Source organism: Nicotiana tabacum, chromosome 1, assembly GCF_000715075.1.
Source record: "Nicotiana tabacum cultivar K326 chromosome 1, ASM71507v2, whole genome shotgun sequence".
Lineage (NCBI taxonomy): Eukaryota > Viridiplantae > Streptophyta > Magnoliopsida > Solanales > Solanaceae > Nicotiana > Nicotiana tabacum.
This window is the reverse complement of record NC_134080.1, coordinates 29,777,129-29,849,217: the sequence shown is the minus strand read 5'-3', so window position 1 is coordinate 29,849,217 and position 72,089 is coordinate 29,777,129. Positions and strand designations below refer to the sequence as shown.

Genomic DNA, 72,089 nt, shown 5'->3' with positions numbered 1-72,089 from the left:
GCAGGTTTGACCTCGAGGTGCAAGATTCGAGATGACCAAAAGAATGAGTCTCACTATAGAACAAAGAAAAGAAGAAAAGGAACAAAAATAAAGAAGTGAACTCAAAGGTTGAAACGGAGAAGGATACGGACTGCTCAAGATATGATTGAAGTCACAAGCTTCGCATGTCCCGTCTCGATCTAAAGCTGAAGAATAAACCAATGGTTACAGTTGACGAGCATCAAGATTTAGATCGGAGTCTGCAGCAGGACCTAGCCAAGACTCAAGACCAAGCTTCAAGAGATTTATAGATAGGAATCTTGTAACTCGTAGTTGATAGGTTTAGCTAGCTTAGCTTTTGATTTTCCTTTTGGTGTAATAAGGGGGTCAGCAAGCAGTAGCAGCAACAACAGTAAATTCAAAGCTCCCGGTAGTCCCAGCTACCAAAAACTTCTAGAACTACACTAACTTGATTCCTTTATAACCAAGGATATGTAGGCAACCTTTGAAGAAAGGTTCAGTCAGACTCTTTTCAAAAATGCTTCTCATGGAGTGTCAAATGGGCAAAAATCCCTCGTGATTGCTCATTTTATCTTTGCCCGAAAACCCTTCATGTCTCCGAGCAAAGAGGGGCAGCAGTGAGCACGTGATTTTTGCCCTATATGAAATACTCCTATAAAATCCCAAGAAAATAGATTTTGTTGATTATTTACCATTTTAGGAATTTTATAGAATTTTTATTTAATTGTTTGCAATTTTGTGCATGTTTAAGTTTTATTTAAATCATGAAAAATACCAAAATATCACGCATTGAATTTAGGATTTAATTTTACATTTTTAGATTAATTGGTAAATTAGTGGTTTACAAAAATGAAAAAAATCACGAAAAATAACTAATTTTTGCATTTTTAATTTTTGAGTTTCGAATTTTGGTAGTTTTCCTTTTAGTTTGGTATTTAATTATTTGTGGTAATTGTTATTTAGAGTTAACTAATTTAATTTAGTAGGATAATTTGTATTAGGAATTAATTTAGATTTTTTTTATTTTTTTTTAATATTGGGAAAAGAAAAAAAATTGGAATAAAAGTAAAAGAAAAGAAAAAAGAAAGGAATTGGAGAATACAGATTTTTGGGCCAAAAAATCCGAAATTTCCCAAGCCCAAACCAATTTTCCGCTTCCAAATACCCGTCCAGTTAGCCCAAACCCGTCCAAAACCGGTCCAATCCCCACATAATCCCAAACGACCCCGTTTTTGTGTACTTAATCTGAGCCGTTTGATCTCGTCCAAATCAACGACTGGGAACTGAGGGTATATTTAATATAAAACTGTCCAAACGCCCTGCACCCCCCCCCCCCCATTTCATCTCTCTCACCCTATCTCCATCTCCAGAGACCTTTACCTAAAACCCTAACGCCGCCCTATTTTTCACCGCCTCAGCTGGCGGCGCCACCTCCGAAGCACCCCAAATTAACACCGTAGAACCCCTATGACTCTCTATCCCCTAATCTACAACTGGTTTCCCTCGAATCTTTCTAGAACTTCTCAAATCTTAAATCGAAGCTTGAAACCAAGAATTCCAAAACCCCAAATCGGCAGGTCTGTTCGAAGATTCAGGATTGAAATAGACTTTATTCGTGTGTTTTCATTTGAAAGCACACGATTAAGGTTTATTCCGGTCAGAAATCAAAGATTCCTTTGAAGTTTTCAAGATTTCATTCGTTTGGGTTTTAGGTACCTTCAGCCTCTCTTCCTCTTCTTGCATGTGTTTCCTTTTATTCGTCTAAATTCATTCTTTTCATCCCTTTTTCTGTCTCCAATCGTTTCTGCCCGTTTTGTATGCATCCCAATTTGCACAATTGTATGTTTCTTCTTAGTTTCTTTTCTTTTTTAGTTCGAATCAATATGTTGCATGTTTAGGATTTAAATCATGTTAGTAATTATCAGCATTTTAGTTTAATTAACATTTTCTTCTTTAGTTTTTCTTTTTGCTTGTTTTGTTCTACTCCGTTAGTTTTTCTCTTGATGCCGAAAGTGGCAGAATGGTTTGGGCTCACCTATTTTGCGGCTTGTGATTTTTCTTATCATAATTTGGGCCTCAAAGGTTCAGAAGCCCAAAAGGCCCTAGAATTTGCTGGCACGGTTAGCCCAAGACCTTTGGGTCATTTGTCTGTTGATGTGTGGAAGTCAAAAAAAGGGGTATTAAGGGGTAAACTAGGAAATTTAGGTGAAGGAATCTCTCCTAACTGAATAGGGAAGCTTCTAGGAAGCTGGGGATTGGGACTAAATTGAAATATTGTGTTTTAAGCCAAGGTTATGACAACAAAAATGAAAAGACAAAAGGTTTAAAATGAAAAAATGATTTCAACATTGCGGCCCTAAAAACCTTGCCTATTAAGGCACCTTTTTTTAAGCTCGGGGGGGGGGGGGGATGGAAAAAAATCCTGGAAAAACTGAAATAGCTAAAGACTCTAAAAATATCTTTGAATTCCCTGCATTTTTTGCTCAAAACTACTCGAATTTTGCTTAGTTTTGATTTCTGATCTTCATCGCTTAGTGAAAACTACTGGGGAAAAAATGACAAATTCTTTCACTTGGGTAGAAATGGATTAAGTTTGGGTCCTTTAAAGGTTGGGTTGGAGTTTTGGCTGTTGCTTTTACTGTTTCATTGTTGGGCTTTAGCTGACTTTGCTGCTGCTTCTTTTGTTTGAGTTCCCCGTTGTTGTTCTCCTATTGAATCTTCACTTCTTTATTTTCCTTTCCATTTCCAGGTATTTCTGTAAACTATGGAGGCTAGTGACTGTAAACATGCCTCTCCGAGTGGAAATTTGATTGAATACGAAATTATTTTGAGTTGTGCTTCTTTGCTTCTTCTATTACTGTAGCCTTTCTGTATTAAATCCAAAGTTATACGCGTTATTTTCAATTTTCCCCTTCCCTTAATATGCTATACAAATGAATGTGTGCTCTTTAAGAGTTTTGGGTGATAATTAATTCTCTAGATTTTGTTACTTTTTGGTATTGAAAAAGAGTTAGTTAGTTTAAAGTTTCATGCTGTGTTTGTAAGTTTAGTTTAAGCATGAATATTTGTCAGTTTGGAGTCAAGCATGTATTCTCAGTAGTATTCAAAGTTTTCCTGGTGTATTAGTTATTGGGTAGTGGTGAGATTTAACAGTTTGTGTTTGAGTGCAAGGGGTCGTCTTGCTTTAGTATAGACTCGATGTTGAGTGTGGAATCCTCAATCTTGTTTGTTACAGTGTTAGAGCTCATCAAGCCCTAGATTCTGAAGTCATTTGCAAGGGATGATCGCTTGTTGTTGCTATTTGGGCTCGTTTCTTGAGCCCAGCAGCTCGTTCGTTTGGTTATTGGATTGTTCTGGTAGCAAATCTGACTCGAGGATGCATGAAAGATAAAATTAGAAATTTAGCTTAGTTAATTTGTGTTAAATGTTAAAATCAGATTTTTAGTTTGTTAATCTGACTTCATGTTCTATGTTAACATCAGTTGATTTGTATTATTTGATTTGAGTATAAATCATTTGGATCATGAGAACTGGGCCTAACGTTGGCCCAGCTAAAGAACGCTCGAATTCAGATTCAATTACGCACCCCAGGAGGTGTTCATTGTTTCACAAATTTGGGTTCATTTGGGCCCAAGCTTGAGGGCATTTGTTAATAGATCATTTACCCTTTCTGCTGCTTGGGCCTGTCTCTTGTTTCATTAGATGCAGATTAGCAATTTCCTTTAGATAATTGGTCTCTAGTACGATACCTGTTGGTTAATAAGTAAGGTCAAACCTTTAGCTAAAATAATTAGAATGTTTCAATCCTCGTTAATTACTTAATTAGCCTCTTAAAATTAGTTTGAAGTGTGCCGTATTAGCTAAATGTACAATTATGGCCCTCAAAAGCTTTAGTTTGAATTTCTTTAAAATTGGATCGAGGTGAGCCACGCCAAATAAAATCTCAAAATGCATGGCCCTCATTTAATTAATTTTTAAAATCCTTAGAATCCGAGGCGTGCCATTTTAGCAAATTTCCATGGCCCTCGCAAAGTTAACAACGCGTAGTTGCTTTAGGCGCGTTATTTTAATAATATTACCTTCTTAAATTCGGGTGCGCATTTTATGTGACCCAAATCCAAATCTTAATAACATTGAATAAAAAGTGTTTCGGATTGCGGGTGCATTTCATGTAGCGCGGTCCAAAGACATATTTTAGACGACATTAAATCTTCTTTAAAATTAATTAAAGTGATTGATGATTTAAAATTATACCATAGGCTAAAACATGTATAAAAATCAAGTAATAGGCCAATTGTAATAGTTTAAGCGACCGTGCTAGAACCACGGAATCTGGGGGTGCCTAACACCTTTCCTCGGGTTAACAGAATTCCTTACTCAGAATTTCTGGTTCGCAGACTTCAAAATGAGGGTCGAATTTCCTCGATTTGGGATTTTAAAATAAACCGGTGACTTGGGACACCAAATAAACTATCCCAAGTGGAGACTCTGAATAAAAATGAATAATTAATCTCATTTCGAATAATGTCACTTAAAGTGGAAAAACTCCCTTATACTACCTTTGGATGGGTAAAAAAGGAGGTGTGACAGTAAAGCTTGTAATGTGGTTGCCAAAGAAACAAAATTACAGGCTCAAAGGGGTTAACTACGTTACATAACAATTAGGCAGGTAAAATATATATATGGCTCAACAAAGAAACTCCTATATCACTTCCTAGACTGAACAAAACTACTATTTCGCGTAGTAAACACACAGGGCAAGTTCTAGACATTAAATGCAATGCACTAAATACACCCAAACCTCACACGCACATGGCACATGACTCACCCAGGATTGGACTCATCAAGCCACTCTAGTCAAAGCAGTTAAGTAAAGTTAAGATCATACAATATTAACATCAAATGGGGAGAATATATACATACCAAAGGAAAATAAAGATGAAAGGAAAACAATATCAGAGTTATTACAACCCAAATGTTAAATAATCAGAATAGACCACCCCCCAAATGAAAAATAAGCATAGTCCCCAATGTTTAACAATAAGAACAGGGAAAGGGTAGTGAGTTAAGAGAACTCCCTATGTGGTCTCAGTCTACATATGATCATTAGCAACCTCATCCTCAAGCTATATCTCATCATCACCTGACTGAGGGACAACTGGATTACTGAGCATCTGGATCATCTCCTCAACAGTGTGGGAAGTAGCAACCGGCTCCTCAAACATGCCGGCTACTGCCTCTGGTGCTATTTGTGCTGTTAAGGTGCTGTCTCTATGAGCAGGTCCAATGGTAGATCACCGGCAGATGTAATCTTCTCAATCTCTTTGCTCAACTTCTCCACCGACTTCTTTGATGCTTGAGATCTCCCCATTTTCTTGACCTGTTTGCCCAAATCCTCAATAACTTTCCCATGTGCCTCCACTTTACCATGATAGTCTTCTGGTTAGCCATAATCTTCTTCAATGCTTCCTCCATTAAAATACATCTTTATGCATGTATGTCATGTGTGCTGTACTGCAACAGTACTGGATATATCAGTCAGCTTTGTAGTAGCGGCATGGATCTAGTTGTTGAGATGCACCAATATCTAGGAGACTCGCAGCACGGTCTGAGGATAGGTAGAGGAAGCTGGCACTGGCACTGGCAATGGTACTAATAGTCTAGCATAAGCAGGTGGTCCGGTATATAAAGATGGTGGCATGGTTGTTGTCTCGGTGGAAGTATTGGCTGCTGTGGAAGGCTTGGCAGCTGAATTAGTGACTACTACTACTGGATCCTCAGACTGGCCAGCATAGGTAGTAGTTTTTCCCTTGAATTTAGGGTTGTCAGCTCTCCGAAGGTGGTACCAGGAGAAAGGCTTCGTGGTCTTCACATCTGTATCATAATGCTTCGACTCCACCCCTTGATCCTTGAAATATTCAGTGAGGAAGTTTGGGTATGGATAGGATCTTTCATCCCTCCTGGACAACTACAGTGATGTTGGTGGACATGATGGCACCAACATTTATCGGATATCCAGCCATAATCGAGGCCACCAAAACTGCACAGGGAATTGGGAGCATGTTTTCAATGAGGCATGAGTCAATGCGGCTATACACAAACGTTTACCACCCTTTTGCTTCAAATTTTAGTGTGGCTTTGGACAATTGGAACCCCTGATGTGAGCCACGAAGGTGTTGACCCTGGGATTGCCAGAATCTCAGCTAGCCACGGGCGAGCTGCATTGCCTATAGCTAGCTTCTCCAAAAACTGCACTGCTTCCACTTCTTCAAACTCCACATATGTGTTCAGTGCACATGAGTCAAAGTAGATCTTCAGATTCCGCACTTTTGTCACATTCGTTCCCTATTTGATGTGAGCAACATTTGCGTAGAACTCCTTGACCAGGTACTCATTTGCATCGAGGACTTAGTTGGTGAACCAGATCCAACCTTTCCGCTCTTGGAATTGCCTAAGGACATTGGGGTTGTGCTTGTTCAGGTCTTTCATTAAGAATTGTCGCTCAAGTGAGCAACCTCTGTGGCCACCATTCCCTAAACTTAGCGAAGGCATTGGCACTAACAAATTTGTCCTCCCATATCTCCGGCCTCTATGATGTTTCCAACCCTAGTACTGCAGTGTCGCCCCCTCTCCCATCATCTAAGTTTATTGGAGCAGGGGAAGCAGGTGAGGAAGAGGGCTCAGAGTCTTGGTTGCCCTCTTCTGAACCTTCAGATGAACTGGCAACTGAAGAAGACTCATCAACCAAGTATAATTTCCCAGGGAATTGTTGTTTTTATTGTGATTGGGCTTCCGGCTGTGCTTGCGCGAAGTTAACCTTAAAAGCTTCCCCCGATGAGACATACTCACTGGTCTCTGAGGTATCAGGGGCTCTATTTGTTGTTGCTTTCATGCTTTGACCTTTTGGATTGCTAGAGAGAGATTGTTTTTTCCTTGACCATAGCCTCGGAAGGGTTCTGCCCTCCCTTTTGACATATCTCCTTTGCCTCGTGATCGAACCATTGTCTGCAACACATAAGAATTAGGAATCAGTTACAATTGAAGCTCACAATGCATGCAAAAACATGATTGGAAGTTGTAGAAGAAACATTCTTAGAAGCGTAGTACGAACCGCATAAAAGTGAGTGCGGCCGCAGACTGCCCATTGCAATCCGCACAAAAATGAGTGCGGTCGCAGAGTGCCCATTGCAGACCGCACAAAAATGAGTATGGCCGTAGATCTCAGGTTCAGACTACTGGGGTCTCTAAAGTTCCATCATTGCGTACCGCACAAAAATAAGTGCGGCCACACAAGTCCATTACGGACCACACAATTTTGAGTGCCGCCGCACAAGTCAAGCACAAAATTTTCCTAACTCTAAGGGTTGTGGACTGCACCAAAATGTGTGCGGCTGCATAGCCTCTACTGCGAACCGCAGAAAAATGGTTGCAATCGCATAAGTCAAAATCCACGGGCACTGTAACTAGGGTTCATGCGATCTTTACATAATTTAGGCATGGCTTTAGCAATCAAACAACATTAGCTACTTACCCAGACCCCAATTAACGATCAATAAGCTACCCACATGATTCTAAGCAAAAACAACTAAACGTTGAAATTTTTAGGCATGTAAGTAACCCTAAATCTAAGAATAAAAGCAAACAAAAGATGAAGAATCTAATGAAGAAATTAGCATACCAATTATGAAGATGCAAGTGATGAAACGAGGGAACAATTTGAGAGCAATGGGGAAGTTTTACTGTACAAGTTTAGTCTTCAGGGCTCAGATGATCGAAAAGTGTAAAAAGAGAAGGAAAGCCTATTTATACTGATACCCGTGGGACCCAGATTTTGACTTGAGTGCGGCCACATAATTTTGATGCGGTCTGCACTCCTTACCTTCCTAGTGAGAAGTTCTACTGCGGACTGCACAAAAATGAGTGCGGACGCAGTACTAGTGCGGACGCAGTACCAGTGCGGACCGCACAAAAATGTGTGCGGTCGTAATTCCTTAAGCAATTTTGATATGCCAACTTCAGAGACTATGCATTTTGACACTTAACCAAATTTTTCATGCACAGTTCCTACAATGTACACCCAATCCTGCATACACTTCAAAATTGGTTAGCACAACACAAAATCTATCTAATGTAAAGAAGAAAAACAAAAGAAAGAAACAGACACATGGGTTGCCTCCCAAGAAGTGCCTGATTTAACGTCACGATACGATGCAAATTACCAATCACTTGAAATGAAGAATCGCCACAATGTGGCCATCATCAACATTGCCAAGATAATGTTTAACTCGGTGCCCATTTACTCTAAAAACCTCATCATTCTTATTTTTCAAATCTAGAGCACCAAAGGGGGGTTACTCACTACTTCAAAGGGCCCACTCCATTTTGATTTCAACTTGCCCAAAAATATCCTTAACCGAGAATTAAACAGTAGCACAATATCACCTTCTTTAAACTCCTTGTTGTGGATGTACTTGTAATGGAGGTACATCATCTTCTCCTTGTAAAGGGACGAACGTGTGTAGGCATGATACCGGAATTCATCAAGCTCATTCAAATGTGCCACTCTTAGGTTTGCAGTGACATCCCACTCAAGGTTAAACTTTTTCAACGCCTACATAGCCTTATGCTCAAGTTCTACCGGAAGATGACACTCCTTCCCAAACACCAATCGATATGGAGACATCCCAATCGGTGTCTTGTAGGTCGTCCTATAAGCCCAAAGAGCATCATCAAGTTTTCTTGACCAATCCATTCGGTTGGCATTCACAGTCTTTGACAAAATACTCTTGATATCCTGGTTGGAGACTTCAACCTATCCGCTTTCTTGAGGATGGTAGGGGGTTGAGACTTTATGAGTGATAGGTTACAATTATTTCTAAGTTTGTCGTCATCAAAAGGGGGAAATTGATAGGTTACAAGTACCTTGGGCACAAGTACTTTACTTTATGTTTTGATGATCAAACAAACTTACCATTCAGAACCAGATAAGGAACCTGTTACACATCTACAAGACCTTGAGATCACAAAGTTCCAGGTTGGGATCCAGCCCTTGGAAAAGCAAGGTGAATGCGATTACTGAATCAAAGGACCTGCAGGAGCTGACCATAGAAGAGCTAGTTGGAAATCTGAAGACCTACGAGATGATTAGGAAGATAGATAGTGAAAGAAGAGAACTAAAGAAAAAAGAACATGGTACTCAAAGCTGATAGCAATGACTCAAGTGAGGAAGAGTACAAGGAACAACTTAGGGAACAGGTCCCTACCAGTTCCCAAGGAGACTGTATGAAGTCAACTCTCCAGCAGGAAAGTTGCTGCCTGCACACGCTATTGTACAGGAATAGTGCAACAGTCAACTTTCTGTGGAAGGCTTTTTACTTACCTTGCTTACATCATTGTAAGTGATGTCACACACGTATAAATACAATCAAGGAAGGTAAAATGACTTACTTCATGAGAGAACCAGATAAAGGACCTGAAGTATGTCTGGTACAATCATTCAAGTTAATCGACTCAAGATAATCTGGGCAATATGCTTTAGATTCACAGGAACCAGATTAGGGACCTGATACCTTGGTGTTCCCCTGACAGAAATATAAGTCAACTGTATAGCTGGAAAGCATTTGCAGAAAGTGATTGCCTGCAACTGTACACGCAACAGTTCTGCAGACAGTGCTACAGTCACTTCCCATTGAGAAAAGGAATGTACTAACCAAGATTTGACATCAATAAAGTGATGTATTTGGTAATATAAACCTGGTGTAAAACACAAGGCATCCTCCTCCAAGACTTGCAAATCAGAAATGAAAATATTCTCTCAAGTGCAAGAACAACCTCTCTCAAGAAAAAAGTTGCTTCAACCTCAAGGACCGGATCCAAGATTGAAGATATCTTAAGTCCTTAGGTTTGTTGAGTCATTGTTATATGTTCTTCATTGTAACTCCTATCTTGCTTTTTAGAAGCTATTTTTAGGAAACCCAAATTCGTAAACTCTCCAGTTTATGTTGTGACTAGGTTTAGTCATAAGTTAAAGTATTTGTAACTAGAGAGTTATAAAGTGGCTTGTAATAGTGTTATTACAAGTTAGAGTGATTAAAGTCTTTATAATAGAGTTATTACAAAGTGGCTTGTGGTGAGAGTATCACAAGTTAGTCTAAGTCTTTGTAACTAGAGAGTCACAAAGTACCTTGTGGTGAGAGTACCACAAGTTAGTTGAGTTGAATCCTTTGTAATAGAGTAATTACAAAGTGGCTTGTAATAGGGGTTTATAAGTTAGTGAAGTTGAAAGCCTACAAGTGTAGGTCGTGATTATTGTCCCCTTTAATTTGGGATTTTTCCACATAAAAAATTCTTTGTGTTCTTTACTTACTACTGAGCTACTGTGGAACAATTAGAGAACCTGATTCTTTACTGGTTGGTTTTACAGTCTGTTGCTTACAGTGGGAGTTGATAGAGAATATGGTTCTCTATATAGTAGGAACTTATCATGTGTCTCATTTATATATTGGTTCAGTAGCTAGCACTGGGGGAACTGATATAGGGACCAGATCGCCATACAGTTTGGTTCATCAGTATCTTCAGTGGAAACTCATAGAGAACCTGGTTTTCTATATAGTCTGGTAGACTCTTAGTTTCTAACAGACACCATACTTTGTGAGCAAGGTATCAAAAGTCCGGTTGCAAAAATGCGAACCCTCATCACTAATAATGGCCCTCAGAGTACCAAACCTTGTAAAGATGTTCTTTTTCAAGAATGCCACCACACTTCGAGCTTCGTTGTTGGGTAAAGCCACGATTTTAACCCATTTTGACACATAGTCCATAGCTACCAAAATGTAAGTGTTCCCACAAGAGCTCACAAACGGTCCCATGAAATCAATACCCTAAACATCAAAGATATCATCTCTAAAATGGTGGTAAGGGACATCGCATTCTTCTTAGAAATCCCACCAGCCCCTTTGGCATTCATCACAACGCTTGACAAGCTCACTAGCGTCCTTGTAGAGGGTAGGCCAATAGAATCACAAGTCAAAACCTTTGTAGCCATTCTAGCTCCACCATGGTGACCACCATATGGTGAAGAGTGGCATGCCTCAAGAATTTCCATTTGTTCTTCTTCCAGTACACATCACTGGATCACACAATGTGTATATATCCGTAAAAGATACGGCTCATCCAATAATAGTTCAAGCAATCCCGTTTGAGTTTCTTCCTTTGATTTGAATAGAACTCATTCGGTACAATACCACTCACATGATAATTGGCTAAATCGGCGAACCATGGCATCACGGTCATTGAAACGGATAGGAGTTGCTCGGTGGGAAATGAATCATTGATCTCAAGGCTGCCATGTGTCCTCCCCTCCTCCTCCAAACGGGACAAGTGGTCCGCCACTTGATTCTTACTACCCTTGCGGTCTTGAATTTCTAGATCAAACTCTTGCAAAAGAAGTACCCACTACATCAACCTTGCCTTAGCATCTTCCTTGTACATCAAATACCGAAGCGCCGCATGGTCAGTGTGAACAATCACCTTAGTACCCATCAAATACGGCCGGAACTTCTCCATGGCAAAAACAATAGCAAGTAGTTCTTTTTCGATCACTGTGTAGTTGAATTGGGCATAATTCATGGTCTTTCTAGCATAGTAGACCAGATGGAAGATTTTGTTGATTCTTTGTCCCAACACCGCTCCAACCGCAACATCACCAGCATCACACATGAGCTCAAAAGGCAAGCTCCAATCCAGTGCGGTGATAATAGGAGTAGTAGTTAACTTGATCTTAAGCAACTCGAATGCCTTCATATAATCTTCATTAAAATGGAACTTGGCATCCTTCTCCAAAAGTTTGCACAATGGGTTCACCACCTTGGAAAAGTCCTTGATGAATTGGCGATAGAAACCCGCATGACCCAAGAAGCTCCTCATTCCCTTCACGGACATGGAGGGAGGGTGTTTGGAGATCACCTCAATCTTGGCCTTATCAACCTCAATACCATGATTTGAAATTTTGTGGTCAAGGACAATGCCTTCCTCGACCATGAAGTGACACTTCTCTCAATTCAACACCAAATTTGTCTCCTCACATCTAGATAACACCCTATCTAAATTATTCAAGCAATCTTCAAACGAATTCCTAACCACAGAAAAATCATCCATAAAGACCTCAAGAATGTCCTCGGTGAAAATAGACATTATACACTGTTGAAAAGTCGCTGGTGCATTACACAACCCAAAAGGCATCTGTGAGAATGCAAAAGTACCATAGGGACAAGTGAAAGTGGTCTTCTCTTGGTCCTCAGGAGCAATAAGGATTTGGTTGTAACTGGAGTATCCATCAAGCAAGTAATAAAAAGCACGGTCAACCAACCTATCAAGCATTTGGTAAAGAAATGGAAGTAGGAAATGATCTTTCCGAGTAACTTTGTTGAGCTTCCTATAGTCCATGCACACTTTCCACCTGGTGGCAGTTCTTGTTAGGATCAATTCATTCTTGTCATTTTGTTACCACAGTCATGCCCTCTTTCTTTGGAACACATTGCACTGGAGAGGTCCACGAGCTATCGGAAATGGGGTACACAACCCCAGCATCTAATCACTTGATTATCTCCTTCTTCACCACCTCTTGCATTGCTTCATTCAATCTTCTTTGATGTTCAGCGGAGGGTTTGGCACCCTCCTCCAAAATAATCTTGTATGCAAAAGGCGGGGCATATGCCCCGAATATTCGCCACAGTCTAATCTATTGCGTTTTCTCCTTTGTAGAACCTCCAATGTGGACTATACCTGCATGTTAGTTAAGCACGAAGAAAGGATAACTGGTAAAGTAGATGAAGGGCCAAGGAATTCATACCTAAGGTGCGGGGGCAATGGCTTTATCTCCAAGGTAGGAGGCTCCTCGATTGAGGGCTTTGCTGGAGGAGTCTTCCGGTTTTCAAGATCCAAGATAGCTTTGGGGGCTCATAAGTGTACGACCCTATGCCTTGCAATGTATTTACACACTCCACATAGCCATCACTCTTCTCATCATCATCTAGGTTGAGCAAAACGACTTCCAATTTGTCCTCAACATTCATTGTTGCACTAGCATCATCAACTATAATGTCGGTCACCAAATCCACAAATGAACATACTTCATACTATTTGGTTGTTTCATTGATTTGCACACATGGAAGACCACCTTTTTGTCACCCACCTAGAAAGTGAGCTCACCTGCCTCCACATCAACAAGAGCCTTCCCCATAGTCCACTTCACAGTTAAGGATAACAAAGTCCGTTAGGAGGATGAACTTGTCAACTCTAACCAATACATCATCAATAATGCCTAAAGGCCTCTTCATTATCTGATCCGCCATTTGCAACCTCATGGATGTGGGTCTTGGTTGCCCAATTCCCAAAGTTTTGAACACCGAGTAGGGTATCAAGTTGATACTTGCCCTGAGATCACATAATGCTTTGGCAAAATCGGCGCTCCCAATAGTGCAAGGGATTGTGAAAGTGCCCGGATCTTCCAACTTTGGAGTCATTGAGTGAACAATAGCACTCACTTGATGAGTCATCTTGATGGTCTCACAATTCATTTATCTTTTCTTGGTTACCAAATCCTTCATGAATTTTTTGATCTTTTCTTGGTTACTAAATCCTTCATGAATTTTGCATATCCCGGTATTTGTTCCAATTCCTCAACCAACGACACATTAATTGACAAAATTTTCATCATATCAATAAACATTTTGAATTGGTTTTCACTATTTTTCTTTGCAAGCCTTTGAGGGTATGGAGCAGGAGGCCTTGGCATTAGTGTCTTAGCCTTTTTGCACTACTGGTTCCGGCATGTCAATAATGTGTTCCCTAGACGGGTTCACCTCTTCTCGTGTCTCATCCACACTTTTATCTATATCAATTCTCACTTCCTCATTAGCTTGAATCACATTGCTTGGGATTTCATCCTCTTGAACTACAATATCTTTATCTATAACCCTTCTTTGATTTGAGATGGTTGCATCTCCACCTTTTCCACTTATAGTAGTCACGGCCATAGCATGTCCCATATTATTCCCACCCTTCGGGTTCACCACCATATCACTAGGTAGTTCCCCCTTAGGACGAGTGTTTAAAGCTTGTGAGATTTGGCCTAATTGAACCTCCAAATTTCGAATAGAAGTGTTGTGCGAGGCTATTTGAGCATCGGAGTCGGTGTTCTTCTCCATCATCTGTTTAAACATGTTTTCAATTCTACCCATCTCATTGGAAGAAGAGCTCAGGCCTTGATAAGGATAGATAGGTGGATTGCTTGGTTGATGTACATCGGAGGCCTTTGAAAACCCGGCCCCCGGTTGTTGTTGTTGTTCCACCCTCCTTGATTATTGCCTCCCCAATTGCCTTAATTACCCCAATTGCTTTGATTTCCTTGATTGTTCCAATTTCCTTGATTAGAATTGCCACTACTCCAATTGCCTTGGTGGTTTTGGTTGTTTCCTTGGTTCCCTTGTGACCTCCATTGTTGTTGGTTTTGTCCTTGAGCATTGTTCCTTTGACCTTGATAATTGTTGACATATTGAACTTTTTTGTTTTGCTCATTGAATGAATCACCTTAATCATAACCACTATCATCTTGCATAAATTGTTCCGGACGGCTTTGCATTTGTTGACCTTGTTGTCATTTTTTGTTTACCATCATATTCACACCTTCCATTGCAACCACTTGTTTCGGCCCTTGAACTTGTTGAAGCTGAGACTTGGCCAATTGGTTCATGGTATTTGTCAACTCGGCAATAGCTTGCCCATGTTCATGTAGCTCCTTGTGTAGGTGAATAACATTAGGGTCACCTTGTGTTACATTGGCTCTACTTTGCCATGCCGAAGAGGTGTCCGCCATCTCATCAAGAATTTCATAATTTTCGGCATATGGCGTGTTCATGAAGTTCCCCCCGGTGAGTTGGTTAACCACATATTGATTAGTTGTGTTGATCCCCCTGTAGAAGGTCTGTTGGATCATGGCCTCAGCCATATCATTGTTCAGGTAATCTTTAACCATGGTACGATATCTTTCCCAAACCTCGTGCAATGGCTCATTGGGTTCTTTCTTGAATCCCGAAGCGTCTCCATATGTCTCGGAGAGAAGAATTTGGAAATGAACTTTTCTGCCAACTGATCCCAAGTATGGATGGAATGGTTGGGCCACCTCTCTAACCACTCCAATTCTTTTCCCCGTAGAGAAAAGGGAAAAATCCTCAACCTCAGCGCGTCCTCAGAAATATTTGTTTGCTTGCTCCCCCAACAAGTATCGATGAACCCCTTGAGATGCTTGTAGGCATTTTGATTCGGAGCCCGGTAAAGAAACCCCGTTGTTCAAGTAGTGTAAGCATCATGTTGGTGATTTGGAAGTTGCTCGCCCTAATGTGGGGCCGAACTATAGCACTTGCATAACCCTCGTTTGGCAATTATCGGTGGGCTGCCGCTCTTGGTGGAGGTGGGAGAGGGACGAGCACGTTATCGTGAGACGCGCGGCCTCGTCTATTAGCTTGAGGTTCAATAGGAACCTCATCCATTGCATCATCTTCCACGTCCTCCCCCAATGGCACATTTCCAATGGGATCGTTGTTGATAGCCATTTTTGTACCTAAAATCAATTCAAACACAAAATTAGTGACTCGGAAGAAAAAAAAAGACAAAACACATAAAAACCTAGATATATAGCTAAATTCATTTAACTCTCTGGCAACGGCGCCAAAAATTGATCTTGCCCAAACTCACACCACAATTAGGTAATGAGGCGGTCGAAGCAATAATAAATCCCAACACAGGTCGGGGTCGATTCCTTAGGGAGTTAGATATGGGATTAGGTATATAACTAGATTAGTTGTATGATATGACTTAATTTGTACTTCCACATATTCATTGGTTGTTTTTATTTCTACTTTTAGCTAATGATTGCAAGTATTAAACTAGAAGATAATGTTTTTGGTTTTGCTTGTTTTTCAAATGATAAAGGAATCTAGGGTCGTGACTTTCACCTAGGTGGCTACCTAATGGGTTGTAAACTATAGGGCGAGTTTTTTATTGGGATCGTGGTATAGCAATCACACGCAATTGCTCACTCTATACCTCTCGGTAGTTTGCGTGATTTTGCCCAATTTTGCTTTCTCAAGCCCAAATAGGTATTGCACAAATCAAGCGATGTATGCTCAATTCTGGTCTTTCTATCTCTAGGTTTGACCCTTTAATTGGGGCTATCAATTTCTTGAGTTCACCTCAATTCCTTGCTAGCCATGTTTTCCTAAGCCTAGCCTCTCTTTCTCAAGCAAAGACTAGGTCAATTAGGCATGAATTACTATTTGAAACCATTAATTTTAGAAATTAAGCATAAACAAGGCTAAATATCACTAACACAATCTCAAACAAGCCCTAAAATTAAATATCCATTAAATACCCACACTAGGGTTGGGACATAACCCCAGCTAAAGATTTAACTACTTATGAAAAATAAAGAATGCAAGAAGAAATTAAGATAGAATGCGTAATCATTAATTAAACAAAGAAAATCTGATGTTAATAAGTTAATCTAGTACAAAATTACTCAAATAAGTAAAGAAAACGGCTCAGGTGCACCTCTGCAAACTAAACGTAACCTAAAAGTGATAAAAAGTTCTAGTTATATTAAGCTGAAAATATCTGACAAAAATGCCCATGTGAAGGTTGGGCGGCCGTATAATTCTGGTGCAGTCCGCACAATGGGCTTATGCGGCCGCACAAAAGCGTTGCGATCCACAGTCTTGGGAATTTGGGCTTGGCACTTCAGGCTTCTGCGGTCCGCATAAAAGTGAGTGCGGCCGCACAAAAGTGTTGCGATCCGCACTCCTTTACTTTCCATCTCTCTGAATCTTCAATCTTGCAGACCGCATAATAATGGATGCGGCCGCACAATTTTAGTGCGGTTTGCACTCCCTGAGTTGGATAAAAACCACTCTCTGAATCTTCATTTTGCGGTCGCACTAGAATTGTGTGGTCCGCCCTGCTAGCTCTGTTGCCCTATTTTGGATCTTATTCACTTTAGACTCCTTTATGAGTTGATTTTGACTTCTTTGGCTCGTTTTCTAATATTCCTGCAAGTAAGCACATTTTGTTAGTTTTCGGGAATACCTTTAAGCATTTTTGAGCTAAAACATAAGTAAAAGAGAGAAAATAGGTGGTCAAAATTCCTACTTATCACATGACTATTGTCACTCTCATTTTGGGATGGGCGTTTGTTGGAGGTACGAACAACGGTGCCTCATGGAAAGGAACCCTCATTGACTTGATGAGCTTGAGAAGGTCCCTTTTTTTAGCTTCTTTATATGGAGGTCCCTTATTGTCTCATGGTGCAACCACTTTGGATTTCAAAGTAGGAGGTTTGTCCTCCTTGTTATTCTCTTGAGGCATGATCTCTAAAGGCGCAACAGTGGATGTTTAATGATCTTCAAGAAAGCTCCCATGCACTCTTTTCCACCAGGATATGTGCTCTGACGAAAATAGCTTTTTTGCTATAGATATAGCTGGGGAAAGGTCGCCCTCGCGTTGGTGGAATTATATGACACCGAAATTTGCCAACATATGAGTCCTTCTTCTAATGAGGCACTACGAAGGTCATTTTCCAAAATACCAAGACTAGTATGATAAAACCCAAATTGACGGTTGAATCAATGTGGACTATATGGTTCAAGAATGAAAGAGTTCTCACACCTCAAAGGGAGATAATTAAAATAAAAACTCATAAAATAATTGACTTTCGGTTTCGATGCTTTATCATTATCCCCAAAATAGTAAGGTTCAGACCCCTCCATCATGGTAGAAGTCCAAGATGCATTATCCGCTTAATGGATATGTTTTCTTGCATTTGTATCATCCAAGTACCTTGCAGCTCCTTCTCCAGGATACGCCACCATCACTGGAACATATGGTCCTTTTGGTAGCCCATAGTGTGTCCTGAAGTAGTGAGTAAACTAACCATATACATAATGAATGGGAAAAGAGATTTTGATGTGCTCGAGCTGTGAGGACTTGGAGATATTGTTCAAACCATAGTAGATGCTTGCTAGAACTAGGATTGCAAGGCTGAATTTCCATCTATATGCCATCATGATCTTTGTTTTAAAGGTCTCGGGTAGAATGAAATCGCCATCTTAAGAGGAAAATACAAATGCACATAACCAACAAGATAAGAATGTTTCTAGATACGTGCCTTCTCTTTTTCATGTAGAACCCCAAGATTTGCAAACATCGTCTCATCCGTGCTAGACCAAGCAACTACTTCGGGTATAGCCCATTGACTTCTACAAAGTATGTCCTCATCCCATTCCCAATATCCCAGGATATGATGATATTCACTGTCAATTATCAAGGTATCTCCCCAACGTGTCTCCCTTTGAATCATACGTAGTCCTAGGCAAGGAAAGGTACTCGTGATATTGAGTTTTCATTGGTAAGGAGTCTGAAGGGACCACATTTTGGTTAGCTTTTGGTTGTGCTCTAAAGTCCAATCTACCATATGGAGGGAATTCTGCAGAGATGGCCACAAATTTGCATATCGAGAAACTAGTAGAGGGTAAGCACAGCTTGGTTATAACCCCTCCATTCTTAGCATCAATTATGAGATTCTTGCGCTTGGAGGACGGAGATGTGTAGTCTCTGAAGTGAACCATCTCTTCAAAATTGCATAAGCAAAAAAAAAAAGAGATTAGTAAATATTAAGTCAACGACAATTGACAAAAGGAGGAGAAGATTCTAGTCTTTTGTGCTTTGGGCAAATTTCTATGTGCAATTAAGGATTCTTCTTTCTGTATGTTGTCATGGGTTTAATCTTCTATACGGTGATGTGGATTTGTCTGCCTATATGGTGATGTGGATTTGTCCGTCTATATAGTGATGTGGATCTGTCCAAATAAATGATGATGCGGATTTGGCCTTCTATATGTTGATGTGGATTTGTCCGTCTATATGTTGATGTGGATTTTTCATCTATGTATTGAGATGTATTTATCCTTCTATATATTGCGAGGGATTTGACCTTCTATATGTTGTTAAGGATTTGATCATCTATATGCCGTGATGAATTTATTCTTCTATGAGACGTCATGAAGTTACCCGTCAACTTGACACTTAATGACTTTTCTTTTCTTGGCCTACAAAAAAAAGAACAAGCAAAAAGAATGCACAAGATTTTTTTTAATCTCTGTGATGCCCGCAAATTGAACTCGAGAGTTGTTGCAAAGACTGTCTTGATGTTAACAGTTGGAGAACACGCTGCTATATATAGGGAGCAAATGATGGTTGTCTAAAGAAGTAATCTCAATGTGGAATCAACTATTATAATTTGTCTGCTTAAAGGTTTTTGACTCTTAAGGCGGTGAATATTTCCTAGTTACATGACGAATTGGAAAAGGGAGATACAGCGTCCGAGATTAAAAAGGAAAAGGAGCACAGAAAGACAACCTGTTGGAATCAATAAGCAAGAAGTATTTGTGGGACCCGCATAAGTGCATGTATTCTTGGCCAACCATCAAAATTGTTGCATCCGGCTTAATTACAATGTCAGACCATTGGTCTTTAGAAAAAAAGATATTTTATCTTGGCATAAATGGTCAAAAAGTCGTACTACGTAGGAATGCAGGTAACTAAATCAATTGTGCATTCCAAGTGATTATTTTATGATACTTCAAGCATACTCCCGGACATTTGATGAACTCACACCCAGCGAGTCTTGAAGTAAAGGACATTTGTAAGCATTTAAATTTTATCGAATTTAAATTGATAAAATAATTTAGACTATATTTTAAATTCAAGACATTTTAGTCCAAGTAAATTTATTGGGCTAATATAATTGAATTAATTATATAGATCCAATATATATAGATTAAATAAATAAGTCTTAATCTTCTAATTAGGCTAAAGTGATGAGCTCACTTCATTAAGCCCAAGATGACATCTTCCTAGAGGCCCAGTTTTGGTGTCACGTGTCAAATGATGTGGCACGCCAAGCAAACGGAAGAGCTAATAGGATCGTGCCACGCATTAAAATGACACGTCATGCAAAGTCAAATTAAAAAGCCAATGAAACTATGCCACATGTGCAATGGCGTGTTCAATCAATGCGGCCCTGTCACTCTTCAATCTGATTGGTTGGAAAGAGTTTGTTCTCATCAAGACTCTTCCCTCCCACAACTATAAATAAGGTCTTCATAACTCAGAAAAGGACCAGAAGTTATAACAAGAAGCAAGAAAGAGCCGGTGAATCAAATGCTGCAAATTCCTCCACAAGTTTCAAGCTCCAAGCTCAAGAACGAAGAACAAGTCAAGTTCAAGTTTAAGAACGAAGAATAAAATCAAGTTCAAGCTCAAGAACGAAGAACAAATTAAGGTCAAGTTCAAGCAATCAAGCTCAAGCTCAAGAACAAGATCATCGTTCGTAGCAACAACTGTGTATTCAAGATCAAGCTCAAAGACCCATAAATTTATTTACTATTGAAAAGAAGAATGAGAGGATTCATAGAGATTGTACATTCAAACTATATAAAATCAAATACTACGATTGTTGCGATATTTTCGATCTCGATTATTTTCCTAATGCAAATTTATTGTCTACCTAGACAATCATAATCTATAATCATACTACAAAGAGAATATTTTGTTTGAAATCTTCTCAAAAGAGATAAGCACGAGAAGATAGTTTATATTTTCTTTGAGTTAACCCACATAGATGACCAATGTATTTTCTTCAGCTCCTACTCACATATATGATTAGTTAACTATAGATTTTACGATTTATGTATAGTTCCACGGTTTGTTTGTAGTATAATTTATAAATATGTTAGAAATATATAATATCTCTTTGATAAATGAAACATAGAGTAGATTTTACTATGCTGCCCTAGAGGCTAGATCATCTGCCTATGAATATCATTCGCACTCATTTTGTTTTAATTTGAGTTCATCACTATCATATTTTAGTCTCAAGGAAAATACGTTTTTCATTTATCAAAGCTTCGATTTCTAAAATTGAGTTTTTTTAATTTGTTAACTATTTGGATTTGGTGTTGTCCCAATTGATTTGAATCATCAAGAGAAGTCCAAAACTTAAATTTGAAGTGATTTGGAGTAGATTTAAGCTAGATTTGAGTTAAATTTCAGAAGATCCCTAAGAAAGAAGAAGAGCCTCTGAAACTCCATTGATATGATTCATATATATAATAGTGTATACATAGTATAAAATAGTGTATAAATAACTCTCATACACTATTGTATACATGGCTGATACATTATTTACATGTATTTGGTGAATTTCTCATATTTTCTTCTTCTTCTTCTTCTTCTTCTTCTTCTTCTTCTTCTTCTTCTTATTCTTATTATTATTATTATTATTATTATTATTATTATTATATAGTGTATCACAAATATTTTTTTTTCCAGTGCTTATACATCTTTTTTTATACAACTATATACATAATGTACCGCTCTGTATAAAAGTGTATAATGTCGTATAAAAGTGTATAAACATCTCTCGCGAACTTCTTATACGATTTTCACTTGCAATTCTTGTTCAAAACTAGTCTAAATATCAATCAAATGACTGCAAACTTTTTATACAACCTACTTAGACTATTTCTAATAAGTTCAAATAATACTCACTCCAAATTTCTCATAATATCATATTTAAAATTTAACAAAATTAGCATTAAAGAAGATGAGATTTTAGGTTTCTCGCATCTGCTTTTGCTTTTTTGTAGATGGGATTGGTATGTATAAACTTGAGGAAAAAAGGAGAATGGAAATTCAAGAATCTTTCACACCAGAAGAATAAAAGAAATTTTTTTTTTCATATATGAGTTTATTGATATTTGGCTACACAATTGCAAACTTGTAACTGGACTAAAATATTGTAAGGTCACTGTATGGAGTGGTCTGTTGGGTAAATCGTCCTTCTTTGAATAGGGGGGGGTCCTAAAAATGGTTATTTGTGATTTATGCTGACGGAGAGTGAAAATTAAGAGGGTGAAACTATTGTCTTTAGTGTGGGAGTTGTGAGTGACGTGAATGATAAGTGACTAGAGTGCTATAAGTAGGGGTGTTCAAATCGAAAAGTCAAACCAAACTGATTAAAAAAATCCAATTATATTTGGTTTGATTTGATTTGGTATTGAGTAAAAAAAAAACTCCAACTAAAATGACATATAAATATATAACTTTTATATACACTTTTAAGATTTTATATAGAATTTTCTTTTGGGAAATTTTCTAAAAATATTTGGGAGCCTTTCATGGGATATAATATTTAATAGAACGATGAAATGCATCCATTTTTATTTACTTTAAATAATGGGTTGTTTCGAATGAAGAGGGGGATAGGGATATTGTGCTAGGTGAATTGGATCATTCCAAAAATCACTGAAATTTTGGGTATTGTAGACGTATTAAGGTTGAGGAGGTCGTGGGGGCTATGCGAAAGATAAGTAGGGGCAGAGCAACCGGGCCAAACGAAATTTCGGTAGTATTTTGGAGGAGTGTGGATAAAGCAGGCTTGTAGGGATTGACTGAGTTGTTGAATGTGATTTCAGGACGAAGAAGATGTAAGACGAGTGGAGGTAGGGTATGGTGGTGTGACGACCCGACCAGTCGTTTTATGGGTTACCGCTCCGTTTCCCCCACTTCTGCTTCTAATTGCTTTGTCTATCGGTTATATGAGTGATTGGGTTGGTTAGCTCGGGTTCGGAAAGGTTTTGAGAAGGTTTGAGACACTTAGTCTCTTTTGAGGAAGCTTAAGTTGGAAAAGTCAATTGGATGTTGACTTATGTGTTAGAGGGCTAGTATGTGAGTTCCGATGATTCGGTTAGCTTCAGAAAGTGATTCGGGATTTAGGAGCGTGATCGGAATGAGCTTTGGAGGTTTGGAGTAGATTTAGGCTTGAATTGGCGAAGTTGATAATTTGGTGATTTCTGGATGGTAGGTGAGATTTTGATATAGGGGTCGGAATGGAATTCTGAGAGTTGCAGTAGCTCCGTTGTGTCAATTGGGATGTGTGTGCAAAATTTCAGGTCATTCGGACATGGTTTGGTGGGTTTTTGATCAAAAGCGTAATTCGGAAGATTTTGGAAACTTAGGCTTGAATCCGATGTATTTTGGTTGATTTGATGTTGTTTGAGGTGTTTTGAAGATTAGTACAAGTTTGAATAAGGTTTTTGGATATATTGGTGTTTTTGGTTGAGGTCCCGGGGGCCTCGGGGTGATTTCGGATGGTTGACGGAGAGTTGGAGTTTTTGGTGAGCTGCAGATTTTTGTTGCTTCTAGTATTTCTGCACCTGTGGATTGGGGAACGCAGGTGCGACGTAGCATATGCGGAAGAGAGGTCATAGAAGCGGAAACTAGCGAAGTTGGCAGGAACCGCAGATGCGGTTGTGGGACTGCACTTGCGAAGGCACAGATGCAGCTAGTGCATCGCAGAAGTGGAAGTGGGCGTTTAAGTGAGAAACCGCAGAAGTGGCTCTTGGACCGCAAAATCGGTACTGCAGATGCGGTGGATTGACCGCTAATGCAAAAATGCCTGGGCCAGAAGGTATAAATTGTGTCCTTTGCGATTTTTGAGTTATTTCATCATTTTTGAGTCGGCTTTGGAGCTTTTTGGACGATTTTGAAGAGGGATTTCAAGGGAACTTCATTGAGGTAAGGATTTTGGACCTAAAACTCGTTTCTATGGTATTTTCACGGATTAGGCTTGTAATTTATGGAATTTAAGGATCAAAGTTTGGGGAAACTAGGGCTTGGAAACTTAGACCTTTGATTGAGAATTTGAAGGACCATTTGAGGTCGGATTTCGGAACTTTTGATATGTATGAACTCGTGGGGATATAAGGAATCTATTGATGTAAAAATTATCGAATTCTGAGGCGTGGGCCCGCGGTCGGGTTTTGGTAATTTCGGGATTTGTGTTGTAAATTAATTATTTTCGCTTGGACTTCATTCCCTTAGCATATTTTGACATTGTGATGCTGATTTTGGATAGATTCGACGCGAGTGGAGGCCGATTCGAGGGGAAAAGACATTGCGGGCTAGAGACTTGATAGGATTGAGGTGAGTAATGATTGTAAATGATTTTCTGAGAGTATGAAACCACGGATTGCACGTCGTTGTGCTATATTGATGTGACGCACACACTAGATGACGAGCGTAGGGTAGTGCACTGTTGGGGATTGTGACTTAGTCCGTCCCGAATGAATATTTTACCACGTAATTGACTGAAATCTATTTGCTATCATTATTATTTGGGTTGGATACCATATTTGGGTTTTGTGCCAACTATTTGAACCCTTAGAGAATTTTTATTGATATTTCCTCACTGTTTTGACTTTATACTTGAACTAAATCATGTTATATTCCACTATTTTCATAACTCAACCATGTTAACTCTATTTTAACACTTAAATGATCTTTTAAATGATATTTTGAGCTAAGAATCATGTTTTGCTATTGCCCGAGTGGCTTGTAGGATTTTGACTGAGTAAGGCCAAGGGCCTATTTGTAAGGAAACACTAATTATGATTATGAGGCCGGCGGCCTGAGATATGTATGCCACGAGGTGGCTTGTTGATATGAAGCTTACGGCCTAGTGATGATGCCACGAGATAGCTTGATATTGCGCTTGGGCCGAAAGGGTCCCCTCCAGGAGTCTGCGCACCCCCAGTGAGCGCGGGTATCCATTGTGATGTGAGAGATAGCCCGAGGGGCTGGTATTGTTGACATTATCCCCAGGGGGGAAAACCTTTATGTGTTTATCTGTCTTATTTGTCTATTATTTATCTGTTTAATTGCTGAAAAGGTATTTCCTGAAGTTTAAACTGGACTTATATGATTATTCGTACCTTTACGAATTCACTGTTTTAATGGTTTTACTGCTTCATTATAGCATGCAATGTGCCTTATGTGATTTTCTGCTTTCAGTCTTTATTTATGATTATTACTCTGAGTTAGAGTAATCACTTTACTCCCTGCACCCCGTGTACAGATTCAGGCGTTGTGGATCCTGCTAGTGTGAGTTGAGAGCTCCCGACAGATTTCAGAGTCCACGAGGTAGCTACTTGGCGTCCGCAGTCCCGTGTTTCTCCCCCTTATCATTTCTATCTCTTTATCACACAGTTTGTAATAGTTTATAAACTTCTCAGACTTGTATTAGAACTTGTAGATGCTTATGACAGGTGACACCCCGGTATCGGGCTGTGTTGGGTTGTTCTTCTGCATATTTGTACTGTTGACTGATTAAATCTTGGGTTATTTTATCATGCTTTAGACTTGAATCTTATTATTTAACTACTTAAAATTGAAATGGAAAGTGTCGGTTGACCTTGTCTTCACGAGAGGCGCTATCACGATCGGGTCCGGGTTTAGGGTCGTGACAGGTGGTACCGTTGTACAAGAACAAATGTGATGTCCAGAGTTGTAACAACTATAGGGGTATCAGGTTACTAAATCATACCATGAAAGTTTGGGAGAGGGTGGTGGAAGTAAGGGTAAGGAGGACAGTGTCTATATCTGATAAATAGTTTGGGTTCATGCCGGGTTGTCCGACTACGGAAGCTATCAATCTTATTAGGAGGTTGGTGGAATAGTACAAGGATAGGAAGAAAGATCGGCACATGATATTTATTGACTTGGAGAAAGCGTATGACAAGGTGCCTAGGGAGGTTCTTTGGAGATGATTGGAGGCAATAGGTGTGCTGGTCACTTACATTAGCGAGATTAAGGACATGTATGATGGAGCTAAGACTTGGGTTAGGACAGTGGGAGGCGACTCTGAGCTTTTTTCGATTGTTATGCGGTTGCACCGAGGATCTACGCTCAGCCTGTTTTTATTTGCTTGGTGATGGACGCACTGACATACCATATTTAAGGGGAGGTGCCATGGTGTATGTTATTCGTTGACGACATAGTTCTGATTGATAAGACGCGAGGCAATGTTAACGAGAGGGTGGAGGTTTGGAGATGGGCCCTTGAGTCTAATGGATTCAAGTTAAGCAGGACTAAGACAAAATACTTGGACTACAAGTTTAGCGCTGAGTCGAGGGAAGCGGCGATATGAGGCTTGAATCACATGTCATCCCTAAGAGAGGCAGTTTCAAGTACCTAGGTTTGGTTATCCAGGGAGGATGGAGAGATCGGCAAGGATGCTGCACACCGTATAAGGGTGGGGTGGATGAAATGGAGGTTAGCATCTGGAGTCCTGTGTGACAAGAAAATACCATAGTTGCTCAAGGGTAAGTTTTATACAGCGATAGTTAGACCAGACATATTGTACGGGGCAGAGTGTTGGCCAGTTAAGAACTCACATATCCAGAAGATGAAAGTAGCATAAACGAGGATATTGAGGTGGATGTGCAGGTACACTAGGACCGATAAGATTATAAATGAAGTTATTCGGGAGAAGGTGGGTGTGTCCCCTATGGATGACGAGTTGCGGGAAACGAGACTCAGATGGTTGTTGCACGTGCGGAGGAGAAGGTCAGATGCCCCCGGTAAGGAAGTGTGAGCGGTTGGATTTGGCATGTACGAGAAAAGGTAGAAGGCGACCTAAGAATTATTGAAAGATGTCATCATGCAGGACATAGCGTGATTTAAGATTTCTGAGGACATGAGCCTTGATAAGAAAGTGTGGAGGTCGAACACTTAGATTGTAGGTTAGCAGGTAGTTGAGCATTTTTCTACTTCGTATCGGTTGTGAGGCTAGCCTGATAAGGTTTCATCTTAGATTACTAGTGGTTAATGTTGTGTTCACACTATTCTTCCGTTTTCCATAGTATCAGGCCTTATTTACTTCTTATTGTTATTGCTTTTCATCTATTTTTCGGTTCTTATGTCACTGTTATTATTTCTATGGTTTCTGTTGATGGTATTAATGTATTTGTCTCTTTTTGTCTTCTTGAGCCGAGGGTCTTTTGGAAATAGCTTCTCTACTCCCTCATGGTAGGGGTAAGGTCTACATACTCACTACCCTCCCCGAACCCCACTTGTGAAATTTTACTGTATTGTTGTTGTTGTTGTTGTTAAATAATGAGTTGTATGATCACTTTCTTATTAAGTATTATTGAAATGCGTTTGTTCTTTCTTATTCATATATTAAGATATGTTAAATTCTTATATCATTTTCGAATTTGAAATGGTATTTCGATAAGTTTAAAATTAAATAAAATATATCATTACTTAGGTTTCAGATTATTTTTATATTTAATTATTAAATTCAGTTAACCTTGAAAGTATACACCAACAAAAAATTATTGTCGACTAACAAAATAACTTCATATGTTACTAAAACAATTATCCCATAAGAATATTTTAATAGATCATATATTTGTCAGTTTTTTTTCAATTTGTACTAAACATATATTCACTTATCAAAACTTTATCTATAACTTTAATAAATTAAGATTGAAATAATATTTTTATGTTACAAAAAAACTCGAAAAAAACAACAAACCGAACCAATCCACACCGATATAGTTGATTTTATTTGATTTTAATAAAAATCGAATTAACCCAATCCATGTACTCCCCTGGCTACAAGCTATGTGTGCGAAATTGTGAATAAGGATGAACTTATTAGCTATATAAAAGGAATCTCTTTTGGTTTTTCTTTTACTTTTTTTTTTCTTATGTAAACTTAACACCAAATAATTAAATCAAAATTACGAAAAGTAAACTCAATGTTTTTAGTAATGTCATGAAATCCTTGAAAGAAATATGCAATAACCTTTTTGTTGTTGAATGATTTTAAATTTTCTCAAAATTACACTTCATTAAAATGAGCTCAATGCTCAGATACGAAAGTGAGAAATAAGAAAATATTTAACCCAAAAAGAGTGTAAAAATTATGGAAGGTAAAAAAACACTTAATGTTACGAAACTTAGCTCAAAGTAATAAAACAAGAAAATAGACAGGAATATAGAGAGCAAGAGATGATAGCTTCTTATTTCTTTGAAGTGTGTCAAGCATGTACAATGTGGTGTCAAAACCCTCTATTTATAGGATTACATAGAGGTATACAAAAGAATGCCATAAACATAACATTAAACATTTGAGACCATGGAGGAAGATCATGGGGAGGTTATGGAGGTGTGAGAGTTACACCTATAATGGTGAGAAGTAGTGGGAATTATCTGCATAATGGAGAAGAGTAGTGGGAATAACTTCTTTAGAAGTTATAGACATCCACTAATATAATTATAATATTTCATAACACTCCCCCTTGGATGTCTATAGATAATGTGCCTTGTTAAAACCTTACTAAGAAAAAACCATGTAGAAAAAAAAATTTAGTGAAGGAAAAAGAGTACACATATCTTGTAATACGCATTACTTACTGTCTCATCAAAAACTTGTCAGGAAAACCCAGTGGGATAAAACCTTAGCTAAGGGAAAAAGAGTACAACGCGTATTTGCCTCCACCTGATGAAAACATCACTTTTGTTTCTCGGAGACGACGAATTCCAAGCTTGTATAATAACTTCTCTAATATTGAGATCGGCAATGCCTTGTGAAGAAGTTTGTCAAATTATCACTTGACCAAATTTATTGAACAACAATCATGTCTGAAATAGAACTTTGGTGAAATATGCTTTATTTTGTCTCCTTCGATATATCCTTCTTTCAATTGAGATAAAAAAATATCATCGCCTTCACTATTATTGGAATCTTTTCTTCAAAGAAAAGTCACACATATGTTGTGTGTTGAGTCACTTGCTTTATCAGTTGCTAGTATATTGACATGACTTGGATAAGTATCAACAATTGACTGCCTTGTGAAATAATAATATGACAGTACCCTCACATATAGAATGAACTTCAGAAAATGCCTACATTTGCATAACCAACAAAATCTTGACAATATCTGTTAGAATAAACAAGTTCATATCATAGATTTCATTTGCAATATAACACTAATCATATTTCAATACACATAGGATTAAAACTATATCTCGCTAGAATATTGTTATACTTATGGTTCTAGCAAGATATATTAGTGCACCAATTGCACTAGACACAAAAATAAATCATGTACACCATGATTACTCTAATCCACATAAGGATATGCTGAAACTTTAACAATTTAAATACATCAAAGATTTTCATTATACGTATATTAAGTTTTTTATGTATTGCCAAATTAAAACCTGAAAAGGATTTCATCCACCATAGGAGAACATATCTCCATATAACTAATGTCGGAATATTTACGAAAAATCTTGTGCTACAAGTCGCTTTATGTCTATCGACTTGATTTTTCATTTCACTTTCAGGTGTTGGGACTATCCGTACAACTTCATATTTTTTAGGTGAAGTCAATTTTCATTGCGTATTTTTCATTTGGCCAATCATTTATCTGTTCAAATTTCATGACAGATTTGAGCTTAAGATCCTCGTCAATATTAATAATATTGAACGCTACATTATATCAACAATATCGTCGACGATCATAACATCGGTTCCGTCGTTACCCACTAAAGACATAACTTATTGAGATCTCTTTATCTCATTATTTTCAGGTACCTGAGCCTCTCCCATGAGGTCTTATGAAGTATTATGTCATGGTGCTCTTATAAAGCACTTGCCTCCTTATTATGACCATCTTGAACATTTGCTCCTCTCCTTCTTCAAGGAGTTTTATCTTTGGAACCGATTTGTCTATTATGCTTCATGTGTGCCATAAACACTGTCTATCATGGACATTATTCTATTTGGAGCATTAGAAACTGGAATATAACATTTAGCTTTGGGTCAGCAAATGTGCCTAGCAATATTTTGGAAATGAATTATCACTTGAACTTCAAGTTCACATTTTCTTGTACGAGGATCTAGATGTATTCATAATAATTCATTACACGTATCACTTTTTCAGCTGCCCATTTTCTCCCCCTAATGTCGTGATCACCAACACATTTCCCAACATTCTTTGAAAACCCATCTTTGTGCATTGTGGCAGTACAATTAAATCATATAGCACATCCATATTTCTAAATGGGAATATTTGGTTCCTGACCTTAAACCAATTGTGATGTGGAGAATTTATCATAACTTGTTGGCTAGATGCATACAAATGTTCTTGTATATTAAATAATACACCTCATACCAAATTTCTATTTGCGAATTTTGTTCTCATAACCAATGGTTTAGCTATAATTAGAGGCATACAATTTCTGCTAAACCAACTTGGATTTAAACCAACATTATCAAGATAAATTATCATAATTTATATTCTGAAATTATGCTCTAATAATTTGAGCAAACAACCTTGCAAAAATCAAACTGCAAGTTGATAACAAATACACATGTGACCATACAATAGATGCATCTAGTAAACAGTCCATATGTCACGTGACTGAGCTTATATATATATATCACCTTTTATACGTTCCAAAAATGAGGGAATACAATCCCAACCCCAGTTGGTATAGTAATCAGTTTATCATGAGAACAAATCGTACATGAGAATTCTCGAAGAATCTCCCAATTCTTCAATATATGTCAATGTGAATTCTCAATCATTTTTCGCATCATAATTGAACCAGGATAGCCAACCGGTCGTGCCAACTAATATTTATTTCAGTAAATATTTAATTTACTATGGCATGTGATTCCATCGTCATGCTTATACATCTGTAGTACAAATAGAAGAAAAGTCGGGTAACCTTTCATATTTACCCGGTATGATTATAGTAATATGAAGATATTCAATCTTCCTTTCATGTATAGTCTCAATATGCCAACCACTTTGCCTAATATATTTGAAACTCAAAAATTCCTTTTGAGACTTACTACAATATCAATGTCATGGACAATTTTATTTATTCGGGTAGTAACAAATTAGCTTTTCCAAATCTCTTAATTAATTTTGTACTACAAGACTTTTTTCTCACCATTCATATGGTAAATGTCTCCTTTACGGAGAAAAATTAAATTATTATAATCATGGTCAATCGTCATAAGCAAAATCATTTCTTGCTTTAAGTTTGCCTTTTGATAACTTTTTATTGCCTTTAATAACTTTTTATAAGGCATGTCGAGATATTTTTGGCGTACTGCATGTACGCGACCAATGACATATTCATGTAACCATACAATAATATTCATTATCTTTCTTTCTCTCAAACCTCCCTTAGATGTGAGTTGTGGTGTGTATCCAATCATGCATTGCACGTCTTTATTCATTACTTTTATCACGTATTGTTACATTCACCTTCAAGAATGAATATGCATTCTCAATGCTTATCACAAGTCACATTCTCTTCAAGGAATGGAGTATAATTATCGCGACGTGCTTTATAAATTTTTCATATCAATTTGATGGTAAATATTTTCTTCACCTTTAGAAGGATTATTTCGAGAACCCTTATTGTTCTCCTTTATAGTTACCTTAGTATGACAATTATTATTTCGTCACTTGCCATGCCCTCGTACGTTAATACAGTCATGAAAAATTATTTTCATTAGTCATCATTAGATCATTACTATGGTGAATTGGAACTCAAACCCAATGTCTTACCCATATAAAGACATGTAAGGCTATAATGCATTGGGATCAAACCCAACTCTTATAATCACGGTGCACCGGGACTCACAGCCGATGCCTTACCCTCATGGTACAGTGAACTTGAATCCACCGTCTTACCCTCAAGCTATTGTCAATATGGACATTCTTCATTTAGTCAGCCTATTTTCCTGAAAAAATTTATTTATATTATGATGTAATATAAACTAGACCAAGCTAACCTCAAAATAATTTAAAATAAGAATGCATAGATTCACTCCCTATAAGCTAGTTAAACTCATACAACCATATGACATATTAATGCATCTTCAAGATATTTTAATGGCTCACGGGAACACTTTGGGAAAGTTGCAAACTTTGCCTAACTCGCTGGCCTTGATGCAATGAGACGAACTGTGATGATTGTAAAAGTCTTTTAGGAAGGAGATACTATCGGACTAAAATAGATATCTCAATTGGTTAGACACTCGTACGGATTACGAAACTTAGCTCAAAATAATAAAACAAGAAAATAGACAAGAATATAAAGAGCAAGAGATGAGAACTTCTTATTTTTTTCAAGTGTGTCAAGTATGTACAATGTGGTGCCAAAACCCTCTATTTATAGGATTACATAGAGGTATACAAAAGAATGCTATAAATATGACATTAAACATTTGAGATCATGGAGGAAGATTATGGGGAGATTATGGAGGTGTGTGAGTTACAGTTATAATGGCGAGAAGTAGTGAAAATTATCTACATAATAAAAAAGGATAGTGAAAATAACTTCTTTAGAATTTATATAGATATTCACTAATATAATTATAATATTTCATAACACTTAAGTATTACCCGCTTTATAATTTTTTGTGGGATTTTATGTACTAAAAAAATCCTATGCGTTGAAGACAGTTGAAGGAAATCTTCCTAGTTATCGAATTGAATACTCCAATTACCACAATTGAATTGCTTTTTGTAATTTACCATAAAGACCCCATAAGTATAGCTCCACCTGGTATACATCAGGGCAAAACCGTCCTATAATTCCTTATATATAAATACCTAATCTTTTTTATCCCTGATAAACCTTCATCCAATCAAAGACAAAATCAGCAGAAAACGAAGCAACTGAACCCCACTCGCCGCCGCAGTTTACCGTTACTAGAAAACTCTCCCTCGAAACCGTCGTCAGCTCACCGGATGAAAGAAAGAGAAAAGAGAAAACCTTTGAATGCGTAAGTGGTTCTCCAATGGCTGCTGCTGCATCGTCGCCTGCCCTAAGTAACCACAGCGCCGATAGCGCTCCGTCACCGGCATCCGCCACCGCCGCCCCCACCGTAACCCCTGCCGTCGTGTCCAGCCATCCGACCATAAACGCATCGAAGAATCTTCGAGGGCTTAATAAGCCTAAGTGCATAAAGTGCGGCAATGTTGCTCGCTCAAGGTGATGTTTTTATTCCATTGATGAAATTGAGCTTTAGAAACCCTAATTTCCAGTTTTTTATATGGCTTCATAACTTATTTATTATATTAGTGGTAGTGGAACAAGATATTAAAGTAGTAATTGAAAAGTTGGTTTGATAGAGATAACTAAATTTTGAATAATTAAATGAATTCGAGTTTTTGAAAATTGTACAGCTTGTAAGAATAATTTTATTAGTGGAATAGTGTCAAACGATTTAGAATGTTTCAAAGCGGAAAGAGTGTCATATAAATTTAAACGCATGGAGTACGGATGTGCTATTAGTAGACAAATTAACACAACTGCCATTTATTTTGGGGGGTGGGGGGTGGGGTGGGGTGGTGTTTGGGCTTTTGTTTGAGTTCAACTTCTTTGTTCAAGTGAACCGTTTGGGTCAGTCCCTCTCGACGTGATTCGTGCTTTCAGATTGCATATACTTAACAACTAGCTTTAGGCTAGAAGAATGCTGAAATGGAGTGGCGGAGTGGAATTTAGTATTTGATTCAGTTGCAGCTCGTCAAGCTTTAAAGAGAAAGGAAGAAACTTGGTGCACGATTGAGAAGAAATATTGAATTTATGCACGCTTTATTTAGGCCCATTAATTGTATGCTGAAACAATTACATTAGTGCTTTGTATTTGAAATATACGCTGATTGTTGTGCTACCTTAAACGCTCAATCATTTGGTTTGTTTACTTAGAGAATCCCAAACAAAGGAATCCAAGCAATTCCCTGTTACAAAGCTTCTCAAAATGTAATTTAAATATTTTTTTAAAAATCTTTTATCAAAATTCCATTTCATCTCCATGGATTGTACAAAATGAGCTAAAGATTCTACACAGTGGCTTTGTAATGGTGACTTTATACTGCTAGTATGAGAAGTGCTAAGCTTGGATGAGCCTGCAGTCTTAACCTTCTTTCAGAAAAGAGGCCGAAAAATTTGAGTTAGACAATCTGCTGTTGCATTGGCCAACTATTGATGGCTTCACTAGTAGGTGGAAATTTAGACTTTAGAGGGTTCTCTAGGTTTTCTGGAAGACTGTTTTTAGTTTGGATGAAGCAATTTATGGTTTTGCTCAGAAAAAATAAGTTTCAATAGGGGGAGCACAGCTGTAAGATACTCGTATGAAAACCAAATTTATTTGGTGTGACTATCTAAATTTTATTTATATGATCTTTGAGGACAGATTTGTTTGCCACAAAGACATTTTATTTTGGATTTTAGCTGGATAGGTTATAATTTTAGCCTGTCAGAGATCAATTTGGATTTGGCTTCCTCTTATTAACAACACTGCACATTACTTATTTGCTTTTGTATATAACAGTATCACTTATTTCTTAGTCATCATATTTTACTTGTCAAACGAAAAGATGGTTTTCTGATGAGTTGTTCCCTCCTTTTCCCATTTTGTTCTGGTATATTTGGAGTTTTGTGAAAGTAAGGAAGGTACTTTTTGGTTTGGGAAACATGTTCACATAGTGTCAACAACAACAACAAGAAAAAATCCAGTGCAATCCCACGCGTGGGGTCTGGGGAGGGTAGTGTGTACACAGAGCTTACCCCTATCTTATGAAGGAAGAGAGGCTATTTCCGATAGACAATTCACATAGTGTCACTATTCTAGAAATAACACGGAAAAGGAAAAGCATTAATACACACATTATTTTTTGTAAAAAAGAATGAAATGAAAGGAAATCACTGGATCAACTTTTTGTTGGAGCCCATCGAAGGTATATTTTCTATTAACAGAAACAAGAAGCGAAATATTACTTGCATTATCAATTGCTTAAATTCAAAGACAGGTTATAATCATGTAACATTTTAATGGGAGAATTAACAAAATATATTGTTTTTCCATCCAATTAAATCCTTAAAAGCTCTCGACTTCAGTAGCATAGAATAAGTATGTGTACAGTTTGCAACTTTGCATGTTTTATTTACTCTCAACTTATTATATCTGTTAAGCAGAAGTACTGACTAGAATTTGAAAGGCTTGATGTATATGCTCACATTAGACTTTCGTAGAGGTCACCCCATCATGGTGTATGACAATTTTATTCTTTTGGTTTATTGAAAAAATAAATACTCTAAAAGATTCTGAAAGGCTCGGATTTGGATCTCCAGCCTGTTTAGTTGACAGGAAGTAAAAGAAAATGAACAAATGTTAAAGTTAAGCTCTCTAATCAAATGATCATACAAAACGTGGATCTCCTTTTCTTACTTAAATTTGGATAATAGGCATCAAAGTTTAAGTACCACTTTTTACTTATATAAAATATTAAAAAGAAGTTCGACTATACTTTTTCTTCATTTTGAGTTTTCTCCTCCCCTTCTCGATGGCAGTTCTTTTTATCAAGAACTGGTGTATTCTCTTTAGCTATCTAGTATGTGCAAAGTAAAATAACGATTTGCTTCTTTAGGGGAATGTCTTTCCTTTTTCCCTTCACTTTTTCATGGCTAGCTGTTCTAAAAGAGGCGATGAGAATTCTTTTCGTCAAGAGCTTGTGTGGTTCTTTAGCTATCTACTAGTACTTGCAGTGTAAACTAAGAAGTGACTTATTTAAGTACTAAGGAGGAGCTACTTCTGCTCGATCACCCGTTCGATTTTACATTCACAAGGCAAAGACCTTTTGATGAAGCTGCAGTCTTGGGGGTAATAATTTATAAAAAATAAATAGATTATATAGCGATTATTCTACAATTGAGAAGGGACTACTCCTTCGCTTCCTTTCACTTTTGCTAACTGCTTTTACTTTTTTATGGAAAATAAAGACAGTGATGATTAAATTTAAATCTCTCTCCCTTAAAAGCAGGGAAAAGTTATATTCTGCATGAGTTTTGAAGCCGTTACAAGTCAAAACCAAGACTTGTCGTCATTCGACACCTTAAGTTGTCTTACATTAATGACAGAATCTAGCACGATATACTCGATATTAGCACCCGGATTGTCAAAACTCGACGTAAGAGAAGTTCATTAACTAATTAATCAAAAAAGGAATAGTTCATTAACTATCATTTGCCATTGTGATACATCCCTCAGGGTAGTTTTAGTGCATGGTGGCTTTAAATGGAGAAAATAGTCTTACATCTTATGTATCTATTTCCCCTCTTTCCTCCTCTATTCCTCCGCCCCTCTCTCTATCTGTGTCAGAGAACTTTTAAAGAAACAGCGTAAGAAAGAAATGGAGGAAGATATAATTGGTGATGCAGACAGGTGATTCTGTCTAAGCATCAGATAGAAGTACAACATCACCTTTTACTACTCTCATATCATTTTATCAGATATTCGGTCATCTGTCTTTTATTTTTAAGACCTAAATCTTCAACTGTACCCGAAGTTTCTGTCTTGCATGATCTACGAAACTATCTGAACTTACCCTCGTGATTTAAGTTGATCAAATAATCAAAGTAGCATAACTATACCTCATTGATCTCATTCTCATTTCAAAACTTGTTTGGAATTCCTTTAATATACTTAACTTACTTTAAGTTTTTATCCTTTTTTCTTTTCTAAAAAGAGATTTTATCCTATTTTCTCTCTTTCGTGCTTGTTTATACATTTCTTTTCCCCGCTTTCCCTCTCTTCATAGTTAGTCTTTCTAATGGGTGAGAATCGAATGTGCAGGTGTCCGTTCCAGTCATGTAAAAGCTGCTGTGCGAAAGCGCAAAATCCCTGTCATATACATGGTATGATTAGCTTAAATTTTTTCATGGCTGCTGACAGTATTCCTCAATTCCAGTTGTTAACAAATTGTACATGTCTTTTTGTTACATACCAGTGAAGAAATTGCTCTTTGCCATAAGTAATATCGTCTTACCTTCATGGTATTTTCTAATTTATATGTACTTTATTCTTGTCCTAGAGGCTTCAATAGATTCTTTTTTGTTTATACAATATATGCTATGATGAAGTTTAATATCTAAAGATAGGCACAGTACTTCATGTGATTTATTTCTGGCTTTAAAAGTTGAAAGAGTATCTTCAAAATTGGACTAGAGGCCTGGTATGTAAAGGCTTCCCCGTTTAGATTACTTGTGAGTTATTGCTGCACGGAGAATCTTTGAAACTGGTTACCAGGAGTCCCGGATGCTTGCTGGATTATTTATTAGTTTATCAGATGTTTGTTGTGAGTAGTAGAGAAACATGCCAGCATGTGTAGATAGGAATAAAATTTTGCCTCCAGGAAGAGTAGGGTATTTGTATGAGAGGTAGTGGAGTACCTGATACCAGGCCATAGTCTTTGTGAATCATGGGTTCATGGTTTGAGCATCTTTAAGTGTTTTCTGCGTTAGAGTAATTGTCGCAAGCCAAATAAAGGAAAGGACGCGTGGTGTCTCTGCCACAATTCATCATACTATTAACCCTGTGTTGACATTTGGTGTAAACTTTGTTTTGACATCATTATGATGTTACATGGTAATGAGCTTGGATTTTTTGACGTTTAACCAATAAGTAGACTTTTCAACTGCCTGGTTCTGAAAATGTTAGAAGAATCAAACATTTAAAAGTCATCGGATGAAAGAGACTGATAGCACAGGGACTTTAATACATCTTCTGTAAGGCAATTACTACTGTGATTCCGTCACTCCTTTGTTGTGCTAAAGAATATGTCTCCTTGATTTGATCTTGTGCAGTTCTGAAAGGTGGTTCAACTCTTCCAGATAAGTTACCATCTTCTGGGTCCCCTGTGGTAGACCAGCAGTCCACTGAAGCATCTCACTCGGGGTAAGTTTTACGTAAGTATGCATGACTACGATTATATATGACAGCTTTAGTGATGAACAGTTAGACTGTCTATTCATGGATGATGTAAAGAGTAATTACAAGCATCAGCTGTAGTCAGTTAACAATCCCTCATAAGAAATGCGCTTCTAGGTGCTTTTTATCTGGCGTTTTGAAATGACCTCTTCTGCATTTGCATTGAATGTTTTTGGCACTCAAATTTTAATATGCTATTTGATTGTTGTGTTACCCTCTGCGGAATAATCTGGGGAATGCTAGGGTTCCGTTCACATGCATTTTCATATATCTTTGCATTCTTCCCCCACACGCAGATCTATTATTCATTAGGCAGGATGGATTGGTGATTACTGAGCTTCTTGCTCTTTATTTAGAAGATCTGTATTAACTTCTATTTCCTTTTCTCAAGGAGCTCGCATAGAGGAGCTGCTTCACTTCGTCAACTCTCCACCAATTTTGCACAGTTCAATAATTTGCAGACCCCACTAAGGTCGAGGAAGCCACTGACTAGAAAGGTATGTGGAGTTCTTCTGTTTTCTCCATGAGCTTATACTTTATTTTTTAGTTCTAAAGGTTAACCTTATTGATAAACTACAGGATGCCCAACTCATTAACGAGTGGAGGTTTATGAAGTTAAAGGAATTCAGGGACAGCAATATTGCAGCTGAAAATGAAGCTTTTGATCGCTACATGCAAAATGTTGGTCTATTAGAGGAGGTTTTTGCAGTGAATTCTGCAGAGGATGAGAAGAATGAGGATGGTTCAACAGGAGATGATAATGAGGCAACGGTAAACCGGTTGAAGTTACAGCTTAGATCGGATCCAACTAGAATAGAGAATACGAGGAAGAGGATGCAATATATTGTTGATCAGGGATTGAGGAAGCTTAGGAAGTTGGAGTCAGGTGACAATGCTACTGACCTTAGTGATCTAGATGCACTTGGCAAAAAGAAAAAGACGAAGAGCGCTGACGCTGAGTGGGGTGTGTCATTCACTGATCTTATCGATAAGTTGAATAAAGCTCGAAATGAGGAAGACCTGAAAGCTTGTTGGGAGATGAAGTTCCAACTGTTTAATCAAAATAAAAAAGAAAAGCAAGCAGGGTCTGATAATGCAGAAGCATCGATTGAGCTGAGTTCAAAAGCTAGTGTCATGCCAACAATGCCATCGGGTAATTCTCCACCTAAGTGGTTTAGCACATCCACCATTGATGATGAAGAACTTCTTCGACTTAATGCACAGTTTGATTCACTTGAGGATATAGAAGAATTGTAACTTAATACAATCTTTAGGTCGGATTGTAATCGTGTAGTCTGTTAGATAGGGGACCAATTTCGTGATCTGATTTATATGATTCTGAATCTAATAGGACTAACCTTTCATGTGGTTATATAGCGACTTGTGAACGGTTGATAAGTTATAGTGCCTGGTGCCAAGCTAATGAAGGCCCATTTGACGGCATTGGTTGGAAGTCGGTCTTTTCCACCTATCTTGTCGGTTTTGGTCAAGTTTTAGGTTGCTGTTTTATTTGGGAAAAGCGCACAATAGCCGTTGTTTTACCCTTATTTAAAGAATAGCCGAAATTTACAATGTTATTAAAGTTTAGCCTGAGAATCAACATTTCGCCGTCAGTTTTGAAGTTGGAAGCGCGAGACCTTCGCCTTCGGGTTCGAAGTTAGGGCTCTGCAGCAGCGTGAGCAATTCGAAGTTTGCTAAAGCTGGTTAAACTTTAAATAGTTTTTAAAAACTGGATGTGTTTTAAATTGGGGTGCTTAAACGGCAATGTGGTGTCATTTCTACCGTTAATTTATTTCATGCTAACTGGACCAAACTGAACCTTAGCCCAGATATGAAAATCCAACAAAATCGCATGGGTCCCCCTATTTGGTCGTCCACATTTAACCTATATCCATTTTTTTAAAAAGTTTTAACTTGTACTCACTTTTTAAACAATTTCAACGCCCTTTCCCCTCCTTTCTTCCGCTGTTGTTGGTGCTGCTATGAAACTTCAGTTCATGGAATAATTGATATAAATATATTTATCAGATTATTTAAAATAAATTATAAATAATTACGTAAGTTAGTAGACAATAATTTGTGAATATTTTCACGTACGTAAGTTAGTAGACAATGATAATTATGTTCTTTTCACGTTTATTGTTTTCAAAATTTATGATTTAGATACTGTTGGCAATCTGATTATTTATCTAGTATGTTAGAAAGTTTTTTCAAAAACATCAGCTTATATAGTGCTGAAGTTTTTACAAATGAACTAAATAATTTCAGCATCTTCTACTGAAGTTTTTGAAAAATCTTTATGACAAAACTAATGAATCCAGGACGAAAAAACTTCAGCTTTTAGTGCTGAAGTTTTTACAACTGAACTAAATAACTTCAGCATCTTCTGCTGAAGTTTTTGAAAAAACTTATCCAGGACAAAAAAACTTCAGCTTATTTAGTGTTGAAGTTTTTATAAATGAACTAAATAATTTTAGCATCTTCTGCTGAAGTTTTTGAAAAAGCTTAATGACAAAACTAATGAATCCAGGACAAAAAAACTTCAGCTTATTTAGTGCAATTACAAATAAAATGTCAGCAAATAGAGAACAAAACTTCAGCTACTATGTTTAAGTTCAACAATTACAAACAAAAACTTCAGCAAATAGAGAACAAAACTTCAGCTACTATGCTTAAGTTCAGCAATCACAAACAAAAACTTCAGCACACTTGGTGGTTCAGCACACTTGCTACTTCAGGCTCGTCTACTAGAATGCTGAAGTTCTGTGTGATTGTCTTTGCTACTTCAGCCCCGTATGCTGAAGTTACGCGAAAAAGTGGATACGCTTGCAATTTTTTTTGCAAAGCGGGCACAAGTTAAAACGTGACCCAAAAAGCGGGTATACATGCAAATGTCCCTAATTTTGTGCTGACCCTTCTTGGGTTATTCCCAAAATCTAGCAGGCGTTTAGCAACTCTATGCCCCAATATGAACAGAATTGTTTGAACAAATATGTTGAGGTCCCATTTTCTGTTCTGGGGTTTAGATTTACACGAGTGATCACTTATTTTGTCACTAATAATATTATTATTTTTGTTTATTCCATAAATAACAGACTTTTTTTAAAAAAAAATTTTTTTGCATATTTCAAATATATGCATAGATTTAAAAGATAAACAGATTCCCCAAATGATATGTTTTGGGGGACTTTTGTTAGAGCAAAAAATGGAATTGAGAAATGAGTTTTGGAATTTTTTGTTTTCTCATTATTTCTGTACTGTTTACAGTTGTACAGTGTATACTTATATATAAAATTAATGCACACACTTAACCGCCTAAATTCTCCACTAGCTAGCTAAACAAAACGTGAGTTTACATAAATACCCTTAGAACATTCTAGAAGACATGTAAAACATAAAGGACTGAAATGTAATATCACCCAGCATCAACTAGGTTATCTCACTTGCATTCTTGGGTGTATCTACACTATGCTCCTCCATAGCTGACTACTGTTAACACCCCGCCTCAAGTTGGGGGGGGGGGGAGGAGAACACCCCCAACTTGCCTAAAAGATCACGATGGTGAGGACCAGAAAGGGATTTAGTGAATAGATCGGCGAGTTGAGAATGAGAAGGGAGAAAAGAAAGAGAAATGAGGCCGGCTTGAAACTGTTGCCGGACAAAATGACAATCAAGTTCAACGTGATTGGTGCGTTCGTGAAAAACGGGGTTTTTAGCGATGTGAATCGCAGCTTGACTGTCAGAAAGAAGGGGGACAGGCAAAGAGGGAGAAACAGACATGTCATCCAAAAGACGGACAAGCCAGGTGAGCTCAGCCACAACATGACGCATCGAGTGATATTCGGCTTCGGCAGAGGAAAAAGAGACGGAAGGTTGTTTCTTGGATTCCACCGAAACAGGGCTACCACCCAGACTAATGAAGAAACCACTGACGTAGCGCCGGGATTCAGGGCAAGTACCCCAATCGGAATCACAAAAGGCAAGAAGGTCAAGAGAGGGAGTGGAATTGAGAAAGATCCCTAAACCAGGATCATTAAGGAGATAGCGAAGGCAGTGTTTGGAAGATGAAAGGTGAGGAAGACGAGGGTCCTGCATATATTGACTAAGATGCTGGACAGTAAAGGAGAGATCATGACGTGTGTGTGTTAAAAAATTGAGCTTGCCCAACAAACAGCGATAAAGAGATGGATCAGGTAAAGGCTCCCCAACACAGAGAATAATTTGCAAGAAGGGTCTAGAGGGGAAGACGCTGGAGGAAGATCAAAGCAATGAAATTCAGCCAAAAGCTCAAGCACAAACTTGTGTTGGCTCAGAATCAAACCTGATGGCTCACGCAGAACCTATATGCCCAAGAAGAAAGATAAGTTTCTTAAATCCATAATCTTGAATTCAAAGTCTAAGAACTGTTTGAGGTTCTGTAATTCCAAAAAATTATTCCCAGTAAGCAGAATGTCGTCCACAGAAACAACAACGAAAGAAATAGAGTCCCCAGTCTTCTTATAGAATAAAGAGTAGTCGTTGAGCGAATGAGAGAACCCTTTAAAATTCAAAGCAGTAGTTAAACGAGCATACCACTGTCTGGATGCCTGGAACAAACCATAGAGTGATTTTTTAAGACGACACACCATATTGGGAAAGGGAGGAGAAAGACCAGCAGGGAATTTCATATAGACTTCTTCAAAAATATCCCTATGTAAACAAACGTTATTGACATTCAATTGATATAACCCCCATCCCTTTTTAACTGCAATAGCTATAATCCACCGTATGGTGGTCATCTTGACCACATGGGAGAATGTCTCAGTAAAATCTATTCCTTCTCATTGAGTATCACCACAAATAACCAGTTAAGCCTTTAGTCTTTCCACAGACCCATCAGATTTGAGTTTCACCTTATAAACCCACTTACAAGGGAGTGCTTTCTTCCTTGGAGGAAGAGGTACAACATCCCAAGTCTTATTAGCCAACAAAACATCAATTTCTTTAGTCATTGCTTCCTGTCAACCAGGGTGCATGGCTGCCTGAGAGAAAGAGTTAGGTTCCTGAATGTGAGGGATAAAATTATGAAGGGTCTGGTTAGAGGGTGAAAGGGCAGCGAAGGAGGAGTCACAGGAGTGAGAAAGCAGGGAGTAGACACATTAGTTAAGTGGACATCCCCACAAATGTAGTCAGAAAGATAGGAAGGTGTTTTGTGTTCCCTAAGAGATCTGCGAAGGACAGTATCCAGTACCAAAGAATGGGGTGGTATGCTAGGTTCAACACTAGGAATAGAAATATGGACAGAAAGAGGGGAAGAACTTAATGTGCCAGGAATCTGTGTAGAAGAAGAGGTTGGGCAGTAGCTTCAGGTGAGACATTGGGTTCAGAAAGGGTATGAGGAGCAGGAGTAGGAGAAGGTACAGGAATATTGATAGGAAGAGTGTCATGTGAATCAGTAGGTAAAGACATGGTATGAAATAAAGGGGTGACAATGGTAGAGATTAAAGCAAAAGGATAGATAGACTCATGAAATATCACATCCACAGAGACAAAGATATGTTTGGATGATAGATCAAAAAGCTTGTATCCCTTTTTACCAAAAGGATATCCAAGAAACACACAAGCTGTGACTCTTGGATCCAATTTACCTCTTTGATGTGGTAGAGTACAGGCAAAACAAAGACATCCAAAACATTTAAGAAATGAGTAATCAGATGGTTTGTGAAAGAGGAGTTCAAAAGGTGTTTTATAATTCAATAGCTTGGAAGGGTACCTATTGATTAAAAATGTGGTTGTAAGTAAGCATTCTCCCCAATAGACAATATGTAAGTGAGACTGAAATAGGAGGGCTCTACATACCTCTAAGAGATGTCTACGTTTGCGCTCTACTACACCATTTTGTTGAGGTGTAACAACACAACTTGTTTGATGAATAATTCCTTTGGAAAGAAAATAGGCAGTTGAAAAGAACATTTGATTTTCTGCAAAAGGATTCTCGTCCGTCATTGTTATCAACGGAAATGAAAAAAAAACAGATATAATTGGAGAAGAATTGAGATCAAAACAGTATCAGAAGATCGAAATTGAAATTGAACTGAGATCTAAACACAGATCACGCAGTCTGTAAAAAATCTAGAACAATCTAGAAGATACGATAGAAAATCGAGCACCTTTGCTCTGATACCATGTTAGAGCAAAAAATGGAATTGAGAAATGAGTTTTGGAATTTTCTGTTTTCTCATTATTTCTGTACTGTTTACAGCTGTGCAATGTATACTTATATACAAAATTAATGCACACACTCTAAATTCTCCACTAGCTAGCTAAAGAAAACGTGATTTTACATAAATACCTTTAGAACATTAAAGCATAAAGGATTGAAATGTAATATCACCGAGCATCAGCTAGGTTATCTCACTTGCATTCTTGGGTCTATCGACACTATGCTCCTCCATAGCCGATCTACTGTCAATAACTTTATGTAGTTTTTGAAATTCTTTATGAACTAAATACTTTTTCTAAGATTTAGGTGGATCCCCTTGTTGATCAACTAGTTTTTTTATTATCATGTTCTCAATATTTTTTTTCTTGTCGTCTGCTTTACTTAGGTTTCTCGTAATAATCAAATATAGACTATTTATTTCTTTCTGAATTTCTGCACCAAATTTGGTTTTCAATATTCTTTTCACATTTCCAAGACCAACTCTTCTTCTTGCACTCTCAATTCATAAGATGCTTTTTTCTAATGATAAGTCAATTGAGCATCAGTGCCATATTCTAAGTCTTAAAGTTGGTCAGACATCGACCTAATCTGCAACATGCCGTGTACAGCAACAGTGCGTGGTCACATAGAAAATGAAGATAAGAAATTCGAATTTGGAAAAATTTACAGGAACAAAATGCATACTATTTTTTAAGGAGACAATGAATTGACAAGTACGAATTGATATTAGATTCATGAAAAAGCACAGAAATATGTGAAAGAAAAAGTGGGAGATGTGATTTACTGATAATATTAATTTTAGATAGGTTCTTGATTTCAGGGCGGCCTGTAGGTCACGTGTTTGAGCAGTAAAATACCACTAATGCTTGCATTAGGGTAGATTGCATACATCGTACTCTTAGAGTGCGACTCTTCCTCGAACACTGCGTAAATACTGAGTGTTTCGTGCACCAAACTGCTTATTTATTTATTTATTGATACGGAAATTTCCCAACACTAGCTCTCTTTGATCTAAATAACATTATGATCAGATTCAGACTCATGACCATAAAATATAATACTAGAAAAATGGTTCATCTTCTGTTACAAAATACGAAAAATAATAATAATGAGATAGTGGTAGAATCCCAATATGTCCTCCAAATCATGTGCCCCAAAAAGTGAGAGGGCAGTCATAAATCTCAATCATGTTCTTCCTTTGTTTTCATCGAACTCATATTTCCATACATTAGTCCAAAGGAGTGGACAGAAAATTAAAGAGAAAGTATGGAATCCCATACAAAAATCTCATTATGACAAAGAAGTTTCACATTATTGAAACAGTGTCCTCAAAATCATCAAGACTTGTTTGGTTGCTTGTTAGATAGCTTAATTGCTCCACTTATTCTTGGAAAAATTATATAATGTAGTTGTTCTAAAAAATAAGAGCCGGTCAAATGCATATTTTTTATATATTAATATATAATATACAAATAATATACATATATTTTATACTTAGTCAATGTATAAAATATAGGAAATAACTTCTCTATCCTCATGAGTAGGAGTAAGGTCTGCGTACATTCTACCTTTTCCAGACCCCACTAGTAGGATTATTACTAGGTTGTTGTTGTTGTTAGTCAATGTATATTTTCTTTTGTATATTAACTAATAGATATAATTATTTTTGGTCGACTAGCTCCAATATAACTTAGACCATTATTCTTCCGTGTACTTCTAGTTCTTACACCTTTGGTGGAAGGCTCATCTTTCTATGCCAATTTCCCTCCTTGAAACATGGCTATTAAATGCTTTTAATTAATTTCAAAGGTAATGCACATCTCAACATCATCTTTTGCCTTCTTTTTTTCTTGGATTTAAGTTATATATATATATATATAGTGTAAAGAATTTTTGTATTATCAGTAATTTAATCGATTATAATAACTTATTATCCTATTTTATAAATTTACATATTATGCTGACTACGAAACACTATTTGTTGCTATAAATTAACTTAATCAGATGATGTGAAGAATCTATCCACTATCATTTCACAAAATTTGAATTGTTTTTTCTCGTTCACTTTCTGTATATTCCACCATTATCATGGCCGAAGTACTAACTCTTTCATCTTGATCATAATCATGATTCTTTCCTTCCCATTACCATTCACTAATTTGAATAAATTATTTAGCCCGCCAAAAAGACAAAGTGACGCTTCCTAAATCCTAGTTATTTATATTTTCGATTCACTTTTACATGTCCTATATATCAAAAATACATTTTCACTTTTACTGGTTAATTTTAGCAATTAAGAGAGAATCAATTTTTTCCCTATTTTATATCATTAACTACTCATTTCCCAAGGCTTTATATCATTATTATAGGTGTTATGGTAAAGTATGTATCAAGTCCATTATATATAGACTAGTAAAAGTGAAGGGAGGAAGTATCTTTTTAAAGCAACACCTGATGATCATCAAACCCTATATATAGAGTGTATTGGGAAAAATTACATTTATATAAGGATAATGTGTCGAGACACGTGGACTGGTTAAATAGTCAAAGAATTACAATTAATCAAGAGGCACGAGCATCAATAGAAACGAGCAAGGACAAAGGAAGAGACATGAGTGGCTGTACCTGTTTAAGTCATTTATATCCAAGAATCAAAAGGAATGGATCTGACCATAGTAAAGAGCACAGATACAGAATTTGACAGCCATTAAATACTGGATACGTTAAGGAATTTGTATTGATTATAATGATTATGTAATGTAGTATTCAATGTCTTTAATTATTCATAATAGCATCATTATGATTTGAGGAAAACGCATATCTTTAAGATACCTATAAAAGGGAGGTATCTGATCAATTGTAGGGACAAGGGATTTCATCGGAATATACTTTGATTTACTTATTTTTCTCTTGATTACATTCTAATTACTTCAAATTACTTTCCTTTGCATATTCTTTTGATTATCAGTAACCCGTGTTCTTCTAAATTCTAGCTTTGACTGAAATTCTATTTTTTGGTTAAACAAATTGGTTCCGTTACCGGGAATCTGATAATCTATTTTCTTTTCACTTGACCTTCCTTGTTGCATCAATTATGTCGAATAACAATGACAACACCCCAGGAAACCAAGAGAACCAACAAAGTTAGGGAGGTCCACAGAATATTAACATTCAAGTTCCTACTCCGCAAGACTCTCCACGGCATTCTCGTGAGGGTACTCCTGATGGGTCTCAAATAAACGAGTATGCTCAATTTGAAAATGCTAAAGTTGTTGATGAAGTTATGCAGAAATTAATTGCCGCTAAGGTCAACAAAGCTGTTGAGGCACTTGTTAACCAGTTACATGTTGCAACACCCACACCTACTCCAAATAATAACACTGTGGAAAACCCTCGTTCTGGACTTGTTAATTTAGGTAGCGGTGGAACTCCCAGTAAGTCACAGGAGAGAGAACCAGGTAATATCATTAATTCTAATTTGCAAAATTTAGTACTAACCTTGCAGAAACAGCTCAAGGAGCAAAGTGAGCGCATAGAGCAGATACTCGGGGTGCCGCCCATAATCAAAAGGGTAGATATGGATAGATATTCGCAACAACCCTGGAATCCAAGTGCCGCTCCACTCCCAATACCAAAAAGTTCAAAATGCCTGATATTTCAAAGTATGATGGAACAACAGACCCACGAGATCACGTGACTGCGTTCACAACGGGTGTAAAAGGCAACAATTTGACTAAGCAGGAGATTGAATCAGTCTTAGTCAAAAAATTTGGTGAAACACTCACCAAAGGAGCGTTAACATGGTATTCTCTTTTACCCGAAAATTCTATAAATTCTTTTGCTGAGCTTGCAGATTCTTTCATCAAAGCACACTCGGGAGCTCAAAAAGTAGAGAAAAGAATGGAGGATATTTTTAAAATCAAGCAGGGGGACTCTGACCTGCTTAGAGAATTCGTGGACAGATTCCAACGTGAAAGAATGACATTGCCACGCGTACCTGACAACTGGGCATCGATAACTTTCACAAGTAATTTGAATGAAAAGAGTTCGGAAGCTATGAGGAGACTTAAGGAAAGCCTTCGAGAATCCCCGACTACAACGTGGAATGATGTTTATAGCAGGTATAACACGAAGTTGAGGATTGAGGGAGATACTGTTCCGCAATTCCAAAAATATGAAAAGATAAGTTCGAGATGGGCGGAGACCGAAAAAAGGTCCGGTAAAAATAGGTACAAGCCTTATATGGGACCTTCGGGAAAAGACTCACGGTCAAAGCAGGATAGTCAAAGGTACGATCATAGATCAAGAAACAAAGAATTAGGTTCTTCATCAAATTTCAGGAACGAGCGAAACAATAGAGAGTCACGGGATAACGATAGAAATTTAAAAGCAAGATTCGGTGGTTATAACTTCAACGTCAACACCTCTGAGCTCGTGGCTGTTTTGAGAAGCATGGGAGATAAGGTTCGGTGGCCAAAGGAAATAAGATCAAATCCAAACAGGCGCAACCCTGACCATTGGTGCGAGTTTCATAATGACCACAGGCACAAAATAGTAGATTGCAGATTCTTACAAAGTGAAGTTGATCATTTATTAAAACAAGGATATCTTACTGAGTTGTTCAGTGAGAAAGGCAAGCAGGCTTACATGAAGAACAGGCAGGAGCCTCCAAAACCACCTTCTCCCAAAAGAACTGTTAACGTTATAAGTGGGGGTGAAGATGTCAGTGGTATATCATATACTGCAGCCAACAAAACTTCCAAAGTAACAATTACCCAAGGGAAACAGGTGCAACATGTTTTAGAGGAAGACAGTATAACATTCAATGATGCAGATACAAATGACATATCAACCCCTCATAACGATGCACTGGTAATTTCTTTAATTGTACATGATACTAATGTGAAACGAGTTTTGATTGATCCAGGTAGTTCCGTCAACATTATTTTGCTAAGAGTACTACATGAGATGCAAGCTGAAGATAGAGTAATACCAAAGGCGCATACTCTATCTGGATTTGATAATTCCAGTGTTGTCACGAAAGGGGAGGTAATACTTACCACATTTGCTGAAGGGGTCGTCAAAGATACAAAGTTCCAAGTAGTAGACATGGAGATGGCTTACAACGTGATTCTTGGAAGACCCTGGATCCACGAAATGGATGTTGTTCCTTCGACCTTGCATCAAGTTATTAAATTTCCATCGCCATGGGGAATCTGTCAAATTCGTGGAAATCAACATATTTCCAGGGCTATCAACTCCGTTACAAATACAAGCATGAGAAGTGAAGGTAAATAGCAATCACAGAAGGCAGTTGAGGACTTCGTAGCACAAGCCTCGACTGAACAAGGGCAAACAGACGTAGACTCAAGGCCTGATACCATTCAAGAACCAGAAGAGAATGAAATTATCAAAACAACGGTAGAGCAATTAGAGCCTGTCGTGTTATTTGCTCAATGGCCTGATAAAAAAGTCTATGTAGGAGCTAATCTTGACCAAGGGATGAAAGGTAAGTTAATTAAATTTTTGAAAACTAACATGGACTGCTTTGCTTGGTCCCACTCTGACGTGACAGGAATACCACCGGAAGTGATGACTCATAAACTAAATGAAGATCCATCATACCCCCCTGTGAAGCAAAAGAAAAGAAAGCAAGGGATTTTCAAGAATCTGGTAATTCAAGAAGAAGTCCAAAAATTGCTAAAAATTGGTTCCATTCGAGAGGTAAAGTATCCTAACTAGTTAGCTAACACTATTGTGGTTCCGAAGAAGAACAGTAAGTGGCGGGTTTGTGTAGATTACACAGATCTTAACAAAGTCTGCCCTAAAGATTCTTTTCCATTACTGCATATAGATCAATTGATTGATGCAACTGCAGGTCACGAGTTGTTAAGTTTTTTAGATGCATATTCAGGTTATAATCAGATTAAAATGTATCCAGGAGATGAAGAAAAAACTTCATTCATAACAGAAAGGGGGACTTACTGTTATAAGGTAATGCCCTTTGGTCTAAAGAATACAGGTGCAACGTATCAGAGGTTAGTTACCAAAATATTTCAAGAGCATTTAGGAAAGACCATGGAGGTATATATAGATGATATGCTTGTTACAATTCAGTACTCAAAAGATCACATATCACACTTATTTGACATATTTTCGATTTTGCGCAAATTTAATATGAAACTAAATCCCGAAAAATGTGCATTTGGCGTTGCTTCAGGTAAGTTTTTGGGTTTTCTTGCTTCTAACCGTGGTGTTGAAGTGAATCCTACATAGATTAAAGCCATTGAGGAAATTCCTGACATACTTTTAAACAAGAAAGAAGTTCAAAGATTAATAGGAAGAATTGCAGCCGTGGGAAGATTCATTTCTAGATCGTTAGAAAAGTATTTCAAATTCTTCTCAGCCCTTAAGAAGCAGGATCATTTTGAATGGAATGAGGAATGTCAACAGGCACTTAGGAATTTGAAAACGTACTTATCAAATCCACCTTTGCTGGCAAAACCAAAAGCTGGAGAAAAACTACTCATCTACCTTGCTGTTACAGAAGTGGCGGTAAGCGCTGTTTTGGTCCAAGAAGAACAAGGTAAACAATCCCCTATCTATTACATAAGTAAATCTTTGTTAGGTGCGGAGACGAGGTATCCTCAGTTAGAAAAACTTGCACTTGCGTTAATCATGGCATCTAGAAAGTTAAGTCCTTACTTTCATCCTATCGTTGTAGTAACTGCCTTCCCTTTACGCAACATATTACATAAGCATGATTTATCAGGTAGGTTAGCTAAGTGGGCAATAGAGTTAAGTGAATACGAAATTGCATACCAACCTAGAACTGCTATAAAATCACAAGTATTAGCTGATTTCGTGGCTGATTTTAGCCAGGGAATGCAGTTAGAAGCAGAAAAAGAATTGCAGGTATTCAATGGAGCTAACCCAGGGACTTGGACTTTATTCACTGACGGCTCGTCTAACGTAAAAAGAGCAGGTTTAGGGGTCGTATTGGTACCATCTACGGGTGAAACCATTCATCAAGATATCAAATGTCATTCCATAATTAACAATGAGGCAGAATATGAGGCTATGATTGCAGGTTTAGAACTGGCACGAGAACTTGGCATAAATCAGATTATAATCAAGAGTGATTCACAACTCGTAGTCAATCAGATGCTGGGGACTTATACAGCCAGGGAAGCAAGGATGCAGTAGTAATTGGAAAAGGTACGGGAATTGATAAAACAATTTCAAAATTGGAAAGTTAGACAAATACCCAGGGACGAAAATCTTGAAACAGACGCCCTAGCTAATCTCACATCTGCAGCCGACGTGGCAAATGATGCAAATGCCTCAATGATACATTTATTTCATTCAGTTCTTGATCCTGATGTGAGTGGGTAAATTTTAATAACTTAACATGGGATTGGAGGAACGAAATTGTTGCTTTTTTGCAGTATGGAACCGTCCCTGATGACAAGAAAAAGGCTTATGCGCTACGAAGAAAGGCTGCTCGGTACTGTTTAAAACAAGGCAATCTATATCATAAAATGTTCGGTGGTCCCTTGGCAAGATGCCTTGGACCTTCGCAAACAGAGTATGTAATGAGAGAAATACATGAGGGACATTGCGGGAATCACGCAGGTGGAAGATCACTGGTAAGAATCTTAATTAGGGCAGGTTATTACTAGCCTAAAATGGAAGAAGAGGCGGAAAGTTTCGTAGCCAAATGTGATAAATGCCAAATGTACGGTAACAATATGCATAGACCTGCAGAACTATTATACCCGGTCATTGCGCCATGACCATTTATGAAATGGGGAATGGATATCGTGGGTCCATTACCACAAGCAAAAGGACAGGTAAAGTTTTTGCTTGTTCTCACTGATTATTTTACTAAATGGGTGGAGGTAGGTGCATTCAAACAGGTGCGAGAAAAGGAAGTCCGAGATTTTATTTGGCGGGATTCGGCATACCAAAGGAGATCGTATGTGATAATGGCCCTCAATTTATAGGAGTTCAGATCACGGAATTCCTTCAAAGTTGGCAAATTAAATGAATAATGTCTACGCCTTATCATCCAGTGGGTAATGGGCAAGCAGAATCAACAAATAAAGTTATTATCAATAATTTGAAGAAACGATTAGAAGAGTCAAAAGGGAATTGGCCAGAAGTGCTACCTGGTGTTTTATGGGCATATTGTACAACGACGAAAACTAGTACAGGAAAAACACCGTTTTCATTGGTTTATGGAACTGAAGCTTTGATTCCAGTCAAGATAGGAGAACCGAGTACCTGATTCACACAAGCGACACAAGAATCTAATGACGAGGAGATGCGGGTCAACCTAGATTTACTCAAAGCAAGGAGAGAAGCTACACTAATAAGAATGGCAGCACAAAAGCAGGTCATAGAACGATACTACAATAGAAAAGCACGCCTCATGTTCTTCAAAATTGGGGACTTCATGCTTAAAAAGGTTTTTCAATCTACAAAAACAGCTAACGCAGGAAAATTAAGTCCAACATGGGAAGGACCCTACAAAGTTCGTGATGTTGCAGGCAAAAAAGCATATGAACTAGAAACAATGGATGGCAAAGTACTACCTTCACATTGGAATGCTGTTCATTTGAAAAGATACTATTTCTAAGGAAAACCCACAGACATGTATAACCATTTTATATTTCATTTTTGAATTGTTAAAATTTTACTAACGATTTTAGATGATAGGCAAAAAGCTATCCCGTACTAAATGATGAGTCACGACCTGTAAGGCACACAGAGTAACCCAAAATTCCTGGCCTAGGGTTACAACTATTCTGATAGAAATAAATACGGGGTATGCAGTTTTCATCTATAATCGCCCCTCCGAGTCCCGTGTGTTTTTCCCTTTTCAGGAAAAGGACCAAATGAGAGGAACTATCAAGTGCTCGAGGCTTCATACTTCAACACTCAAACACTTGGGGGACTACATAATATGCATAGACATGTATATAAAAAAGGCAAAGAAGATTGAGGGAAAATCAAGCCTAAAAGAGTCAAGTGCAGAGTAAAAGTTACAAGATGGAGCCACGAGCTGAGGCTAAAGAGAAACAAAAACCTCATTATAGTTAGGGTATTAGGGTGAAGTCCATATACTAAAACGGGTTATAAGGAAAAAACCCGTACCTATTACTCTTCTTTTGTAAAAATCTGTTACAAGAAAAACAGTTACGAGAAAGTTATAGATGTACTTCAAATACATGTAAAGAATTATAAGTTTCAATAACAACTTTTCAAAGTTATTTCAAAGAAACATGTGTGTTCCTATTTCTTTTATCGTATGTTAACACCATTATGAAGTTGAGACGTCTATTTTATTAAGTGTCGAAATATAAAAGGTCCCTCTTTTATGAAACTCATGTTCAAATTAATTAGTCATGAGGATAACAGAAATATTTTCGAAGAATAAAAATGCAAATTATTCTATAAGTCCTTAAAAATTAAGGCAAGAATAAAGGAAACGGAAGTTTATAATAATAACACGAAGAACTTCTTAATATGTAAAAATCTAAGACTAAGGACAAACTTAGTCATAAAACTACGAGACTATCTATATAGATTGCTCCATAAAAGACTTGGGGACTTACGACTTCAAAATCAACCCTCAAATAAAGTTAAGGGTCTGATTACAGTTTTCTAAAACAAAAGCAAAGTCACTAGAATATTCAAAACCGGTCAGTGAGAAGTTTGAGGAACCGAAGCAGGAGCATAAACAACAGTGGGTTCAATTTGGGCAGCTACATCAACAGATGCGGTTTCAATTTGGCTTGTAGCAACGGATTCGATTGGGCTTGAAAGAATTGGGATACTCATATCAGCCTCAACATTCACAGGAGCTTCAACCACGGGAGAAGGGAAGTCCTGGGTTTGTTGAGCCTTTTCAATGGTTTCATTGATCTTAGCTAACTCCAACTCCAGGTTGAAGTTTTCTTGACCAGCTTCAAGTAGGGTATCACGACGAGAATTCAAAAATGTCCAACTTGTCTCGACAGCAGATTTTTCTTCAAGGATCTCATAATCCTTTTCCCAAGCAGCGATCTCATTCTTTAGATCTTCATTTTTAGCTAAGGCGGAGTTGTGGGAAACTTGAAGAGAGGCATGGGAGCATTCTAAAATATGCACTTTATCAGCAGAGATTCTAAGATCCTCTTGTGCTTGAGTCAAGTTTTGCACGAGCTCCCCAGCGTAAACTTCCTTTCGGTCCAAAAGAGCTTTTAACTCTCTGATTTCTTCACTAGTTTTAGATAGTTGCTCTGAGAAGGAGGACTCGAGACGTTCTTTGTCTTTTTCTGCTTGGCTTAAAGAAGCTTTTACAACCACCAATTCTGAAGTTAAAGCCCGCACTCGCTGCTTTAAGGTACTCTTGTTCTCTTGCAAGTTTTCTATATCAATCTGTGCACTCTCAAATTGCTCTTTCCAATTGATTGCTTCTGAATGAGAATCACGTGCTATCTTCTCCAAAGGGGCAATTCTTTTCACCATTTCTGTGCCAATAAGGTTGGCCTGAAAAGGGGAAAAGAAGTAAGAATCCTCAAAGATAGTCGGATTATAAAGCAAAAAAAAGGGAAGAGAAGGAAAGCACCTTCAAAGTAGCATGTACGATATCATTCATTAAAGTCAGGGAATTATGACTCTCCAACTTGGCTTTTTCAATTGGGCCGATTAAAGGCTCTAACCATGTATCTGCCTGACCTGACTTTCTTAAAAGGCTGCTCTCGGCAGGAACTTCAATAGTTACCCGCCTCATAGAGGCATTTCTACTTGAAGAGCCCGCTTCTGTATGATGAACGATAGGAGGGGGAATAGTCAAAGGAGGAGCTGGAGAAGAGGTGAAAGCAGTAGAAGAAGGAACAGGAATAGCTGGGGCAGGTAAGGAAGGAACCACAAGCACGAGAGTTGGAAAAGAAGATAAGGGTACTTCATCTAAAATAGGTCCTACACTTCACGGCCAAATCCGCTAATGAAAAGTTGGTCAATAGACTCACGAGTATTGTGGGGAGTGACGTCATCGTCAGGAATTACTATTGGAGTTTCAACAGGTTCGGTAAGAGAAACTGACACTTCAGCTTCGTCATCAGGTACGATGCGTCTTCTAACTCGAGGCTTTGTCACCAGGGAGCCCTCATCTCCCTCTTCTTCAGAGTCTTCCTCTTCTGCAGCTTTCCTTTTTGCAGAAGAAGAACCTAAAACTATTTCCCGGGCTCTTTCTAGAGAGATACGAGTTCCTGAAGGAGTATGGGTTCCCTAGGAAACACGAGAAGCCGCAACTGCTTCAGCAGTAACTCCTCGAATAATAAATCCTGATGGGGAAAAAAGATAGAAATTAGAGTAATAAAAGAGAATATAGACATGAAAGGCGCAAAATATAAATTCTTACCATGAGTCTTTACCTCCAACCAAAACGTTTAGAAAGTGTTTTCCAAGACTTACCGTCCATCGGTGCGATCTTCAACAATTTATCTATCCAACCACGGAAGTTGAGAACATCCCCCACAACTCCCATGGTAGCTAAAAAAAATACAAAGGCAAAATTAGAGAAGTTGGCAAACTTGAAGAAAAAAGGTACGAGAAGGTTAAAAGACTTACGTGCAAAAATCCACTTCTTAGGGAAGGGAACATTATCCTCACCCACTAAACCAACAGTGGGGGCAGCAACAAATCGGGCATACCAGCCGCGGTCTTTGTCATCTTCGGGGCTCACCAAAACCTCTTACTCCTGGCTACTAGTGTAAAAACACCATTACGAAAAAGCCTAGGTGAGTAAAGATGAATCAAGGGGGGAAAGTAAAAGGAACTCCGTCTTTAGTGTCTAAATGCCTTAAACAGGCAACAACCCTCCATACGATCGGACCAATTTGGCCCAAACAGACGTTGAAGAAACAGCAAAATTCGAGAATGACTGGGTCAATCGCTGGTCTGAACCCTAAAGTAAAAGGGTATGTGTAAACAAAAGAAAACCCAGTTAAATAAGAAGTTATCCTTTGATTCGGATTAGGGATAACAATGGGAAAATGGTTACTCCAATGACAGTCCTTACGAACCACAGGAGTCAAAACTTCAGTAATTTGAGTGGGGTAAGTATCGACACGATCTAAAGCGGCAGTCTGGTTTCTAAGAGATTCCCTATCGTGGTAAAAAGATAATTCTGTAGGGACTATCTCTTCTACTAAAGGTTCGCGTAATGGTTCAGAAGGTTCTTTACTCCTAGAAGAAAATTTGTGAGAAAGGGAACCTCTGGTTCCAGAAGAGGGACTAGAACTAGAAGAAGGCATAGACGAACCACCTCGAGTAGATCCTAAGCTACGAGGCCTTCCTCCCCTTCTATGCCTAACAGATGCATTGAGGAAAGAATCAACAATGGAGACTTCTCGAGGGTGAGGGTTTGGTGAAGACATAGCGAAGAGGAATGATGTAAAGAAGAAGTAAACAGAGAATGGGGAAATTAAGTGTTCAGTAAAACTTTATGAGGTAAAAGACAAAGAGAAGAAGTTATACTTATATTGATAATCGACCGCCAAAGGTAAAAATGCAGTGAAGGAAGGATCACAATTATGATAACTGGCACTTCGTAAATAGTGGAACTGTAAAAACCTTGAAAGAGGCTGCAAAAACTGCAGAACCAATGAAAAATTGATACGTGTACGGAGTATTAAATGAAAGTGACAATTAAAGCGTCCATTTTGTCATAACATTAATGGTGACAAAAATTCTCGTTTTAATGAAATCCACTTCCCAAATATTCAACTAATGAATAAATGGAAAGTGGGGGGACTATCTGTATTGGGAAAAATTACATTTATATAAGGATGACGTGTCGAGACACGTGGACTGGTCAAATAGTCAAAGAATTACAATTAATCAAGAGGCACGAGCAGCAATAGAAACGAGCAAGGACAAAGGAAGAGGCACGGGTGGCCGTACCTGTTTAAGTCATTTATATCCAAGAATCAAAAGGAATGGATCTGACCATAGTAAAGAGCGCAGATACAGAATTTGACAGGCATTAAATACTGGATACGTTAAGGAATTTGTATTGATTATAATGATTATGTAACGTAGCATTCAATGTCTTTAATTATTCATAATAGCCTCATTATGATTTGGGGAAAACGCACATCTTTAAGATACCTATAAAAGGAAGGTATCTGATCAATTGTAGGGACAAGGAATATCATCGGAATATACTTTGATTTACTTATTTTTCTCTTGATTACATTCTAATTACGTCAAATTACTTTCCTTTGCATATTCTTTTGATTATCAGTAACCCGTATTCTTCTAAATTCTAGCTTTGACTGAAATTGTATTTTTTGGTTAAACACAGAGCAAGTGATTTTAATATAACATGCTTTTTATGTGGAGCCTTTTCTAGATAGGAATTTGTTTAATTAGTCTAGCTAATTAGTTAAGTGAAGACTACACGGGAGAGCAACTATGATTAATTATGGTGGCGATAAGTCTGAACTATGCAACCACTAATTATTATGATCACGATTATTTTTTAAATAAGAAGATGCATAACCTAATATTGTCAATGGTAATCTAGCTATAAGCCCACTGCACTGAGAGCAACGTATATATATATATATATATATATATATATATATATATATATATATTCAAAAATATATATTTTATTGGCTATTAACTTCTAGAGCGGCTAAAAATTTATACTTTTCAATTTATAGTTATGGCGATTGTCTGATTATTCTTCACTTCTAGAAAAAGTTAGGGCATGTGTATTCTGCAGTGAAGAATCATGTCTGAATATAATTATGGAGTTTGTACAATTTTGGAGTGAATGAATTGATATGCTTTAAAGAGCTAGCGGTTCATGCTATGGAACTATGGATATCTAGAATGGTAAAAATTTAATATCGAGTATTTACATCAAATTATATTGATTTACCGCGCATGATTAAGTAAATGAATGAGATAAGGATGAATATTAATTAATTATAGTTAAACAAATTTCTATTACTAATAAAGATTTGTTTTTCTTACTTTTCTTTTCTGTCAATTTGAGCAGTTCATCTGCTAGGTTTATGGTACCATTTGCTTTGTCAGGTCCCTGCTAACAGGGCTAGCCATTGTAAAAAGCGGAGTTAAGATTTTAATTTTATGAATTTTGAATTTTAAAATGGTGTCTCAAGTGCTAATAACTAGGTTCTAAATTTAATATTTATATATATTTAATAAATTATTTTTAAGCATATACATTATTTGAGCAAAGGTTACTAAGTTTGACTGGTTCCGCTTCTGCCCATCACATGTGATTCACTTCTGTTTGAACATGGATCACCTAATTTCTTCAATATGGGCAAACTTTATTACTTTGACCTTATTGATCAATATTTTTCTTTCTTACAAGGGTAAGGAAATATGTAGTAGCTAGGTGTCATTCAACATCATTTGGTTCTATTTTGCTTCTAAATAATTTTATTTCTATATAATTAACTATTACATATATACTACAGAATACGGACTATCGGGGACTTGTCTAACAAAAGTAGTTTCTTCAGAGTCTCGTAAGTAAACTTGAAATTTTTTGTCTCTTCAGAAAAGTTGACTAATACCTCCAAATTATTAATTAACAAAAGTGAAACAAGGAATACCTTGTGCAGTTTTGTACATGATTTGTATTGGGATTTTACATAGCCATGACTATTATTTTTTTTGGTTGTGCGTACATCTTACCCTCCCCAAACTCCACTTGTGAAAAAATACTGGGTTTATTATTATTATTGTTATTGTCTCGTTTGGTATTTGGTATCTGTATTTGAGCCTCGACTAATCTAGATTTGCAATGCAAAAGGCCTATATTTAAAGGGACAAGCAATCCATACCAACAAAAATTTATTCTCAAACTCGAAAACTCCGGTTAAAAGTGTCACAACCATGTTCGTACAAATGCTCATTGATCCTGTCCATTAGCGTAGGGTTTAATTTGGGGCCTCTAGATCTATAGTAGACACAACAAATTTGGTCGAACCCACTGCATTTTTTCGGACATTATATGTGTGGAAAAATAAATAAATATAGGTACAGGTAAAGAATACAATTCATAGGTTTTAAAATTTTAATTTGTTACTACATAATTCATAGATTTACATGCTTGTGACTTTCCCAGAGGCATCATTTGACGAAACCAAAAAGAAAATTAGAGTATAAAGATTAAAAATAAAGAAGATAATGTACATGTAACAGGAAGTTGGAGAAGGATTTAATAAAATACCCTTTAGGCGCCCAAGAAAGTTAAGACACAATGAAAATGTTTAACTATTAAATTAATACCACACATAATTGAAGAGGGAATATAATGAAAGATTTCTAATAAAGTTAAGAATTACCTATATTGAGTCATACACTTGTTAAAATTCAATTTGCATTTGATTAATTGTTTACTTAAAGATGGATAAGGAAAATAGACAAGAGAAAAAGAAGTGATTGGAAATGGGAATATGTGCCAAAGAAAGATATAATTAAGTTGAATAGAGCAAGCATAAATAATTATGCTACCAAATGAAGGGGTTGTGAGGTGGGGAAAGTCAAGAAAACTCAAAGGAGGCAACAAAGCAAAGCAACGTGGATGCAAAGGAAAGAAAAACATCCATTTTTGCTTTTGTAATTGTTAGGAGATGAGTTGTGATGGCGTATGTGGTGGGGGAAAAGGAGAGTAGTGTGATGGGTAGTGCTAATTAAGAGATGACTTTGGTAACTCATTTCTTAATAAAAATTAAATTTTTATATAATTTTTCATACTATCAATGATCGTTTGGTTGGCCATGGGTTTTAGCACCAGAATCATTCACTGATACTTGTGTTAGGGTATGCTGCCTATATTACACCCTTTTAGGATGCGGCCCTTCCCCGAACCTTGTGTGAACGAAGGATGCTTCATGAACCGCATGGGCTGCTCTTTTAAGAATCGTTTGGTTGGTGAATAGATCGTATCGGAATCACAATATCAGGAGTATAATATGGGGATTAAATAATAATGAGAATTACTTAGTAAGTATACTTTTATTGCTAGATATTTGGTAAAAATGAGTATACTAGAAATAATATAAAACTAATGTTTGATTTTACACCGGATAAGTTGGTATAAATCTTATTTCTACCTTCAACCTTAGATTTTTTAAAGATTTCGGGAGAAGAAAATTGGAGGACATTTTGGTCATACTGGTATTTTAACATTAGATTAAAGATTGTAACTCGCATTAAAGGTGGTATAAAAGTAATACCATAATTATAATGTAACCAATTTCGACACTGCTAACTAGGGGTGTACATAAGTTGGATTGGTTCGGATTTTATAATTACCAAATCAAACCAATTATGATGGGTTATTAAATCTAAAGACCAAACCAAATCAATAAAACTCAGGTTTTTCAATCTCTGTTGTTTTCGAGTTTTCTCTGGTTTTCGGGTTATTCGGGTTTTCTCGGGGTTTTTTTGGTAAAATATTCGTAGAACAAAACATATAACTTGTACTCAAAATATTTCTTTAATCCTAGTAAGATGCAATTATATAAAGTATTTTTCAAGAAAATAATATAAAATATGAGATCTATCATGGCATTATCCTAAAATATTCAATAATAAAAACAATAAAATTATGCAATATAAATATTGCTAATTAAAAAGCCATAATAAAAATAAACATAATCTAAAAGTACTAAGTCATGTTAAAATAAGTGAACTAATAAGGGAGTATTAATTACATGACTAAACGCTAAAGAAAAAAATAAAAATATGTTATGCATTTTTATCCAAAATTATTGCAAAACAAAAATAGATATTCAATACATTCCTGTTCGTAGTATTGAATTGAATGTCTTTTGTTACCATTAGTATTGATTTGATTTTGGTTTGGGCTTTTGTTAGCATTATTTAATTTACTAATATTAATGGCTATAAAACTTATTGGAACATTCAAAAGTTCTAAGTCCAACCTTGAAATAATACCTTAAAAGATAAAATTATCAACAATTTTAAGAAATATTTATAAATTACATCACAATAAATATATTTATATATTAAATATATCTCAAATTTCTATATATGTAATGTCGGGTTGGTTTGGTTTCGGTTTGACTTTCTTTGGTTAAAACCAAACCAAACCAATTATGGTCGAGTTTTTTTTCTTGGTTTGACTCGGATTATCAGGGTTGGTGCGGTTTGTCGTTTTCCTTTGTACACCCTGCTGCAAACCATGAAATTAAATATTTAACTAAATGTGAGATAAAATAATTCGTATGTTATCGTAAATTATTATCACACATCTCACATACCAAACCAACCATAGTTTAGTACATCAATGCACGTTAGTTAAACTCTTTCCAATAATATTGGTTGAGGTGGTGGGAGAGATGAAGGATGAGAAAATATGTGATGGTTTTATGTTTGTTTATTAGATTCTTGGAGGTGGAGTTTGAATTGACCCAACTCCACCCATGTATTTTTCTCTCATCTTATTATTGCTGTCTTCCTAAGCTCCCAAAAGAAAAAAAATTAATTACTTAAAAACAAGAAGAATTAACTTAAATATCAGTTCACTCAATTACTTAAATTAAAAATAGTTGACGAATATATATAATATCGACTAAGAAAAATAAACAATAAATTCAGTCAGCTATTTGTGTAAAGATCCCGTTAAACAATATCTTTGCGGTTCTCCATCATTTTGATGTCTATATGTTGATATTTACACTTCGGCTTTATTCATACCCAGATCAGAATGAGTCCACCTTTTACTTGAAGTTTACTCCTCACTTTTATAGGTGAAAAGAAGAAGTCAAAGTCATGAACGCCCACTTTTTTCACCACAGTAAATGTAAGTTAATCTTTTCTAATAGTTTCCTTGATGATAATCAATGAGCATTTTAGATTTAAATAACGTATGGAATTCACATATCATTGTTGACCTTTTCCTTGATTTTTCTTCAGTAAAGATTTATTCAATTTTATCTTTTTCCTCTTCTCCCCTAAATTGTAAGAAAAAGGAGTAGTTAATATTGACTAAGAACAAGAAGGAAAGAAGAACAACTTATCAAAAATACTGTGTCGTGGCAAGTCATTGCCTTGAAAGCAATTTTGGTCCGACTGGATGCAAATCGTTAAGACCGGTCGCTCCCCAAGGTTACACAGCACATCCAAACACGTGCACTCATGACTGAAAGTTTAAAATTTGCACAAAACAGTTGCCCGGAAAGAAGAGAAGATGAAGGTATTTTATGTGTTGGATAATTCACAAAGAAGACTAGCAAGAAAGTAATGATTAGCTAGATGAATTCTTGGTTAAGAATTGAGTGAATATGATGGCTAATGATCATCCTATTTATAGCATGAAAATGAGTTTAGTTTCATGAAAAGTGTCTTGCTTACTTGTCAATTTTCTTTCATGCAAGATGACAACACATATCATGCAAAATGATACTTGGCTTAGCAAGGCCATTTGTCAAACAAATTTTTTAAATCAATATCACATGTAAAAACTCTTGTCATGTACCAATTATCTATGCGTATTTGGCCACAGCTTTATGTAAGAAGCCACTTGGAAATAGATAGGACAATTGTAAAATAAAAAGACCCATGGCTATTGGTTGTAAATGGATTTTCAAAAAGAAATCTTTGAATTTGCGTTATAAATAATGTAAGCACGTGATTTTTGCCCTATATGAGAATTACTCCCAAAAAATTCAAAAATAAAATGATTTTTCTTTGGTGTGCAATTTTGTGATATTTTGAAGAATTATTTGTATTTGTCTGTGCGTGTTTATTCGCTAAATTAATAAAAAATACAAAAATATGTCGCATTTTGCATGTAGGATTTAATTCTACAATTGTTAGTAATTAAAATTGTTTTACAAAAATTAAAAATTACAAAAATAGGCATCGTTTGCATTTTTAGCATTTAATGTCCAAATATACAATTTTATGCTTAATTAATACTTAATTGTGCGTTAATTGTTATTGGGAGTTAATTTGCGCCTTTATAACTTAATTTAGTTCTTAATAATAGTTTAAGTATTTTTATAATTTAGTTTTAGAAAAATAAAAGAAGAAAAGAGAGCGAAAATATAAAGAAAGTCGGAATTGGGCCTCTTCTTCAATTTCAAGCTATAGGCCCAAAAAATGGCCCAATCTACCCTACGACCCAGTCCATTTCGAACTGGGTCGACCCAGTCCATTAACCCAACACCCCTTCTTCATTTTTGTCCAACACAAAACAAAACCAAAAAAAATAAAAAATAAAAAGTGAATTATCACTATTAATAGTTTTATTTTTTGTTTTTTTATATATATAAAAAAATCCGAAAATATTTTATTTTATTTATTATTTTTATTTTAAAAAAATATATATATATATATATATATATATAGTAATTTCGGAAATGATTTTAAAAAAATAAAAAAATAAAAAATAAAAAGTAAAAGAATGTAGAAAATTTTTTTAAAAAAAAGTAAAAAGTTTTAAAAAATTTAAAAGTAAAAGAAGGTTGGAATTAAAAAATAAATATAAAGATATCTGAAAATTTAAAAAAATTTAAAGTAATTGAAAGTAGCATTTTTAAAAGAAAAAGAAAAGATAGTGGTTTATTTTTTAAAGAAAAGTTAAATAAAGTGAGATTCTCTTTTAAAAAAAATAAAAAGTGGGATTTTAAATAAGATAAAGTAATTAAAGTTGGAATTTTAAAAATAAAAGTAAATAAAGGTGGGATTTCTTTTTCTAAAAAAATAAAAGCAATTTGTAAGTGGGATTTCTTTTAATTAAAAAAATAATAAAATAATAAAAAAACAAATCTGAAAATTTCGAAAATTTTGCTATAAATAGAAGAGAAAATTTAGGAAGAAGGGTGGAAAAAAAGAGAGGAAAAACTAGATAGAGAGAAGAAAAAAGAGGGGGCGGAGTGAGAAGTATACACCCGATATACATTCTGGATACACTGAATATACAGGGGCAGAATTCATTTTGGAGAGTTTTGAAGTTGAAAAAGAATAGTTACTGCTTCATTGCCTCGCTTAAGATCTGAAATAGTCAGAACCTTCCTACCTTTTACTTCTTCACTATACTTGGAGTCGTTTATAGTCTCCTGGGTTTTCTGCTATTCCTACTGTACTGGTTTGCGATGTTGCTGAATCTGCTGTTGCTGTGTTATTACTGCTGCTGACTTCTCCTTCTTTTGTTCTTGTACTGCTGTTTCCAGGTACACATTTGTACAATCTCGGCTTGAAGCAAAAAATGAAATATTAATCAGGCTTTGTTCCTGTTGAATTCCTCCTGTTTAGATTTGTGGTTGAATATAATTTTTCTTTCTTCGTATAAAGATGTAGTTGAATGATTAATGAATAATGAGGTTGCATGTGTATACTTTCTTCATCTAATAATGTTAGTTTAAATTACGGAGAATAATTAATCTGTTTTGATATTATGGTCAATCTCATGTTCTAGTATTATTGAATAACAGAATATAAAATGAAAGCAGTTTTTCTTTGTACAAACTCGATCGCAATTTTCCATTCGCATTAGCCGTAAACTAATAACTAATAAGTTACGTTTTTCAGCATGTAAATAATTAAGAGATTTTCTTTTATTTTAGAGACGAACTTAATAGAAAATATAGTCATTGTAGGTTTATCCTTTAAAAATAAAAATGAGACGAGCCTCGCCAAATAAAACGTATAGATTGCGGGGCCCTCACAAAATGTATGGTTTAATTAGAATTCGGAAGGACCGTTTAGCGAATTTCACGGTCTTCCCCAAAATAATAACGCGATAGTCTCTTTAGGCGCGTGTTTAATATTTTACTTTCTTAAGCCTGGGTGTGCATTTCATGCGACCCGAATCCAAATCCCAAAACATCAAATAAAACGTGTTCCGGATTGTGGGTGCATTTCATGTAACGCAGTCCAAAGACGTGTTTTAAGCGATGTTCATATTTCTTTTAAAAACAATAATAATAAAGCGGTTAAAATATAAAATTTGCACATAAGTTCATATTTGTATAAAATCAGATAATCAAGCCGAATATAATAGTTGAGCGACCGTGCTAGAACCACGGAACTCGGGAATGCCTAACACCTTCTCCCGGGTTAACAGAATTCCTTATCCGGATTTCTGGTACGCAGACTGTAATATGGAGTCATTCTTTTCCTCGATTCGGGATTAAAATTGGTGACTTGGGACACCCTAAATCTCCCAAGTGGCGACTCTGAAATAAATAAACCAATCCCGTCTCGATTGTCCTTTAATTGGAAAAACTCCCACGCACCCTCGCGGGCGCGGAAAAAGGAGGTGCGACAGCTCTGGCGACTCTGCTGGGGAAACAACCCAGAACCACTGGTTCAGGGTTCAAGAATTTGAGCTTAAAATAACTGTTATAGTTGGCTTTATTTATTATTTGATTTTTACATGATATATGCCTAATGTGCTAAATGATGCTTTTACCGCTTTAATACTATCTGAATTGTGTATATAAAACTGCTACGAAACCCTTCTCTCTCTGAGTCTTCTGAATTTATGGTGTACACGTGCGCGTGGCCCACCTTTCTGTTAAAAGTCATACCAAATAAGACGAAGTTGGGACAAGTAACTAGGCCGGGCAGACTTTCGTGCTCCCGGTACATTGCCCCCATTTCGGCTCAAACTGTCCGTTTGGGTAAGCCAGGGCTAGATCAATATGCCTCAGGTTTTTTCACTTAGAATAACTCAGCTTCATGCCGGATCCCTAGTAGGAGCGTTTGTTTGCATCACGTGCATTTGACTTTGGAGACTCAACACAGGGGTTGGGTCTGTCTAGGACAGGTGTACCAAAAAATGAAAATGACCATCCTGATGCATCTTACTTGCTCCTACTTGCGCATTTATTTGATTCGTACTTGTGTGCTGACTGACTTTTGAATATCAGGAATAATATTTTAAAATTGAAAAAAAAGGAAATAGCGGTTAGGGAATTGATTGTTTATTTTTGAAAAAAAAAACCAATACCCAAATAACTGTCAAAACTCTGCCGAAATTTTGAGAAAATAAAAAAAAATATTTTATTAGTTTGTTTTATTAAAAGCAAAGGAAAAATAGTAAAAAAAAAGAGTCGTTGTTCTGTCTTGTTTTTAAAAAAAATAAAAAAAAAATAGTTTGTCTTGCCATAAAAAATGAAAATGAAAAAGAGTCTTGTTGTTAAAATGGGTTTTTATTTATTTGTTTGTTTAGATACCAAAATAAAAATAAAAATAATAAAATAAAAAGAGTCGCGTTGAAAGTGGATTTATTATTTGTTGCAAATATATATATATATATATATAAAAATCCAAAAAAAATTTCTTTATTTCCATAAAATGTATATATATCTTTATTTGTTGTCCTGCCAAAAAGTCTAGAAAAGTTTTTTTTACACTGCCAATTTTCAAAACAAAAAAATCCAAAAATATTTTCCAATATTGACTTCTTTAAGAAAGTCTTTTTAATTATAAAAAATATATATATATATATATATATAATAAAATAAAACAAATTCGAAAATATTTTCCTTCTTCTTTAAAAATTGAAAATAAAATTCAAAATTCAAAAAAATATTTTTTTTAGAAAGCATTTCCTTTATTAAAGGTAAAATTCCAAAAAAAAAATATTTTCTTTCTTCTTTAGAATAAGAAAAAAAAACAAAAAAAAAACAAATGGAAATTAAAAAATATATATATCTTAGAAGTCTTTCTTTTAAAAAGAAAATCAATCAAAAATCCAAAAAAAAAAATATTTCCTTTCTCCTTTTAAAATAGTTCTTTCACAAATTCAAAAAAGGAAGTTAGTTCATCTACTTATTCTTGATTGCCCGAACTACGCGGGTTTGATTCTCACTGGATGTGAGATACGTAGGCAACCCTCATCGGGTCCAACCCCCTTTTTTGCTAAAATAGCCAAAAACCAATAAATAAATAAAAAACGTGTCAAAATTTTAATTTTGTCATAAATAAGTTGGGCAGTGTCCAGCCTCCCCTTTTGCTAAAAAAAATAGCCAAAAAAAATATGTCTAATTTTAATTTTGTCATAAAGAAATCGGGTGACGCTGTTTTATCAAGACATAGCCGAATGTTCCCGAAAAGGACGCCGGAAGGCTGACTTTGCATAAACAGCCACTTTTTGGGTCATGTGTAGGATTTTGGTTCAGTTGACCCACACGGCCTTAAAAAAAAAAATCTTCGTCCCCGAGGCGCTGAAGGGCCGTGTTTGCAACACCCGGTTTTTATTGTAATTTGAAAAAAAAACAAAGAGTCAACGGTTAGGTGAATACCATTTGGATTTTTGGTCAAAATAAGCCGACCCAGCTTTGACCACGTCTTAAACCGTTCTTGCCAAAATAGCCCTAGAGTATCTTTCAATTATTGAAAGGCTATTTTCGTAAAAGAATGAACAAGTTTGTAAAGTGTCGTAAAATAATACTCTCCGGCCTCAAAATTTGGAAGGGGCCACATTTGAAAAATAACCGTTTGGTTGTCTTTGTCAAACGGGAAAAGAAGCTGGTCGTTTATTTTTGGAGTTTGTAAATCTTTTAATTAGAATATGTGGGTTGTTTGATTTTCGAGTTTGTAGGTCATCTTCAAACCTTTGAAACCCAGTTTTGTTTAATATGAAAATTGAAAAAAAATGATTAGTATTGTTTATCTTTTATTGGTCCGAACTACGCAAGGTCTGATTCATGCGGGGTCATGATACGTAGGCAATCTCCATAAGATTCGACCACAACAAAAAAAAATGAAAAAAAGCAAAAAAAAAAAAAGAGAATGAAAAAGAAAAAATGGAAAAAAAAGATTGAAAAAGAAAAAGAAAAAAAATGAAAAAAAAATCGAAAAAAAAGAAAAGAAAAAAAAATGTTGTTAATAATGGGGACCAACGGAGTCCATTCTAACCTGTTTCGCTTTGAATCACAAAGAAAGTTAAGGTGGTTGGTTTGTGGTAAGCCGGAAATACAAGACCCAGAAGCACACTTTGTGGGGATCAGGCATGATAACAGAAGCACTCGAATCCTATTGGGACTTGTTGACTAAGGTTGATGATATCGAAGTTGGAAATGGTCTGGACAATACTGATGCAAAGCTCAGTGGCTAAAGATGCCAATTTTGATAAAATGGGAGGACGCTCCGTTCCTTGGTTAGCAAGAGAGAAGCTGGTGGTGTCTTATTTTGTTGTCATTTTTGTTGTCCGGATTATTCTTAGGGTTGTAATCCGAATATTATCTTGTGTCAAACCTTCTTATCTTTCCATTTTTGTCGTATCAGTTTGTTTAAGTCTCGTTGATGTTGTGTTAAGATTTTATTCTGGTTGTTTTGTTTGTTTTTCTAACCATTTCGCCGGAAGTCTAATACAAAAGCCGGTCTTTTATTATTTCCAGTCATCTTTTTATTTAGTCCTTATGTCATTTTCGTTCAATGCCGATTCTAGGGACATGACATGCGCATACAGTTTGGGCCTGGTCTATAAAGTTAATCATAAAACCCTGGGGAGGTGATCAAAGCATTTAAAGGAAATAAGAACGGTTTGAGATTATTTGAAGCCCGAGTCATGTGGAACTGGGGCAAGTAAAACATAAAGAAAATCGTTAAATGCAAGATTCGCCAAATTGGCATGAGGGTCGTGCATGAGAGTGAGAGTGTCGCCCAGCAGTGCTTTAGAAATGACAAATGAAAAAGCAAGTGTTTAACATAATTGTCAAGTCCAGCACCATCGGAAGAGACTATAAATCTATGTTCAATTGTGTTGTTTGCACTTGGCATGTTTTGAAGACTGGAATGACGAAGGCATTTTATTCTGCTACCTAAACAGTTTATCCTTCGTTACCCCTTTTGAGCCTTATATATTTTCTTTCATACCCCTCGTTCGGAATCAATAGCAACGACTAGGAAATACGAGCCTGGAAGGTAAAGAAAAAATCAAAAAAAAAAAAACACAAAAACAAAAGAAAGTCAGAAGAAAACAGAGGAATTGGGAACTACATTTGACCTGATTCCTCAAAGAGGATACGTAGGCGCTTCACGGCTTGGTCATAGTTTTGAAAAAAATGAAAAAAAAAACCAATCAATTAAAATATCCCCAAGCAAGAAACTGGGGCAAATGTTGCATTTGTTGTAAATAAATCTAATTCCGAAGGTTGTAACTAATAACCCAAAAATTAATGCATTTTTGAGCCTTTAATACCTTTTTTTTCTAGCCCTATCCAAAACCCACATTACGGTCCAAAGAAAGACCTTCTGATCAGTCTTCAAAAGATTTCAAGTCAGACAAATGAGAGTCTCACCGGTGAGCATAACATTTTGTTCCACAACAGAAAGGACTCTAATCTCCAACAGAAAGAGTCATACCGGCAACACTCCAAAACCCCAGCTGAAAAGTGATACAAATGAGAGAGTCTTATCGGTGAAAACCTTCACATGCACCATAAGGTGATGAAAGTTGAGAGAAAAACCCAAAATGAGAGAGGCTTGATAGTGAAAACCCTTCGGGCACTACAAGTCGAATAAGATTAAGAATCAGATGGGGAATTGCCAATTGAAGATCTTGAAAGATGATTGACGAAGGATAGGCCACATAGGCATGTCATGACCATTAGAGTCGGTGTCTGCGTTTGATAGGGTTTATTTATAGTTTCTTTTGTTAAAGAGTCATCTTTTTCCGTTGTCTTTTATTCTGTTCCCTTTTATCTTTTCCTTTCATAGAAAAATTCCCCAGTAGAGTCTGTTGGGTCAGAACCAGTGGGAAATGATTTCAAAATAGGCCATCAGCTTTCCAAGATAGGATCTGACTAATACATCCAAGTGATATAGTCAGGAAGGAACAAGCGCGAGGCCAGTGTCAAGAAAGATATCCCCAGCAAAAGGATTGACGAGTGTCAAGAGGGATATCCTTGCCGAAATCAAAGGTTATTAAACCTCAAGACCAGAGCCCATGGACAAAACAAGAAAAACAATAAGCATGATTTGGGAAATTCATGCGAGACTAAAAGGTCGGGAAAATGCAAGTTTCCAAGCCATGCCACGAAAGAAGAGGGATATCCCCAGCAGAAAAGGATTATCCCCAACAAATAATATCATCCCCAACAAGTTGTGGAACGCAGAGCAAGGAAGGGAAAAGGGAAAACCATCCCAGTGGGAGTATCACAACCAACCACCGCGTTTTAAACTAACAAATTTTGTTTAAATTGAAACAGGTAAAGGAAGTGGCATTGATGACAGAAATACAGGCCATAAGGGAGACTGTCAAACTGGGGCAGAAAATTTTCCTTTCATTTGGAAATTTTTCTGGAAGTCAGATACCCATTCAGGGTAAAATGAATATAGCACCAGTCTCAAGGGAAGTGGTCTTTGAACCAGTTTTACCCCCAGCATAACAAGTTTTAATAAAAGAAGTTGTTCCCCAGCAGACAGAACAAAGGGATGACATTTGTGCTCATAAGAGCAAAAACCATTATCATCCCCAGCAGCTTCCAGAAGAATGATGCATCAATTTGAAGGGATAAAATTCCCCAGCAGCATTATCCTCAACAACGTTATCCCAAGAATATAACACTTTTATCCCCAACAGTGTTGAGAGAAAATAAATTCTGAAAAAAAAAATTGAATTTGAAGGAGGGGAAGAAAGGAGACTCCCACAGTGGTATTATCCCCAGCAAGCAAGAACAAAGCAGAGCGGAGGATGAAAAATTGAAGAAGAAATCAGGCGTCCACCTGGAGAACAAGGAAGAGAAATGGAAGTATTAGCAGTCAGGCGTCCACTTGGAGAACAAGGAAGAACAGTTGAAGTATCAGCAATCAGGCATCCACCTAGAGAACAAGGAAGAACAGTTGAAATATCAGAAGTCAGGCGTCCACCTGGAGAACAAGGAAAAGCACCAAAACTGGGGCAGAAGATTTTCTGCCATTGTCGAAAATTTTCTCGGAAGAACGAGGAAATCAATTCAAGTTTTAAGAGATAGCAAGACAACACGATTCGAAGAAAAACAGTCGGAGGTAAGACAATTCCAAGATTTTGAAAATGGGATCATCCGCCCTCGAATAGGATATTCTGGGTTCATCCGCCCTCGAATAGGATATTCTGGGTTCATCCGCCCTCGAATAGGATATTCTGGGTTCATCCGCCCTCGAATAGGATATTTTGGGTTCATCCGCCCTCGAATAGGATATTTGGGTTCATCCGCCCTCGAATAGGATATTTGGGTTCATCCGCCCTCGAATAGGATATTTGGGTTCATCCGCCCTCGAACAGGATATTTTGGGTTCATCCGCCCTCGAACAGGATATTTTGGGTTCATCCGCCCTCGAACAGGATATTTTGGGTTCATCCGCCCTCGAATAGGATATTTGGGTTCATCCGCCCTCGAATAGGATATTTTGGGTTCATCCGCCCTCGAATAGGATATATGGGTTCATCCACCCTCGAATAGGATATTTTGGGTTCATCCGCCCTCGAATAGGATATTTTGGGTTCATCTGCCCTCGAATAGGATATTTTGGGTTTATCCGCCCTCGAATAGGATATTTTGGGTTCATCCGCCCTCGAATAGGATATTTGGGTTCATCCGCCCTCGAATAGGATATTTTGGGTTCATCCGCCCTCGAATAGGATATTTCGGGTTCATCCGCCCTCGAATAGGATTTTATTTTTTAAAGTTGTTGAAATCAGGAGCCCCCTGAAGAACAGAATGGCGATATATTGGTTGAAGTCAGGAGCTCGCCTGAAGAGAGGAATGGCGATTATTTTCAAAGTTGTTGTTGAAGTCAGGAGCCCGCCTGAAGAGAGGAATGACATTCATTTTTAAAGTTGTTGTTGAAGTTGGGAGCCCGCCCATAGAACAGAGGCATACATTTCAGTCTTTAATTTTCAAGCATTGAACTTGGGAGCCCGCCCAGATAACAGAGGCATACATTTCAAAATCAAGTCAGAGGACAATAAAACAGAGGGTTACAATAGGAATCCCCAGCAGGAAACAATAAAATTCCCCGGCACCGGGAAACAGAAGGTTGCAACAAGAGGTCACAGTACAAACTCAAGTACATGTGTCAAAAGAAGTAAAGCACCGAAAGAAATGCAAGCAGACAAGGAAG

The 72,089-nt window shown here is 36.9% G+C and overlaps 1 protein-coding gene across 1 annotated transcript; it reads left to right on the top strand.

Moving 5' to 3' along the window:
* Positions 1–32,626: 32,626 nt before the first annotated feature.
* On the top strand, positions 32,627–39,341 carry LOC107762907 (uncharacterized). The gene is made up of 5 exons (XM_075249334.1): positions 32,627–32,985; positions 36,629–36,690; positions 37,639–37,729; positions 38,154–38,259; positions 38,342–39,341. The coding sequence occupies exons 1-5, from the start codon at positions 32,792–32,794 to the stop codon at positions 39,017–39,019; spliced, it is 1,131 nt and encodes a 376-aa protein (XP_075105435.1). The 5' UTR covers positions 32,627–32,791; the 3' UTR covers positions 39,020–39,341.
* Positions 39,342–72,089: the final 32,748 nt, after the last annotated feature.

Excerpts from the sequence above, each read along its gene's own strand:
- LOC107762907 (XM_075249334.1), top strand. The coding sequence starts at position 32,792 with ATGGCTGCTGCTGCATCGTCGCCTGCCCTAAGTAACCACAGCGCCGAT. Across the intron at positions 36,691-37,638 it reads AAATCCCTGTCATATACATG|TTCTGAAAGGTGGTTCAACT; the intron begins GTATGATTAGCT and ends GATCTTGTGCAG. Across the intron at positions 37,730-38,153 it reads ACTGAAGCATCTCACTCGGG|GAGCTCGCATAGAGGAGCTG; the intron begins GTAAGTTTTACG and ends CCTTTTCTCAAG.